General features: G+C 46.5%; 2 protein-coding genes across 4 annotated transcripts in view; both read left to right on the top strand.

Moving 5' to 3' along the window:
- Positions 22,157-50,110, top strand: GLRA4 (glycine receptor alpha 4). Its single transcript, XM_003135271.4, has 9 exons — positions 22,157-22,579; positions 26,934-27,064; positions 27,618-27,685; positions 28,338-28,561; positions 28,695-28,777; positions 30,506-30,646; positions 33,871-34,085; positions 40,917-41,066; positions 47,626-50,110. Exons 1-9 carry the CDS (start codon positions 22,509-22,511, stop codon positions 47,914-47,916), a joined length of 1,374 nt encoding a protein of 457 aa, XP_003135319.1. The 5' UTR covers positions 22,157-22,508; the 3' UTR covers positions 47,917-50,110.
- MORF4L2 (mortality factor 4 like 2) overlaps positions 68,713-71,641 on the top strand; it is a 12,535-nt gene continuing 9,606 nt past the window's right edge. Inside the window, exon 1 of one of the 3 annotated variants that reach the window (XM_003360402.4) lies at positions 68,713-68,852. The gene's annotated coding sequence lies outside the window, so the exon portion shown is untranslated. Of the gene's footprint in view, positions 68,853-69,976; positions 70,258-71,641 lie in introns of those variants that run through there. The other 2 variants (XM_003135267.3, XM_005657898.3) reach the window with 2 other exon arrangements.

Raw genomic sequence — 71,641 nt, 5'->3', positions numbered from 1 at the left:
ACTATTATATGCCAGCACTTTCATTAAGTGCTTCAGATGCCCGCTCTAATTAAAACCTTGTGGGGGTTCCCATTGCGGTGCAGCAAAAATGAATCCGTCTAGGAACCATGAGGTTGCAGTTTTGATCCCTGGCCTTGTTCATTGGGTTAAGGATCCGACATTGCCATGAGCTGTGGTGTAAGTCACAGACATGGCTTGGACCTGGAGCGTTGCTGTGGCTGTGGTGTAGGGTGGCAGCTGTAGCTCCGATTCAACCCCTAGCCTGGGAACCTCCATATGCCGTGGGTGCAACCCTAAAAGGCAAAAAAATAAAAAATAAAATAAAACCTTGTGACAACACGGAGGGGTAGAAAGTATTATTTAATTCCATTCCATAGATGAGAATAACGAGGCTCAAGGACATTAATGAATTTTTCCAACTCCTATGGTTAATAAGTGGCAGAACTTTGTACCAAACCGAGGTCCCTTGGATTCCAAAGCCTGCCTCCTTATACTGGTGATATGGAAGTGCCATTGAGATTAAGGAAACTATTTGGCTCCCCAAAATGCAAGTTAACTTTTCACAGAGACAGTCTCTTGGCCACATACTTTGTTCCCAACACTGGCAAATCAGTTTGTCTGAAGGAGTGGGGGCAGTGGGGGTGGCGAGACAGTGTGGGCTGCTAAGTGTGCCTTTATACTTATCAATATCCCTCACCCAGGTACAAAGCTTTGATCTCTCCTATAGTCCTAACCTCAGTCAGAAGAGTTACTATTTCTCACTTTACAAATGAGGACCCTGAAGCTCAAAGGAGGTGATACTGTTGACTAAAAAAATACGCAACCTGAAAGTTGAGAGTTAAGTTTTATTTGGAGCAAAATTAGGACTTAAGGCCAGAAGACAGCATTTCTGGTAGCCCTGAGAAATCTCTCCAAGGCAGTGAGGGAGGGAGGAGCTAGGATATATAGGAGTTTTTGCAACAAAGGGCGGGGAGCAGGAACAAAAGAGGCCTGGGCTCCCTGAAATCATTCCCTTGATATGCACCTCCACTCTCAGGGCCAGTATACTGAGTTTTCACAGCCTGCAGGACTCACCAGCTCTCACCCTTGGAGGTGACTGCATCCACAGATGCCTGTGACTTTCTTTATCCTTAACTACAGACCAGGCTGAAATACCACCCAAGGAGGAAAAGGGGGAACATCAGGATAGGATAAAGGGGAAGGGGAGGTGCATGCAGCACCCACACATTGTGCAAAAGTTTGTGGCTGATCTCCTGAAGGTCACTACCAGTCCCAAGGAGCAGACCTCTCACCATGAAGGATTTCGGTGTTTTTCTAGATATGAGGAGATGCAAGAACTGGGCACCTAAAATCTTCTCCTAAAATATGTGACTATCTGAAGGCCTGTTCTTCCAGGTTTCCCAGAGCACAGAGTGCCTCACTCCTGGTCTCCACCCTGAGCTCCACTCAGGAGGTGCTATGGGTTGGTAGCTGCAGTGGCTCATGTTTTACTCCCTGTGGAGGCTGATGGCAAGTGCCAAGTTTCAGTTCACAAGATCAAACCCTGGAGAAAGAGGCTCTCTGATGAGAGGCAGGCAGCTGCCTTCTTGCCCGTCTCTCAAGGCTGTGTGCTGACTGCAGGACAGTGGGCAGCTCTCTTTTGAGGGGGGCACTGTTGATGCCCCTATTTTACAGATGAGAAGCCTGAGGCTTTGTTGGGGCTACAGGAGTTTGTCAGTGGCACGTACCTCGGAGGAGGCAGAGCCGAGATGTGAACCTGGGCAGCCCGGCTCCAGAACCCACGCCTTGAACCTCTGCACCATGTATGCTGCCTCAAGTGAAAACTCAGGCCCAGAGAAGCCAAGCGGAGTGCCCAGGGTCACACAGCCAGCTGTTGGCAGAACGGGGACCTGAAATGAGGTCTCCTCTCCCCAGTCGGGCTCCCCCACCAATAGCTCTGTCCCTCCAGGTAAAATAGGGGTGCGTAGGTTGTCCTACTTTACCCAGCTGGGCAGAGTGCTGATGGCAGAGACAGAGGCTGAGCTCCTCTCAATTCCATGACTCTAATTCCTTGACTGCTCAGCACTTGGAGGCTCTAAGGCTGAGAAGCTTGACCGGACCAGGCCTCCCGTGTTTGTCCAAAGCTTTAGAGCAGCATGCAGGTCAGCCCGCGGTGAAGAGCCTGCCCGTGTCCCATCACCCACCCGAGTCCCCGGGTCTCAGGGACTCGTCTCCCATCTCCTGGGCCCTTTGGGGGAACCTCGCACTGCATCATCCCTCCCTCACCTGCCCTGGCTTTCTGGCTTTCTCTGGGGCTAGCTGTGTGGGCTGGGGCGGGGTGGGTCACCCCCACTCAGGGCTGTTAATGAGAAGGTTTGTCATGCCCAGGCAGCAAAGATGAATAATTCAGTGAAGGAAGCTCAGGAAATGTTATTTTTTCAGAGGAGAGTCCCTTGACAGTGGGAGAGGCAGAGAAGGGCTGCATCTTATAATGGGAAGGATGAGGGCATGGTGACAGCAGTCCAGGAGAGAAGGAGGCGGTGGTGGCGGTGGTGGAGGAGGAGGAGGAGGAGAAAGGTTGTACTGGAGGCACTAATGGAATTCTGAGAGATCTTTGTCCAAGCCACTTTGCCACTTAGGAGTTAAGCCTACTTAGGCTGGTGCAAATTCCCACTAATCTGTTGGCTTTTGCCCCATCCAGCAGTGATCTGTTATGACCAATGCCTACTTCCAGAGAACAGTGCTATAATCTCTAGGGGTGGTGGCCTGTTTTCTTTATTCATTGGACTTTAAAAATGATGAAGAGTTCTCAGAGGGAAAGAGGACAGATGGAGTGAAGAAGTGACATGCATTCCTGGTCCTCATTTAGGTGCCAGGGGAAAAGCAACAAACTCACAAAAGCCCTTGCCAGCTTGCAGTGCATCTGAGCACATATCCTGCCTAGTTTAGGGTGTGGCGGGGTGGAGGGGAGGCTAATTCTCCGAGAGCACCTTTGAGGAGAAGACATCAAAAGGTTTGCCTGCAAGGTGATATATTTCTACTTCTGACAGCACATAAGAGATGCCAAGCTTCTTCCCAGTTGGTAATTTAGGACACAGTGCCGGTGCCTTAGATCATTTTTGTCTAAATAGAAGGCAGCCGTCTTTCAGTAGGAACTGGCACTTACCACGAAGCAAGATCTCCATTGCTTTTCGTGCCAAGGAGAATTGGCGGCTCTTGCTTTTCAGTGTTAAGAGTCCAAAAGAGTGGATTTTTAGCCCCAGCTCTGTTACTTCTTGACTTTGTGACCTTAGGCAATTTGTATTGTGAACTGAAGTTTGGCACTTGCCATCAGCCTCCACAGGGAGTAAAACATGAGCCACTGCAGCTACCAACCCATAGCACCTCCTGAGTGGAGCTCAGGGTGGAGACCAGGAGTGAGGCACTCTGTGCTCTGGGAAACCTGGAAGAACAGGCCTTCAGATAGTCACATATTTTAGGAGAAGATTTTAGGTGCCCAGTTCTTGCATCTCCTCATATCTAGAAAAACACCGAAATCCTTCATGGTGAGAGGTCTGCTCCTTGGGACTGGTAGTGACCTTCAGGAGATCAGCCACAAACTTTTGCACAATGTGTGGGTGCTGCATGCACCTCCCCTTCCCCTTTATCCTATCCTGATGTTCCCCCTTTTCCTCCTTGGGTGGTATTTCAGCCTGGTCTGTAGTTAAGGATAAAGAAAGTCACAGGCATCTGTGGATGCAGTCACCTCCAAGGGTGAGAGCTGGTGAGTCCTGCAGGCTGTGAAAACTCAGTATACTGGCCCTGAGAGTGGAGGTGCATATCAAGGGAATGATTTCAGGGAGCCCAGGCCTCTTTTGTTCCTGCTCCCCGCCCTTTGTTGCAAAAACTCCTATATATCCTAGCTCCTCCCTCCCTCACTGCCTTGGAGAGATTTCTCAGGGCTACCAGAAATGCTGTCTCCTGGCCTTAAGTCCTAATTTCGCCCCAAACAAAACTTAAGTAATCTCAACTTTCAAGTTGTGCATTTTGTGTGTGTGTCAACAATCTGTTAACAATAAACTTTCAGGTCTGCCGCTTGTCCCAGTGTTCAAGTCGCTGGGACCTGGCTTTTCATTCTGGAGGGAAGAGCATGACATTATGGTGATGAGATGAGGTTTGCAGGCAGCCCTCTGAACACGTGCCAATGGGCACCCTTCGCATGGGACATCCTGCACATGCTCGTGTGGCCCTCATTTTGCAGGCCCCCTGGGGAACACTGCTGTGGACACCAGTGCTCCTTGGCTTCCAAGGCCATTTGCCCACGACTCTGTGTGCCACAGGGTAAGGGCTGTGAGGGACGAAACATAACTTCCCCTCTACCCTTCCAGGTTCTTCGCTGAGATCCCTCACCCTGTAATAAAAGGCAGATTAACAGGAGAAACACACACGGGTGCTTAATAATCTATATACTTTCTGTATACGTGGGAGAGCCCCAGGAAGACTCAGTGATCCCAAAATGGTCCAAGCCACCAACTTCTATGCCACCTCCAGGAGTTCCCGCTGTGGCACAGCAGATCAAGAACCTGACTGCGACAGCTCGGGTCACTGCAGAGGGGTGAGTTTGATCCCTGGCCCAGCATAGTGGGTTAAGGGATTGAGCATTGCCACAGCTGTGGCAGAGGTCACAGCTGTGGCTCAGGGGGGTCATCTCTGGCTCTGGGAACTTACATATGCCACAGGTACAATACATACATACACACACACATACATACATATCACCTCCAGCTAAGAACAAAAGAAGATGATGAGGGGGAGGGGAGGGCCAGTTATGAGAGGTTTTCAGGAAAAGCACAGTGAACAAGGGTGAGATTGTTATGCCTACTTACACTGTTGCCTTCTCCACTGATAAGGTTTCTAGAGATTTAGTCATCCTCCTCTTCCTGGTACAGAAAGGGAGACACTCTTACAAAAGGAGATTTCCCTTATAATTGCAAATATCTCTTACTCAAGGGTAACCTCTACTAGCTTCTGGAGTTTTTCCTAGGTCTGCTGCTTCTTAGCAATAATCAGCCTAAAATAATCCTGATGTCACAGAGACCATATTTTGGGGTGGTAAATTCAATTCTTCCACCCTCTGTGCCCACCCTCAGGGAGCCAGAGGTGGGGAGGCCAGGGGAGGGTAAGAGGGCAGCCAGTCCCAGGGCCTCTCCTCCTCCCCCGAGTCTCTGGTACCCAGTCAACCAGCCAGAAATGTGCTGCTTCCCTTGGCCCTTTACACCAGACCTGGCTGCCTTGGCTTCCGTTTGCTTTCCACTTGGGGAGTGACCTAGGATTCTGCCTAGAGCTGTGAACCTGCAGAGAAGGGACCTCGACACAGCCCAGGTCACCTTCAAGTCCATTAATGGTATTATAAGCAAACTTGCCCACAGAGCAGGCGGAGCTGTCCTCACAGAGGACTGCCACTCAGCACTGTGGTCCCAGTTGGGGCTGCCACCAGTTCCTCCCCACCTACCCATCCATGCACCCACCCACCCATCCACCCACCCACCCATCCACCCATCCACCCATCCATCCATCCACCCATCCATACAACCACTTACATACCCACTCATCCATCCATACAACCACTTACATACCCATCCATCCATCCATCATCTATCAATCCATCCATCCACATATCCACCCACCCACCCATCCATCCCTCCATCCACCTATCCATACACATATCCATCATCTGTCCACCCATCCATCCACTCACAGACCCACCCATTCATCCATCCACTCACCTGTCCATCCACCCACCCACCCATCCATCCATCCATCCATCCATCTACCCATCCATCCACCCACCCACCCATCCTTCCATCCATCCACCAATCCATCCATCTATCCATGCATCATGCATTCATTCCAAAACATTTAGCTGTCACTTCCCCTGTGTCTGGCTCTGTACCAGGTGCCATGGCTGCTCAGCAATGAGACAACACAGGCCTGCACCTCAGGGAGCTTACAGTCTAATGGAGGGGGTGGGGCAGCAAATTTTAGGAGGATGCACACACAGGGATATGATTGTCAGCTGTGAGAAGCAGAAGGAAATAAAAAGAGGGGTGTTGTGAATGCCTGTAAGATGGAATAGGAAGCCAGGAAGGAAGCCCAAGGAGATGAAGCCTAGGCCTGCCTGACCTAGAAGGAAAGAAGGCACCAGCCAGGAAAGGTGTGCAGGGGACAGGAGGTAGGAGGGCAAGGTGTGCCCCTACCCCCTGGCTAGGGTGTTTCCAAGCCTCTTGCCTTGGTGGTCAGGCTCTGAGGTCTGGATGCCTGCTGGCTTTCACCTGACAGACGAACTCTGTAACTGCAGCCACCAAAGGCTTTTCAACACCTACCTAGCCCTCACAACATGGGCATCAGAGTCTGTGAGAAATCTTTATAACAGGTAGATGCCTGGGCTGCACAGCCCCCTCTGAGACCTGAATTTAGCTGGTCATGATGGGCCCAAGAATTTGCATTTTTAACAAGGTCGCCAGAGTGTTCTAATGTTATTGGAACTTGGAGAATCTCTTTATATACTATAGCATAAGGAAGATGGTTTGGTGGCAAAAACCAAGCTGTTAAATTATTGTTCAGTTTTATGAGACTGGATTAAATAGTGACTTTCTCTCAAGAGCCTTCTGTGGTCCCTGTATGTGACTTATTTTAATGCTTTTTTTGGGGGGGCGGGGCTACCGGTGTGGCATATGGAGGTTCCCAGGGTAGGGTGGAATTGGAGCTACAGCTGCCAGCCTATGCCACAGCCACAGCTCCTCGGGATCTGAGCTAGCTCGTGGCAACGCCATAGCTACACCACAGCTCGTGGCAACACTGGATCCTTAACGTACTGAACAAGGCCAGGGATCAAACCCGTGTCCTCATGGAATTTTGTTTTCCAGGCACCACAATCAGAACTCTCTCATATGATTGTTTACTGTCAGGCTCTGAAGAGTATGGGCGTCATTCACCTTGGAATTTCTGAGTGGGCTTTTTTTTTAAGGTTACCACCTGTCCCAGTCTGTCTGGGACTCTCCTTGTTGTACAATCGAAAGTTCCATGTCCCAGGAAACCTACCTCCGTGTTAGCAAACCAGGAGGATTGGTCACATTTTTTGGGGGGCCATGTTTGTGTCATGCAGCAGTTCCCAGGCCAGGGGTCACATGTTCACACAACAGTTACCTGAGACACAGCAGTGCCAATGCCGGATTTTTAACCTGCTGAGCCACCAGGGAACTCCTACCTTATTGCCCACTAATATTTACCTTGAAAAGGAAGGAGTCACTAAGATGAGTTCCCCCATTTCTCTCTGGTCAAAATGCTCCCTAACCTGCTAAACCTGCCTTCTCATCTATTTGCAAAGAGCTAAACAAACTGCTTCTCCCTCCATTCCCCAGCATACTCCCTCTCTTTTCTTCCTGGCTAAGTATCATTTCAAAAAGAAGGCATGACAACAAGCCAGTGGGTCCCATAGCATAGCCAAAGTTCTGGAGATGGAAACACCAAAGCCACAGTGAAGGCTAAGCCCAAGACTTAGAAACTGGAGCAGAAAGAAGCTCTCAGCTGCTAGATTCACAGGGTAATAGAAAAGAAGACATATAGTATCACCATGGAAACCAGCCTCCAAAGGCCCCCAGCACCTGCTCCTTTCTACACAAGATTTCTCCAAACAGGAATATTTCTTACTTCTTTGTTTTTTCTTTTCAATAAAGATGTTAATTTTATTTCCCCTCATTTTTGCTTAATGTTCCAGTAGCAAGTTAGCTTTTCCTCGGCTCTCCAGCCCCTCCCTATCACCCCCAAACCTTTTCTTCCCCTGTCTCCCCAGCCTCCCTTTCCCTTCTGCTACCTCCTCTTGCTTATTCTGTCTGTCCTCACAATTTCCTGTTGCGGCCCCACCCCCACCCCCCAGAACATCTCTAACCATCTCTTCTCCCAGAGCTAAGCCCTCATCCAGGCTAGTTTCTCAGCTTCTGTTCTAACAGCCTGGTGAGCATTGCCCTTTGCTCTGGGTGAGGGCTATATGGTACTCCTTCCAAAGCCCACATCTTCTGTTCTTGTTTCCCCCACCTGGGGGTGGGAGACCCGCAGTGCAGCCAAACCACTTTAGCCCACAGAGTAGATGAAGTGAAAGATGCACTCCAGGGCCAAGAGTAAGAATAATAGTTTCTCAGGAGTTCCCTCTGTGGCACAACGGGATTGGTGGCGTCTTGGGAGCACTGGGACACAGGTTCCATCCCTGGCCCAATGCAGTGGGTTGAAGGATGTGTCATTGCTATAGCTGCGGTTTAGGTTATAACTGCAGCTTGGATCTGATCCCTGGCCCGGGGACTCCATATGCTGTGGGGCAGCCAAAAAGAAAAAAAGAATAATAGTTTCTCATGTGCTGACTATGTGCCTGACCCTATGCTGGAGCCTCTTCTCACATTTAATCTTCATGACAATCCTGATGTCACAGGCCTTATTTATTATCTTACTTAACAGATATAGAAGCAAGGCTTAGACTGGTCAAGTCACTTGTAGAAGGTCACACAGCTAATAAGTGATAGAGCAAGGATTTAAACCTAGACAGTCTAACACCAAAACCTGCCCCCTCGAGACTCTTTTTGGAAAAGGTTTGGGGAGGAAGATTCGGTTCTGACTTACCGACTGAGAAGGGGGCTCAGGCATACCCTTCAGTCAGCATTATTTGGAGGGGGCTGGGCAATAAAAAATCCTAAATAACAAATAGCAAGGGAGTGGAGAAGATCTTTTTTCATTCAGCCAAGACACATTTAGCAAATACTTCCCATGAGCCAGGCTCCACTCAGGGCATAGGCATCTGTGTTGCTGTGGAAAGGCTGTTGGGTGCCAGGAGTCCTGTTGATGAGGCCTGGCTCTCCACTTGCCATCTCTGAATCTATTTCTGGGAATAATACTTGTGAGTTAATGAAAATCATGGCCCTAGAAGTGCTTGACACAAAGAGTGGTCAACTTTATAGAGGCAGAATCACTTCTACCTGGGAAAGTTTCAGTGAAACCAAGGAGGGTTGGTGCTGAATTCTCCCACAGGTGGGATGGGTCTGGGGGCATTGGGACCCCACTAACTCTCTTCGGAGGGGACACTGTCAAAGCAAGTGTACCCAAGGCTGCCCACAAATGACATCATCTACTTGCCTCTTGGAGCACATAGATTCCTCTTTCCATCCTTAAGCCACTGGGTGAGGCCAGGGATTGAACCCACAACCTCATGGCTAGTAGTCAGATTCGTTTCTGCTGTGACACAAAGGGAATTCCGGAAACCCACTTATTTCTTTTCTCTTCCTTGCTCTCTCCTTTTCCTCTCTCATTTCTCCTCTCAGCTCTGTTTTTTGCTTTGTTTTGTTTTTGGAGGAGAACGACTTACTGAGTAAACAGTGGAGAAAGGAGGTTGTGTGTGTGGAATTTAGCTGACTCGTGGCTTAATGTAAAGGAACTCCCTTGGCCTTACTGTTGAACCTTTACAGTGAAGTAGCAACTCGGGAAGGAAGACCAGATTGCCTGGGCCTGTCCTCAGCCAGGGGGAGCTCATGGCTACTGGGTACAGAGTCGAGGGTAAGTGTGCCCACGTGTGCCTTGTGAGGAGGGCCATGGGGAAATGTCACAGAGCACAAAACGGAGGTCCTATTTGACCTTCTGGTGGAAGGCAGGAGTGATGGGTAGCAACTGGCTTGGGAGCCAAAGTTGCTGAGACCTACTCCAAGCCCCACACCACATAGCTGGATCGCCTTCAGCCTGTCATTTCATCCTTTCCATACTTTCTTGGCCTTCGCACGAAGGAGATTGGATTTCACTTCTAACATCCTAACTATTTATTTATTTACTTACTTACTTATTGTCTTTTTATGTCTGCACCTGTAGCATACGGAAGTTCCCGGGCTAGGGGCCAAATCAGAGCCTCAGCTGCCACAGTAACGCCAGATCTGAACCACGTCTGCAACCTACGCCACAGCTTGTGGCAACACCGGATCCTAAATCCATGGAGTGAGGCCAGGGATGGAACCCTTATCCTCATGGATAGTAGTCAGTTTCTTAACTCACTGAGCCACAATAGGAACTCCATCCTAACCATTTCTAACATTCTACAGCCTGGTGATTTTGTGTGAGATCTTCTTTTTTTTTTTTTTTTTTTTTTTTGGCCAAGGCATGCAGCAGCTTAATGTGGGATCTCAGTTCTTAGACCTGGGAATTGAACTCTGGCCATAGGACTGAAAGCACCGATTCCTAACCACTAGATCACCAGGGGACCCCTTTGCATGAGATCTTGAGGGGTCCCTAGTGCTTCTTCATTTGCCCCATGCACATCTCTGCCATTGAATTTTACTCTTTCTCCTCATTCCTCATCAAAAAATATGTTTCAGGCACCCGGGGGGGGGGGAAAGTGGGATGAACAGGGAGTTGGGGGTTAGTAGATGCGAATTATTACACTTATAATGGATGGGCAGGGAGTTCCCATTGTGGCTCAGTGGGTTAAGACCCTAACATAGCATCCATGAAGATGCAGGTTTGATTCCTGGCCTTGCTCAGTGGGTTAAGGATCTGGTGCCACTCAAATTCAATCCCTGGCCTGAGAACTTCCATATGCTGTGGGTGCAGCCATTAAAAAAAGGTTTAGAATGCAAGGGCAATTAGGCCCTGCTGTACAGCACAGGGAATTTTATCCCATCTCTTGAGGATAGAATATGATGGGGATGATATGAGAAAAAGAATGTATATATATACATATGAATATATGAATATATATATATGAATATATATGAATGGGTCACTTTACTATACAGCAGAAAATGGCACAACATTGTAAGTCAACTATAATAAAAAAAGAAAAAAATGTGGAGGTCCCATCATGGCACAGCAGAAATGAATCCGACTAGTAACTATGAGGTTGAGGGTTTGATCCCTGGCCTCGCTCAGTGGGTTAAGGATCCGGTGTTGCCATGAGCTGCGGTGTAGGTCACAGACGAGGCTCAGATACTACATTGCTGTGGCTGTGGTGTGGCTGGCAGCTACAGCTCTGATTCGGCCCCTAGTCTGGGAACCTCCATATGCCTCAGGTGCAGCCCTAAAAAAAATCTTTAAAAATTAAAAACCACAAAGACATCAGAGGGAACGAGAGAGTCAATTGCATTTTCCTTCTTCTTGGTTCAAGCACAGGGCAGGGGTAAAGATGATTGATGATGGGGGATGGGAGGCAGTGGAGCAGAGCAGAGAAGAATCAAGCCCTTTAGGGAAAAAAAAATCTGCTATTTTCATTTCAGCCATGATTCACCTGGTGGCTGGAAAGATCCCCTTACTATGGTAGAGACCACTTCAAAACTAACCACAGCAAAGTTTTACTTGAAAGGAAGTTTTGATTGTGGGCTATCCACTGTGCCTTCATGTTCTAAGGATCTAGTTTGTTCTCACTTGACTAGAGCAGCCAGTTGAGGGATGAGCCTGTTTGGCTTTGACACTTGGCTTCCTGGCCAACTAGTTTGACCTTTGGGGGATGAAAAGGCTGATTTCATGGACAAGCTCTGGAATGCATGCTGGAGAAAGTGAGGTTCCTTCCTACAACATCCTCCAGAGTGGCCTTCGAGTCACGAGAGCAGGATGTTGTCCTTCCACTCTGTGCTCACTTCCCGAGACCAGGGGATCTGCGTGGCAGAACCAAAGACTCACGATAAATCAGTCATTCCTTACTTTCCTTACTTTCCCAGATTCTTCCAATGAATAGGCCTACACCTGGGAGTTCCTGTAGTGGCTCAGTGGTAATGAACCTGACCAGTATCTATGAGGACATGGATTTGACCCCTGGCCTCCCTCAGTGGGTCAAGGATCCGGTGTTGCCATGAGCTGTGGTGTAGGTTGCAGACAAGGCTTAAATCTGGCATTGCTGTGGCTGTAGTGTAGGCTGGCAGCTATAGTTCTAATTCAACCCCTACCTGGGAACGATCATATGCTGCAGGTGTGGCCCTAAAAAGACAAAAAAAAAAAAAAAAGACCTACACCCAATCCTCCCTGCGCGTCAGTAGACTTCAGTTCATCTCTGGACAGTGACATGCTGAACTCGCAGGTGAGCAGAGGTCTGAGTAGGTGCAGAGTATTGGAGAGGCCAGAGAGAGAATATAGAATTGGATGTGAGAGTTATGCCTCCTGCTTGGTTTTTGTTCCTCAGGATTGCTTTGGCAATTCTGGGTCTTTTGTGGTTCCATATAAATTTTTGGATTATTTGTTCTAGTTCTGTGAAAAATGTCATGGGTAATTTGATAGGGATTGCATTGAATCTGTAGATTGCTTTGAGTAGTATGGCCATTTTTACAATATTAATTTTTCCAACACAGGAGCATGGAATAGCTTTCCATTTCTTTACATTTTCTTTAATTTCCTTGATTAATGTTTTATAGTTCTCACCATATAAGTCTTTTACCTCCTTGGTCAGGAGTATTCCCAGGTATTTGACTTTTTGGGGTGCAATTTTGAAAGGTATTGTATTTTTGTATTCCTTTTCTATTATTTCATTGTTAGTATACAGAAATGAGACTGATTTCTGAATGTTAATCTTATATCCTGCTACTTTGCTGGAGGGGGAGGGAGTGGGGTGGGTTGGGAGCTTGGAGTTAGTAGATGCAAACTATTGCCTTTGTAATGGATTAGCAATGAGATCCTGCTGTGTAGCACTAGGAACTATGTCTAGTCACTTATGATGGAGCATGATAATGTGAGAAAATAGAATGTATACATGTATGTGTAACTGGGTCACCATGCTGTACAGTAGAAAAAAATCGTTTTGGGGGAAAAAAATTTTTAAAAAAATAGAATTGGACATGAGACAGACATCTAAACATTTCCTGGACACTAACTACAAAAAGGAGCCTGGCTTCATCTCTGCTTCAGTCTCTCTTACTGGTTGGCTTGAGTTTCACCAAAATATTGTAAACAGAATAATTCAGTTTGGGAAAGTGGAGGTGGAAGGAGAGAAGGGATGCAAAGACAGAGATGTGAGGCACCGGAGACAGAAATGAACTATTTGGTGGGTCTATATTTTCCCGTCTCTAACCTGGATCTAGGCAGAACCAATATTAGCAGACCAGGTTGAAACAAGGAGTTAAAGACACTGAAATGTATCTAATAATAGTTATAAATCCCACCAACTTGGAAAAAAGAATCTTCTCTGCCTCTGACAATTTGGAAGTACTTGAATGCCAGAAATTTCTCTACCCCAGTAGCTAGAACTCCTTTCCAGTCTCCATGGAGACAAGAGCATCCTCTCAGAATAAGGAGATGAGGAGGGCCCTTTGGTATTATGGTGGACTCAGTTCTACACCCAGGATTCTTTGTATTTTTTATTATATTTGATTTATAATGTGTCACTAATTTCTGCTGTACAGCAAAATGACTCAGTCATATATATGTATATATATCATGATCTATCCCAGGAGATTGGATATAATTCCCTGTGCTGTACAGTAGGACATCACGGCTTACACATTCTAAACGTAATAGTTTGCACTTACTAACCCCAAACTCCCAGTCCATCCCACTCCCTCCCACGTCCCCCTTGGCAACCGCAAGTCTGTTCTCCATGTCTGTGAGTCTATTTCTCTTCCGTAGATACGTTGATTTGTGCCATAGATGAGATTCCACATATAAGTGATATCATATGGTATTTGTCTTTCTCTTTCTTACGTCACTTAAGGTCTACCCCAGGAGTCAATCAATGCAATTAACATGAGCTAAGACTCCCCAGGCACTGGCCTTCTTAGCACTGATTAACAACCTCCCCAGGATTTGGTCTTTGGTCAGAAGGGTATCTCTTTAGTTTCACTTTATTTGGTAACGTTCTGACTGCTGCTGGCTGTTGCTTGATCTTGAACGAATCTGAGCCATCAAAAAAGAGCCACTTCAAAATCCTTTCCCTCCAGTAGCTCAGGATGAGCTGAGCTCCCCTGCCCATTCTTCTGGTTTCCTGCTATACATGCTTCTCTGAAGTGTGAAAATATTTCCTTACTCAGTGACCCTTCTAAGTGGTCTTCTTCTGCTCCATTCTACCTTTTCACAGACCTGGTTCTGCACATTGAAAATAACTTGGTCTCCCAAGTGCTTTTGCTTCAAGTGATGCAACTGAGCAGACTTCCCTGGCTCCGTGCCATTGCTTGTCTGAAAATGTCAAGACCTCAGCATCCTATTTGTCTTTTCTGCAACTGGACCATAATTGAGGCTAGTTGTACTGGGTTTGCAATTGTGAAACAGCACCTGCCTTTGGCTCAGCAGTGGGCACACCGCTGCAGAAAGTGAGGGGATTATAAAACACGTGGGATGTAATGCACGGCAGAAAGTCAATATGAAGGTTACAGAAACTGACAATGGGCAGGAAAGAGAAGTCCGAGAGAGTTCTCAAAGCAACGCTCTCTCTGTGGGGGCAATGATGTTGCTGACTGTGCAGGAGTGGGTGGCAGCAAAAGTTGGTGTGCTGTGTGACTTGCTGGGGTTTGTTGTCAGATTAGCAGCTTAGGTGACTCTTTGGGAATGCCTGTCATTGATTAGAATCTGTCGCTTCTAGCCATATGCTGCATAGCTTACACAAAATGAATTAACCCACCCTGTACACACAGAAGTGGTTCAATGTGGCATCTTACCAAGGGACTCCAATTTTTCTGTGTAAGTGACTGTGGCGGAAAGGGCCTCATTAGTGCAGTATATGTAGAAACCACAGCCACAAATCAAAGAACTAGATCCACTCACACTTGGGAAGAAAAAAACTACTCATCACACCCCCAACTTCATCACACCCACAGTCACACTCTTGGATGATCATTGCTGGCGGCAGGAGCAACATCTTCAGGCTATCGAGAAGGGGTGTGTGTGTGTGTGTGTGTGTGTGTGTGTGTGTGTGTGCACTTGCTCACACATGTGTGTGTATTCAGATGGTGAACACTACAGGAAGGCAAGATTAAACTAGCACATCTTTTCTTTTTTTAGCTTTTTTTTTAGGGCCACACCCTCAGCATATGGAAGTTCCCAGGCTAGGAGTCAAATCAGAGCTACAGCTGCCAGCCTATGCCACAGCCATAGCAATGCCAGTTCTAAGCCACATCTGCAACCTATACCACAACTCAGGGCAACACCAGATCCTTAACCCACTGAGAAAGGCCAGGGATCAAACCCATATCCTCATAGATACTAGTCAGATATGTTACCACTGAACCACAACGGGAACTCCTAGTGCATCTTTTCTAATGTTAAGTTCCAATTCCTGCCATATAAAATATGCTAATCTAACTGTAACTATGGTTGGTATCATTAATGCCAATTCAGCTTTCTGCATATTTCTACATACAGTCACCACTAAATTCTTCCTTACCTCCGTATCCAATATCCTATCTCGGACTTTGAATTTATTCATGGGAAAATCCAAAAAAAGAAGAAAAGACAGGGGGACAGCCAGAAAGACAGACTGAAAGAAAGACAGAAAAGACATACAGAACAGACGTGGTTGCCAAGGGGGAGTGGGGTGAGGGATTGGGATGGACTGGGAGTTTGGAGTTAGTAGGTGCAAACTATCACATTTAGAATGGATAAGCCATGAGGCCCTACTGAACAGCACAGAGAACTATATCCAATCACTTGTGATGGAACATGATGGAAGAAAATATGAGAAAAAAGAATGTATATGTGTGTATGACTGGGTCACTATGCTGTACAGCAGAAGTTCACACAACATTATAAACCAACTATACTTCAATTAAAATAAAATAAAACCAGAAAAAAATGTTTTGGAAAAAGAAAAGATACAGAAAAAGGGAGGAAGAGAGGTAGAGAGGGAGAGAGAGAGAATGAATCCTAAATAATTGGAGACCACTTAAAGAAGCACCACAGCTAAGAGAACCAGTAATCCCCCTGACTACCCTAGTGAGAAAGGTGCTTATTAGCAGTCACAGACCAATATGTATGTACCACCAGGGACACTCAAGGGACTCGGACATGTATATTCTGTTTAGGGTTGGATTATTGGAAGATAAGCTTCTTGGGAGGGTGTCTAGCAGGTGACGACCTCTTGTGATGTGCCTAGAAGACAGATTCCAGGATAGATGCAAATGAAGCTCTTTCCTGTCTGCTGAAAAGCCATGTCTCTTTTTTCTAGGCCATGTAATAAATGCGCAGCTCAAACGCTCCAAAAAATACTCAGGCCTGGAGGCACTGCTGATGACCCATGCAGAACCTTCTTTGGGATGTTACCCCACTAGAACATAAGATACATGAGGGCATGGGCTTAATCTGCTTTGTTCACTGTTGTATTTTACAGCACCTGGAACACCGGGCATATGATTTGCACTCAATAAATGTGAGTTAAGGGCATATATGAATTAGTGGGAATGCAATCATTCCACCCAGTAAATATTTATTCAATTTTCCAAGTCCTGTTGCTTTTATGCCATGGAAGGGCTTTGCGCCTTATACACATGAATGATCCCCATCCCCGAATGAGTGAAATAGGATATACTTGAGCATGATCACAAGCAAAAACCGATTTACTTTTGAGGAGTGTTGTGACATGTTCCTATCATCGCCAGAAAAGAAGGTTCCAAAGTTATGAGAGCCCTGAGACAAGGAGAATCAATGCAAACTCTGTGGGAACCTTAAGGAAATTCTCCTACATGCCTAGTAAATTGCTCCCAAGTGGATGAGTAATGATGCTGAGGGTCCGACGGGGGGCAAATAGTGCCTGTCTGGTGCTAGTCAATACACCATCCCTGCCTGGTGCCCCACATCTCTGTTGTTTCCTGGACGCTGAACATCAAGCCCACAACAGAGGTGGGACCATTGCTCACTGGTGCTAACTTGGTGCTGATACCTGGTTCATCTTTGAGGACTGAGAGAAGCTCAGTCAACCTCTCTAGGAGCTCCCCCAAGTTAAGATACCCCAGGCTTTGTCTGCAAAACCCATGCCTGAAATATTCCATGAAAGAAGGAAGGCTAATCTTGGAAACATTGGGCTTAAATCAATCACTCTTCAAAAGTCTTAGGGGAGCACTGAACGTGTCTAACACATCTGCCATTTTGTTCTTTCTTCTTCCCACCATCACTGCCCGCACGCACTCTGCGTAATCTCCTTGAGGCTGAAGGGCACCAGGGCCTCCCGCCTCTGCAGGCAGCGCTCCCTCAGCAGCAGAAGTTGAGCCCCCGCTCTCGAGTAAACCATCACATCCTTGGAGGTTGAAAATGACCCTGAAAAGAAAAACTCACACACAGCAAAAAAATGCAGCCTTGCTCCTTGGAGATCAACTGAAACGCCTGTTTTTGTCAGCAGATTTTTTTTTTAAAGATGACTGTCTTTTATTCCATACATTCCCCCAGCTTCTTGTCCCAGTGCTTCTGAAAAGTAGCTAATGCTTTGAGTTTCCTCGGATTAGAGACACAGCCTGACTTTTGAGGTACCCCCTACTCTACTTTCTGCTTCAATAAGTGGGACAGGCAATATGGGGGAGTTGGGTCCGACAAGGTATACCCAATGACTCTCCAACTCTGCCCCCAAAATTAAGCCCTAGAAGTCACTGAATTCACCAAATAATACCCTTCCTCACACAGACTTGCTGCTCCTCAGACTGAGGTTCCAAGGAGCTTGCCTGTCAGGAGGGCACAATTGTAATTTTCCTTGCATAGGGCTGAAATGTGACAGACTCTTTCCTGGAATGAAACACTTATGAAAATGTGCTTAAGCAATTTTTAGCAGCTCAGTAGTTTTTATCATGATGAAATAATATGTTTCATCCTGAAAAACACTTTTGTTTATTGTAGCTACTGCTGCGGCTTCTTCTTCCTTTTTTTTTTTTCTTTTTAGAGCTGCACCTGTGGCATGTGGAAGTTCCCATAGGGGTCGAATCAGAGCTACAATTGCCAGCCTATGCCACAGACACAGCAACTCAGGATCTGAGCCATGTCTGTGACCTACACCACAACTCACGGCAACGCCAGATCCCTAACCCACTGAGCGAGGCCAGGGATCGAACACACATCCTCATGGATACTAGTCAGGTTTGTTTCTGTTGAGCCACAATGGGGACTCCCTTATTGTAGCTTCTAACAACTTCCAGGCCACCACCCAGCCAGTTCTGCAGGCCAGCGAGATACCCATCTGCAAAACAATAAAAGGATGCAGTACATTTTGGAGCATGGAGATTCCCATACACCATAGTTTGATAAGAAGAGAAAAATTTTATGGGGCAAGGCTGGACACAACTTTATGCCTCTCCCAGACCAGAAGATGCTAAGGTCGTCTTAAGAAAGTGTGGCTTCCACAGGGAACTTTTGGATGGGCATCTCCCCTGCTTCTTGTCTCCTCCGGGGAGCAGCTTATCCAGTTCTTTGCCTCCCTAATCTCCCTTCTTCTCCCCCAAAGCTGGCTTCTAGCACCTTAGGCAAGCTGTATCCCTTCAACATGCCAGCCATACTCTTGGTCATTGCTGCAGCCTCTCATAAGAAAGGGTCTTTTGGAGTTCCCACTGTGGCACAACAGGATGGTGGCTTAGGACCATTGGGGTGCAGGCTCAATTCCTGGCCCCACATAGTGTGTTAAGGATCCAGCATTGCTTAGGTTACGACTGTGGCTCGGATCTAATCCCCAGCCTGGGAACTCCATATGCTGCGAGGCAGCCAAAAAAGAAAAGAAGAAGGAGAAGGAGAAGGAGAAGGAGAAGGAGAAGAAGAAGAAGAAGAAGGAGGAGGAGAGATCTTTTCCTCCAGGAAGCTGACCTCATTATGCTCTCAGCATTCAGAAATCCCACACGGGGTTGAGACCTGAGACAATGGACCTGTCCCCAGGAGCCTATGCCTTCCATTAGCCAAGAATCCCAGATGGGAGTTCCTGTCGTGACTCAGTGGATAATGACTCTGACTAGGAACCATGAGGTTGTGGGTTTGATCCCTGGCCTCACTCAGTGGGTTAAGGATCCAACATTGCCGTGAACTGTGTGTAGGTCGCCGATGCAGCTCAGATCCTCCGTTGCTGTGGCTGTGGCATAGGCCGGCAGCTACAGCTCCGATTAGACCCCTAGCCTGGGAACTTCCATATGCCACAGGTGAGGCCCTAGAAAAGACAGAAAGACCAAAAAAAAAATCCCAGATGATGACTGAGTGTGAGCCCACAGGACCGAGGGGCAAGGGAATGAAAACTGGTTTCTCATTTCTCCTCGTTACCAGTACCTCATGCTCGCCCTCTCACTCTCTGGGTCAAACTTATTCTCAGTTGATAGAGAAAGATGCAGAGGCACTGAGCTTGGAGAATTATCTCTGGGTGCCCAGGATGCATCTTTTAACAGATGTTCACTAGGTGCCTACAATGTGCCATGCTCTGGGCTGGGCCCTGTGGATTGGGTGGACCGTGTGTCTCTGCCCTCAAAGAGCTCACTCTGTATATCGCAGGGATAGAGCCAAGTAAGCCGGCAGCTGTGACGGAGTGGTGATGGGTGCTGTGAAGTGGAAGGCCAGGGTCCTGTGGGAACACATTACAGGGTCTCCAAACCGAGACATGAGGGGGCCAGGAGAGCAGTTCAAGGAATCTTCCTTGAGAAGGTGACAACAAAACTTAGTCCAGAAGGATAAGGGTGGAGGGAAGAGTGCTCTGGCTGGCGGAATAGCTTGTAAAACTGCTCAGAAGCTGGAGAGACAGGGAACTCTGCATGCACCAGTGGAGGGGCAGAGTGACCAGGTCATGCAGTGCCCTCAACTGCAACTTGAGAGCAATAGGGAACAGTTGAGGCAGGGGAAGTGACATGATTAGGCTTGTCAGAGGAAGTGAGTTAGACAGGATCAAATGCCTCTGCTGCCTGCCCCCCTTAGCGCCCCAGCCTGGAGCTCTGCCCTGTGAGGTGCTGTAAGGCTTGGTTCTTACCCACAGTGTGGGGATTGTAATGCTTGCAGAAAATGAAGAGGGAAGGTAAGCAGATGAAAGTGCCACTAAAGATGTTTTTAGGAAAATCAGTACTGTGTATTTTGTACTTACTGGCCATATAAACGTGATCTGAGGCTTATATGTTTGCAGTCCCAATTCCAAGAGCCCAGCTCCCCAACAACATTTTAGTATGTAATCTTTAAAATTATCGTCTTTCCATGGAAACAACCTAAATGTCCACTGACAGGTGAATGGATTAAGAAGATGTGGTACATATACACAATGGAATACTATTCAGCCATAAAAAGAACAAAATAATGCCATTTGCAGCAACATGGATGCAGCTAGAGATTCTCATACTAAGTGAAGTAAGTCAGAAAGAGAAAGAAAAATATCACATGATATCACTTATATCTGGAATCTAATATACAGCATTAATGAAACTTTCCACAGAAAAGAAACTCATGGACTTGGAAAATAGGCTTGTGATTGCCAAGGGGGAGGTGGAGGGAGTAGGATGGAATGGAGTCTGGTGTTAATGGATGCAAACTATTGCATTTGGAGTGGATAAGCAATGAGATCCTGCTGTACAGCACAGGGAACTATATGTAGTCACTTGTGATGGAATATGATGGAGGATAGTGTGAGAAAAAGAATGTATATATATGTATAACTGGGTCACTTTGATGTACAGTAGAAATTTACAGAACACTGTAAGTCAACTATAATGGAAAAAATAAAAATCATGAAATAAAAAATAAAATAAACAGAAAGGAAGAATCCACATAAGAAGATGAAAAGAAAAGAAAAGAAAAGAAACCCATGCATATGTGGTCACCTAATATTTGGTAAGGGAGCCAAGAATAGTCAGTGGGGAAAGAATATTCTTTCCAAGCAATGGGGTTGTGGAGTTCCCGTTGTGGCTCAGTGGTTAACTAGAGAAAATGGAGACAATGGGGAGACCAGAGAGAACAAACGGGGATGGAGAGAAAGCGAGGGTAGAAGAAGTGGAGACAGACACTGAAGGTGAGATGCAGAAAAAAAAAAAAAACAAAACATGAGTTCCTACTGTAGCACAACAGGATCATCCATGTCCCTGCAGTGCCAGGACACAGGTTCCATCCTGGCACAGTGGGTTAAAGTATCCTGCATTTCTACAGCTGCTCAGAGGTCACAGCTTTGGTTTGGATCTGATCCGTGGCCTGGGAACTCCATATGCCTTGGGGCAGCCAAAAAAAAGAAAATAAATAAATAGAAACAGGAAGGGATATGGAGAGAGTAGACATGAAGAAAGCTTCAGGGAGAGAGGGAGGAAAAGAATAGAGAGAGGGAGGCAGGATGGGAGAGGCGCTGGGGAAGTCCCAGATTGCTTCCAGTGGTGCTTGGTGCTTAAGTAAGTCTGGGGAAGGGTTGACAGGGAAAGAGGTGCTCAAGCACCTGGATACTGTAAGCAAGTGAGGGCGGGGTACCAGCCCATCCTTACCCCTCTCTCCTCTATCCTGGACTGTGGGGCCACCAGGTCATTGCTCTCAGCTCCCTTGACTGCTCTGAAGCTTGCCGTGTGCCAGACCTGCCCTCCCCCTGCCAGGGACACCTATTCCTCTTCACAGCCTAGCCAGGCTTTGGAAAGGGGATTTCAGAGAGCTCTGAAGCTCACCAGAGATGAACTGAGGGAGGGAAGCAGGCAGGAAAGAGGATGCGCAGCTGCAAAGATGAAGGAGGTGGGGCAGGCAGACCGACAGATGGACAGACTGATAGACAGGCAGACCACATAGGAGGAGGAGTCCTGAAGTTCCTCTGTATCATCCATCCCTAGTGTCTCCATCCAGAGGATTGAGAAAAAGCCGACCCTGCCCTTGGCCTCCTCCTGGCCTCCTCTCAGCCCTGAAGCAGTCAGCATGAGAACACCCAGTGGCTCCGCCTATACCCCCTCAGGTCTCTTTCCACCTTTTATAAAAATCATTAGGACTTCAAAGTTTGGCCCCAGCTTGGCTCCAGGCTAAAAGGGAAACTGCTGGGGAGGGGACATGGGGTGGGAGGTGGAAAGCGGGCAGCCCACTCGCACTCCTGGAGGGTTAGAAGCCAGACAGAACACCTCCGGCCCCTCTCCAGGCTGCAGCAGCCGCCCAAGCTCCTCCCCAGCACACAGCACACACTGACTGGCTCCAAAACCCCACTCCAGCTGCCGGGCGACTGTGCCTTTAAATTGCTGCTTTCAGAGGGTGCATCTCGGGTGGGGGGGGAGGTGGGAGGGAGGGAAACGTCTTCCTACAGTCTCCCTCCTCCCTCCCCTCCAAGACTCTCCTGGGTTTGGAGAGTGATTGCTGCCCAAAAAGAATCTCCCTCAGCACCGGGCCGGCAGGCTAAGGCCCTCCGGAGCCCCCAGGCGAGCCAGAGCAGGAGCCGGTAGGGTTATCTGTGTCAGGATCACTGCCAGGGGAATAGTTCTGGCCCCTGACTGATAACGACAGGGCAGAGAAGAGAGAAGAGGAGAGAGACAGACAGACAGACAAAGAGAGAGCGAGCAGGCAACTCCTAGCCCCCCTCGGGTTCCTTGCAAGCGGCCCAAGTAGGACGAAGGCTCTGTACTTTCTGCTTGGTGGCCAGGCTGAGAAAGGACTCCAAGGGTCCCCTCGGAATGACAACTCTCATCCCAGCAACCCTCTCCTTCCTTCTCCTCTGGACCCTGCCAGGGCAGGTCCTCCTCAGGTGAGCAGAGTCGGGTGTGAAGGAGGTGCATGCAAACACTGGGCCGGGGGCAGCAGGGGCTCTGGCACTGTTGCCTCCAAGTTTGCCAAAAGCCCACAGTCTGGAAAGCTCTGAGGTGGAGGTGGTGGGGAGGCACACTTTCCCCCAGTCAGGTCCCAGGAGCCTTTCATGAAAGGTTTCAAAGCCCCAGAGCCAGAAGAAAGTCTTCTGCATGAGTGAGAGCTTCATGGGCCAGGCTAGGAGCGAGGTAGTGAGCCCTCCTGGAGCAGAGGAAGCCCTCTGTCCTGCCATCCAGCCACATCTCCCTACCAGCTTGGCCACACACGCCTCAGGTCCTTAAAAATGACACCAACATCTGCCAGCTGCCCACTGAACAGGCTTAAGGGAGCAAGGGTTTGCCCCAAACCACATCTGAATGAAGCCGGGATGACCCAACCTTGATTCTTGGCTGTCACCTTACCCTGTGTGCCCCTGGCTCTCGCCATCCCTGGAAAGGCACTAAGTAGCTCTCCTTTCCTGGGCTTTGGGCTCCTGGTAAATGCCCCCCCAACCCATTTCCAATTTCTCATCAGACCGGGAGCCAGTCGAGGTGAACAGAGACAGCTGAGGAGGAAAGATGGCTGTGGCTTGGGCTGAACTGGTCATCAGAAGAGCACCTCCCAAGGTGGGGAGGGGTGAGCGCCACCACCATAGCATCCTCCTCCTCCTCCTCGTTCAAGGAGCACACCAGGACAGCTGGCCTCCAAGGAGCCTCCGGTCTCACTGCTGCCAGACACATTGGGGGGCAGGCAGTGGGGGGAGGGGGGATTGGTAAACTTCTTCAGAGTGAAAATCAGCCCGCAGTGGAATGGCGGCTCAGCTGGAGTTGATAGAAGGATGCAGGCAGAAGGGAGCACCCAGCTGGCACTTGGTGGCCCTCCTGGAGGGGAAGTTGCATCAGGGCCCAAGCTGCGGTGGCAGCACCCCCCACTTGGTTAATTAGAGTAAGGCCAGCCCTTCAGAAGTCTTGGGTCCAAGACCTTCATCATACATATGGAAACAGAGGCCTAGAGGAAGCATGGCCAAGGTTACTCAGGTACCCTGCAGCAGAATCAGAGTTCTCCTGGTACCCCACCCCAGGACCTTACATGAGAAAGATTTTCAGCTCTGGAACCTCCCATCCTGCTAGGGTTTGGAAATTTCCAGGGATGAACAGGAGGAAGGAGAGGCCGCACACGGTGACTCTGCTCTGAGGTTCGCAGACAAGGGAGCCCCAAAAAAGAGGGGCTGCAACGGAGGTGGGGGCCCAAGACAGTGGAGCCCACAGCCTCACCCAGGATCCTGGATCTGGGGACTAGCAGGAGAGGTGACATGCGAGTGAGGCTGAGGATGGTGGCAAAGGTCTGGCTGGCTCACATGCAGGGCCACGTGGCCTCCTAGCAGGCAGGTGGCAGGCGGGGCCAGGAGCAGCACCTGGCCAGTGTGGACACCCCATGGTGAGGCCACGGACTTCTGCTTGCTCTAGCACCACCACCCACCTCATTGGATTTTCAGAGCCTGCTCAGGCCACCTGCCCTGGCAGCCCCTGCTGGGGGCCAAGATGGGCTCTGTTCCCAAGGTAAGAGCTCAGGGAATTCAAGGAAGCAAGACTCTAGGGGTCAGGGGACAGGTGCTGCTGACCTTGCCCCACTTTGGTTCCTTGGCAGCTCCCCCCTGGGCTGTCCGCATCATGGTATTAAGGTAGATGGACTTAGTTTTCAAGTCAATAGCTCTGGGTGAGAATCTTGGCTTTACTGTTTACAAGCTGTACGATCCTGAACAAGTTGCTCCACCTTGCAGAGCCTTAGTCTCCCCACCTCGATAAGGAGAGTAATCATGGGAGTTCCCCGTCGTGGCTCAGTGGTTAACGAATCCGACTAGGAACCATGAGGTTATTGGTTTGATCCCTGGCCTTGCTCAGTGGGTTAAGGATCTGGCGTTGCCATGAGCTGTGGTGTAGGTTGCAGACGCGGCTCGGATCCTGCGTAGCTGTGGCTCTGGTGTAGACCAGTGGCTACAGCTCCGATTGGACCCCTAGCCTGGGAACCTCCATATGCCACGGGAGCGGCCCAAGAAATGGCAAAAAGACAAAAAAAAAAAAAAAAAAAAAAAAGATAGAATAATCGTGGTCCTTCTTGAGAGGAGTGATGGCAGAACTATACCAGATACAGCGTTTAGCATGATGCCTCAGCTATTTTTATTATTCTAGCAGTCACTGGCAGGTGCATAGATTTACTGAGAAAGAGGAGCCTGCTGGCTCAAAGGAGACTCAGACCCAGAAAGACAGCAATCGCCCTGCCTCCCAGCCCCAAAGACGCAGCAGCAACAGGGGCAGTGGGGGAGCTAGCATTGGTGCTGATGGCAAGATGGGGCAGGAGGCACAAGACCCAGCCAGGAGTCTGGCCTGAGTGCAGACCCCTGCCCTCAAGCTCTTGCTGAGTCCCTCCCTAGTCCCTGGTCTAGCAGTTGGCTGGTAAGCAGACAAGTAAATATGTGGAAGGAACTCTGCTGCTCTTAGAAGGAAATGTGTTGGGGCAGAAGGGGGCTGGACTCTAGGCGAGGCCAAAGCACACTGGTCCCCTTCCTCGAAATCAAGCTGTTAGAGAGAAAAGATGGGAGTTGACCTTGGTAGCATGGCCGCTTTACCAGGAGGCTTTCTCAAGCTCCTAGAACCCTGCTTTCCAGCCTGTTTTATCGCCAAAGCAAGTTTACCTGTCTACAGCTGCCATGGCCCTGAACTGAGGTCCAGTTCAGAACATAGCTTCCTGCTGGAGCAAATGCCAGAAGCCAAGCTGCCCTCTCCAGAAGCTGGGACCTGGCCCCTTGAGGGATCTGCATGAAAACCAAGCCACTGAGGTTAACCATCAGAGATGTAAATGGTCCTCGAGCCCTTCCCATCCTTGGCTAGGCCAGATGCGCAAAGTGCTGCCACAGCTGCATTATTTCTGTCACTCTTCTCTGAGTGAATTCAAGGCACCTTCAGAAAGAGAGCATTGCACGAGGCCTCAGCTTTGGGTTTGAGTCCTGATCCTGGACCCTGTGTCACTCACCAACTACAAGACTTTAGGAAAGTCACTCCTCTTTTGGCTGGTTGGTTGGTTGACCTATTTATCTATCTCAGTATTTCTTAGATTCCACATATAAGTGAGATCCCACAGTATTTGTCTTTCTCTGCCTGACTTAGGTCACTTAGCATAATGCCCTCCAAGTCCATCCATTTTGCTGAAAATGGCAAATTTTCATTCTTTTTTATGGCCGAGTAATATTCCTGTGTGTGTGTGTGTGCCACATTTTTGTTATCCATTCATCTCTTGGTGCATACTTGGGTGGTTTCTGTGTCTTGGTTATTTTAAGTAGCGCTGCTATGAACACAGAGGTACAGATATCTCTTCAACATAGGGTTCTTGGAATTCCCATTGTGGCTCAGTGCTAATGAAATCTGACTAGTATTCATGAGGGCGTGAGTTTGAGCCCTGGCCTTGCTCAGTAGGTTAAGGATCTTGCGTTGCCATGACCTGTAGTGTAGGTAGCAGTTGAGACTTGGATCTGGTATGACTGGGAACTTCCCTATGCCACGGGTGCGGCCCTAAAAAGAAAAAAAATAACACAGTGATCTCATTTCCTTTGGATCAATATTCAGAAGTAGAATTGCCGGATCACATGGTAGTTGACTTTTAATATCTGTTTTCCACAATGGCTGCACAAATTTACAGCCCCAGAGATCACTCCTCCTTTGGAAGCATGTTTTCTCACCTGCAAAATGGAAATAACAGTTTTCACCCCCTACACACATCACACTGAGAATTGTTTTTTTTTTTTTTTTTTTTGTCTTTTTGCTATTTCTTTGGGGCCGCTCCCACGGCATATGGAGGTTCCCAGGCTAGGGGGTCGAATCGGAGCTGTAGCCACTAGCCTACACCGGAGCCACAGCAATGCGGGATCCGAGCCGCATCTGCAACCGACACCACAGCTCACGGCAACGCCGGATCGGTAACCCACTGAGCAAGGCCAAGGACCGAACCTGCAACCTCATGGTTCCTAGTCGGATTCGTTAACCACTGCGCCACGACAGGAACTCCCACACTGAAAATTGTGAGAGCAAAAAGATTTGATATGTGTGAAAGCAGTCTTTTAGGACTAACTAGTGAGCTGCCATGTTGACTTACGGTTGTTTCTATTCTTCTCATTTTGCTAGCGGGTACCCAAAAACCCATCTCCTAATCCTCTGGCCTGATGAGGAGACCAAACAGAAGTGGGTGGGAACAGGTGAAGAGAGGGTCTGTGATAAAGGCAAAATACAACCCACCTCATTTATTAATTCATCTCTCCTGTCCAGGGTGGCCTTGGCAAAAGAGGAAGTCAAATCTGGGATCAAGGCATCCCAGCCTATGTCCCCCTCTGATTTCCTGGACAAGCTTATGGGGCGGACATCTGGATATGATGCCCGGATTCGGCCCAATTTTAAAGGTAAGAAGCATTCATCCCACAAGAACCCCTCCCTCCCCATTCTTTTCTTTTCTTTTTTTTAAATTAGGTTTTTATTTTTTCTGTTAGGTTGATTTACATTGTTCTGTCAATTTCTGCTGTACAGCAAAGTGACCCAGTCATATATATATATATATATATATATATATATATATATATATATATACACACACACACACACATATATACATTCTTTTTCTCACATTATCCTCCATCACGTTCCATCACAAGTGACTAGATATAGTTTCCTGTGCTATACAGCAGGATCTCATTGCTTATCCACCTCCCCACTACTTTCGGGGACACACTGGTGAGCCAGCCCCTGTTGCCTACCTCAGGGCCAGAAGGCTGGAGGCACAGGGCTCACTCTAGCAGCTCAGAAGGAGCGACCCCTCCTCTTTGCCCATGGGCCTGTGTCCCAGGCACTGCCTTCTCCTAACAGTGCTCTGGCCTCAAGCTCAGGGAGGGAGTCTTGGAAACATCTCCCGGATTCCTGGAATGTCCTGCCAGTATGGCTGTGCTTTGCTATCCTCAGGCCCACCAGTGAACGTGACCTGCAACATCTTCATCAACAGTTTTGGCTCTGTCACTGAGACTACCATGGTAAGGCATCTCCCTGCTTCCTGCTCCCGCTCTAGTGCAAATGAGAGAAACCCACCAAATAGCAAGCCTTTCCTCCCTCTGCTGTCTCCTTCCTGTCTCATGATCATGGCTAAAGCATGAACTATCTGAAATTGATCACTGGGAGGATACCTTTTCCCAGCTCTGGGTTTTAATGACTAAAGGCAGACTAGCCTCTACAGCAGATGGTCAAGTTTAGAAGGTCTCTTGGTACAGAGCACAGGCTTTGAGATCAGAAAAACCTGTATTTAAACCCTGACTCTATCATCTCATAGCTGTGTGACCTTTAGGCAGATGACTTAAATCTCTCTTTGTCTCAGTTTCCTCATCTGTCAAATGGGGATCATAACAGCACCCTCATCTCCGGGTTGGCGTGAGATTTAAATGAGATGATGCAGATGAAGAAAGCACTTGGCAGAGAGCCTGGCATAAAGCGAGTGCTTAATAAATGCCATTTTCCTTTCCATCTTTGCCATATCAGTGCAAGACAGGCTCTCCAGTGGAAAATGCCCATTGCCCCTGAGATGTATTCCCAACACTTCCTCCTCCTGGTCCTCCTGCCCAAGTAGGCTTGCTGAGGCCGCTGGAACAGCGCTGCCTCTGATGGACCCATCTCTGCCCTGACCCCTCCCAGGACTACCGGGTGAATGTCTTCTTGCGGCAGCAGTGGAATGACCCGCGCCTGGCCTACCGAGAATATCCCGATGACTCACTGGACCTCGATCCCTCCATGCTAGACTCGATCTGGAAGCCAGACCTGTTCTTTGCCAATGAGAAGGGGGCTAATTTCCACGAGGTGACCACGGACAACAAGTTACTACGCATCTTCAAGAATGGAAACGTGCTCTATAGCATCAGGTGCAGCTGGCAGTCGGCCAGGAGAGCTTGCCTCAAGGGGAAGAAGCTGGACAGGGCTGAGGGGTGGGAAGAGGGTGCCCTGTGCTGTGCTGAGCCCCAGTAAGTCGTCATCACTTCTTCCTATCCCTGACAGGCTGACTCTCATTTTGTCCTGCCCGATGGACCTCAAGAACTTCCCCATGGACATCCAGACCTGCACCATGCAGCTGGAGAGCTGTAAGTGTCCCTGGAGCATCACAGAGGGTGGCCTGAGATACCAGCTAGTTAATCCCATCCCATGACAGGAAAAGGGTGGCCCAGAGTGGGGACGGACTTCCCCAAGCATGCACAGGCAGCTCTTGGCACAGCTGAGACGAGAAGCCAGGGCGGTTTGGAGGTCTGGCTGCCTCAAAGGGCCAGGGAGTGAGAAGGCACCAGCCTTACATCCAGATGTGCTTGTGCTGGTTGTGGGGGGCCATTTGAGGGGTACCTCCTCTGTCCAAAGATGTGTTCCCTCTCACAGCTATCTGAAGTAATTCTACCTTTACTTCCCTTGACTTAAGACATTCAGGATGCCTACAAAAAGCCACAGTTGGCAGGGCAGGGGAAGTCTTTGAACCCTGATTCCTTTTGAGCACAGATAGGTTTTGTAATTGAAGTATAATTGATTTACAGTGTTGTGTTAGTTTCAGGCATACAGCAAAAGAATTCAGTTATGTATATATATTAAACTTTTTCAGATTATTTTCCATTATAAGATATTGGGTATATTTCCCTGTGCTATCAAGTAGGTTCCTGTTGTTTATCTACCTTCTATACAGTAGTGTGTACAGATCACTTTTGTAGAAAGGTGGGAGAGGACAGTTCTTGGTATAGGACAGTGCCCAGGGTAGCAAGGTCATCCAAGGGCCACCTAGGGCAGGGGGCGCCAGAGGCAGGGGCTGCCAGACGGCAGGGGCTGCCCCAAGTGCAGAGAAGCTAAAAGATGACAAGGCTGGACCACTGCCCACGTCCACTCTTTTGCCGTCTTTTGGGCAAGTGAGACTGTGAGATCAGGAGGCAGACATCTGATCCTCAAAGAAGAAGGCTTGTCAGGCTTGTTTCCAGCATATAATAACAGTGGTGGATAGAATGTGTCCTGCGTGGTCAGCTTTTTAGAGTTCCTAAACCACTTTCACAGCCAGGTCCTCATTTGCCCCTCACAATGACTCTGAAAAGCAGGTGGAGCCTTTTACAGAAGGGGAGGTGACTTGCCCAAAGTCACACAGCTACTCTGGGCCAGGGCCCCACACTGGACATTGTGAGCCTTGGTGTTTCTGCTCCCATGTCTACCCAACACATGAATATAGCGAATATAGTCATCTGTGCAGAAAGAGCCATCACGAACTTCCTGCTATCTGTGAGCAACCTGGCATTTTCGGATGTTAGCTCTAAATCCGCCCCAGTTCAGGGCCCTGGCTAGGCGTCTGTGGTGTGCACATTGGCCCATGCATGACTGGCAGGGTATAAATAGCTCTTACCTCCCTGGAGTGAGGTGGCAGAAGCCCCAGCTCTGAGGCTGGCTCAGCTCGAGGACACGTGGTCGGTACACATGCTTACTCTCCTGGGTTCGAGATGCGGCAGGAGGTTCCCAGCTGGGTACCTTGACATCTTTCCAAGCCTTTTGACGTGCTTTCTAGGTTTGCCAGAATAATTTCTCTTCGGGCCTTTCTGAAGCTTGAGAACTTTAGAAAGTTCCTCACTTGTGAGGAGTCTGGAATCTTGTGGATTTACCCACTTAGTCTGGGCCCACGATGCCGTTGACCAAGAGCCTTCTCCAGCAATGTTTTCCTTTCCAGGATCACCATGATGCTCCTAAAACCCAGGGCTTACTCCTCATCTGTTCTTTCCTGCCAGTTCTCACCCCTCCCAACCCCCACTCAACACCCACACTCTGCAGCCCTCTGCCATCTCTGTCACTTTCAGTTGGCTACACCATGAATGACCTCGTGTTTGAGTGGCTGGAAGATGCTCCTGCTGTCCAAGTGGCTGAGGGGTTGACTCTGCCCCAGTTTATCCTGCGGGATGAGAAGGATCTAGGCTATTGTACCAAGCACTATAACACAGGTAAAAACCCAGATCTTTGCTGGTTGTGGGCCTCACAGAGGGCCTCCAGATGGAAGGGAAAGGGGCAAGGCAGCCAGCCTATATTGAGGGCCAATCTGTGTCAGATGTGGTGCTAAGGGCTTTGTATGTCTTATCTTATTATGGTAGGGATGATCTGCCCCATTTTTCAGAAAAGGAAAACTGAGGTTCTAAGAAGTTAAATCTGGAGCTCCCATTGTGCGGCTCAGCGAGTTAAGAACCATAGTGTCCGTGAGGATGTGGGTTCCATCCTTCGCCTCACTCAGTGGATTAAGGATCTGCCATTACCACAAGCTATGGCATAGGCTGGAAACTGCATCTCTGATTCAACCCCTAGCCCGGGAATTTCCACATGCCGCAGGTACGGCCCTAAAAAGAAAATAAATAGAATTTTTTTTAAAAAAAGAGGTTAAATCAGAGATCCTGTGTGGCGCAGCGGAAACAAATCTGACTAGTAACCATGAGGTTGTGGGTTCAGTCCCTGGCCTTGCTCAGTGGGTTAAGGATCTGGCCTTGCTGTAAGCTGTGGTGTAGGTTGCAGACGTGGCTTAGATCCTGCATTGCTGTGGCTGTGGTGTAGGCCAGCAGCTATAGCTCTGATTGAACCCTTAGTCTGGGAACTTCCATATGTCATGGGTGCAACCCTAAAAAGCAAAAAAAAAAAAAATTAAATTAAAAAATTAAAGACATTAAATCCAAGTCATATGGCTTATAAATAAATGGCTTATTCAGAACTCAAAATCCTGATCTATCTAACCCCAAAGTCCATGTTCTTGTCCCTATCACATGCTACAGAACAAATGCACCTATACCAGTGAGTGCCAGGCATGTTCCACTATCCTGGGCCCAGCTTCTTCGGGGAAAGTGAGGAATCTGCATCTGGGAGTAGTCAGTGGTGACCCCAAACCAGGAGAGAGTAGAACTCAAGGCACCAGCTGGCTTACCGTCCCCATCTCCTTACCACTGCCCCCACTGCCCAACTCTCATGAACTGGCTTAGTTTCCCAGTTGTGGAAAGTGGGCCAAGGGGAGATCCCACCATGGCACAGGTAGGATCTGAGTGCAGCGGCTCAGGTCACTGGGGAGGTGCAGGTTCAATCCCTGGCATTGCATGGTGGATTGAAGGATCTGGCATTACCACACCTGTGGTGTAGGTCACAGCTGAGGCTTGGATTCAATCCCTGACCCCAGGAACTTCCATTCACTGCAAGTGCAGCCATAAAATTAAAAAAAAAAAAAGTTGGCCAGGAAATGAAGAAGAACTGCTTCTCCAGCCTTAGCACCTTCCCCATGCAGCCTCCATAATGGCTGCTGATACCTTATTTTCTCTGGCAATTTGGCTGTGAGGAGCTAGGACCTTGAGACCTTGAGGCCACAAGCTGAAGAGGGGAGATCCTAGGTTCCTCCTATGGAGCTGATATGCTTTGAGTGTCACCCTATGAATATATGTCATCCAGTATGTGAGGGAGCAGGTAGTGGGGAGAGGAATGAACCACTGAATTTAGAAAATACTGGTGGAAGTGGAATTTTTGGCCATGCCCATGGCATCCTGGGCTAGAGATCGAATCTATGCCCTGGCAGCAACCTGAATCGCAGCAGTGACAGTGCCAGATCCTTAACCAAGTGAGCCATCAGGGAACTCCAGAAATGGAAATTGGTATAACCTATTTTAGGGGGGAAAAAACCTGGCAATTTGTATATAGACCAATGGTTTTCAAACTTTGGTGTGCATTCTCTTTCCCTCAGGAGCCTGTTAAAATATTGATTTCTGGGTTCTACCTCTCAGAGATTCTGATTACACAAGCTTGAAGGGATGCCCAGAAATCTGCATTTGAACAAGTAGCCTGAGGATTCTGGTGCAGGTGGTACAGGGGGCACACCAAGAAAATTTAGAAGCTAAAATTTTCCCCTACTTATTGATCTAGGAATTCCACTCCTTGGAAATTATCCATTCCAAAATATCATATTGACTTTAGACCCCAAGAGGGCTCCTTAGTCATTGTTTACAGTGGCAAAAATTTGGAACTGCTCTAAATATCACCAATAGGGCAGAAGTTAAGTTATATAGCACGTCTGCTTGGTAGGATATTAGCCAGACATTTAAAAGGATGCTTGCAAGGTACTTATATCAACATGGGAAAGTACAAGTAGAAAAGACTAATGATTCAGCTGTGATAATTGGTACATGTGCCCGGAGCCAATGCACTTTTTGTTGGTGGCTAAAATGCTGCTGCTGGATGTTCCCTGGGAACCTGCTGTCCCCTGTCCAGAGCTGGTCCCTGCAGACATTGTTTCCAGATGTTTGCTATCCGGCTCTTCTTACTTGCTTAAGACACCTGCAGTGTTTATTTCAGTGAATCATTACCGGAGAGCTTTGGGATCTCAGTACACTTCAGCCAGGCTGCAGCAATCTGAGTGGGGTCTAAGCTCATTGCTTGGTTAATACCGATAATAGTACCAGCTGCCTACATGCTCAACCCCTCAAATACATTATCTCATTTAATTCCTACCATTGCCCAGTGATGGAGTTGATATTGTCATTACTCTACTTCACAGGCAAGGAAATTGAAGCTTTAAAAACTTAGGTGTTTCAGAGTTCCCATCGTGGCTCAGTGGTAGTGAACCCGACTAGTATCCATGAGGAAGTGGGTTTGAGCCCTGGCCCCATTCATTGGGTTAAGGATCTGGCTTTGCTGTAAGCCGTGGTGTAGTTCGAAGACACGGCTCAGATCCTGAATTGCTGTGGCTGTGGCATAGTTGGGCAGCTGCAGCTCCAATTCAACCCCTAGCCTGGGAAATTCCATATGCAGCAGGTGTGGCCCTAAAAAGTCAAAATAAATAACTAAAAGCTTAGGTGTTTCAACTGAGGCTACACAGCTAGGGAGTGGAAGATTCAGGATTCAAACCCATACAGTGTGGCTCTGGGGCCCTCCCACTCTCAATCCTCCCCCCAGTCATGGAGGAGGCCTTCTGCTGGAAACTATAAAGTGCTGAGAGCAAGGGGTCAAGTCTCTGATGGCTGGTCTGAGAGATTCCTCCAAACATACATCTGGCACTCCCTGGGGCCATTTGGAAAGGCTCATTTACTGGCCCAGCTTAGGTGCCCAGAGGCTGGTCCACAGAGATAGGGCTGCCCTTGTCCTGCCTCTCAGGCTCAGCTGCAGGCTGGGGACCCTGTGGCCTGATACCTCACCTCTTTCCTTGCAGGGAAATTCACCTGCATCGAGGTTAAGTTTCACCTGGAACGACAGATGGGCTACTATCTGATTCAGATGTATATCCCCAGCCTACTCATCGTCATCCTGTCCTGGGTTTCCTTCTGGATCAACATGGATGCTGCCCCTGCCCGGGTGGGCCTAGGCATCACCACTGTGCTCACCATGACAACTCAGAGCTCTGGCTCCCGGGCCTCTTTGCCTAAGGTGAAGAGACATGCAAGGGAACTTGCTTGCCATAGAGCTCCCCACTTCCCCTTCATCCCCTGTTTCTTCCTGCTCACTATTTTCCTTGGATTTAACATAGAGAAGAGCCATCAAACAAGAGCAGGTGACCCGCATTCTCCTCCCCAAAAACCTAGTGCTAATAGCATGGCTAACAGTGTGGAGGCTGGGGTTGCGGATGCTGTCTGGGGAACATGTAGAGACATTGCCTGACTGGCTTTGTTTTTTGGTTTTTTTGGGGTTTTTTTGGTCTTTTTAGGGCTGCACCCTAAAAAGTATATGGAAGTTCCCAGGCTAGGGGTCGAATCAGAACTGTAGCTGCCAATATACATCACAGCCACAGTAATGCAGGATCCAAGCCACATCTGCGACCTACACCACAGCTCATAGCCAACACTGGATCCTTAACCCACTGAGCAAGGCCAGGGATAAAACCTGCATCCTCGTGGGTACTAGTCGGGTTCATTAACCACTGAGCCACCAAGGGAACTCACTGACTTCCTTTGACTTTCAGCAGGAAATACTAGCAGGTCCAAGATCAAGGGACCTTAGCAAGTAGAAAGCCCCCACTCCCTTATAGTACAGATGAGGGCATGACAGCCTAGAGAGATAGAATGACATTCTCAAGGTCATGCCTCACAAGAAACAATCCAAGGAACACAAGGATTTTGAACTGAAATCAGACACTATTAGAGCTCTAGAGACAATGTCCATTCTTTTGGGGTGAGAAGACTTGGAGGTAACAAAGAGAAATCAAAGTCAGTGGACTCTGATCATCTAGGGCCTGGTGATATTTTGATTATACAGAGATATTTGTTCCAATGGGACTGAGCCCAGGTTCTCCCTGCCTCATGTCTTCCTGTATGGCATTTAGAGCTCATCACTTCAAGGTCCTGACAGTCAGGGAGCCTCTGAGAAAATCTAGGAGCCAGCTCATTCATTCATTCATTCAATAGATATTTATTGAGCAGGTACTATGTACCAGGCACTTCACTAGGCCATAGAGAAATTAATGCGAAACAAAAACAACACAGTTTTGTGGATTTTACAGCGAACATATCCCGTCTTGCTCTGTTTTAATGGAAATCAGGCTCTGTGATCTCCTGTCTCCCAGCACTTATTAAGAAGATTTTGGAGTTTTGTTTTGTTTTGTTTTGTTTTGTTGTCTTTTTGCCTTTTCTTGAGCCGCTCCTGCGGCACATGGAGGTTCCCAGGCTAGGGGTTGAATCGAAGCTGTAGCCACCGGCCTACGCCAGAGCCACAGCAATGCGGGATCCGAGCCGCATCTGCGACCCACACCACAGCTCACAGCAACGCCAGATCCCAACCCACTGAGAAAGGCCAGGGATCGAACCCGCGACCTCATGGTTCCTAGTTGGATTCGTTAACCACTGAGCCAGGACGGGAACTCCAAGAAGATTTTGGAGTTCTTATTGTGGCCCAACAATCACAAACCCGACTAGCATCCATGAGGACGTGGGTTTGATCCCTGGCCTCGCTCAGTGGGTCCAGGATCCGGCATTGCCATGAGCTGTGGTATAGGTTGCAGATGCAACTTGGATCCTGCATTGCTGTGGCTGTGGCATAGGTCGGCAGCTGCAGCTCTGATTTGACTCCTAGCCTGGGAACCTCCACATGCCACATGAGTGGCCCTTTAAAAAAATACAAAAAAGGAAGAAAAATATTTTTACTGAGGACTTAAACAGGGGGTAATCCAGACATCCAGAGTGAATTTATGAATTTCCTATATAGTGGTGGTGGGGGGTAGTGGGAGTGCGTATAGAGGTTGAGAGTAGGAGGTTAAAGTCAGGTAGATTTCAGGTCCCAGACTCATCATTAACTTATGGTGAACTTAGGCAAATCCATCAATCTCTCAGTCTCCTCACCTATAACATGGGAATATCATCTCTTCCATAGCATTATTGCAAGAAATAAATAAGATAATGTACTAACACAGAGAACAGTGTTTGGTACATAAAAACCGCTCAATAAATGTTAGCTATTGTTATAATTGTTAGGTATCTAGGTGGAAAGAACTGGGTGGTAGACCTAGGCCTAAAGCACCTGGTGGTGTTCCCAATTTTTTTTTTGAGTCAAAGGAAATCTTCGAGGTGGTCCTTAAACCCTCTAGGGATAAACAGTGACAAAACTCAGATTAGTATCTAGTGTCCCTGGGAATTGTCAAAGATCATTTCCTATGCAGGCATACTTCTTTTTATTGCACTTCACAGATACTATGGGGTTTTTTTGGTTTGTTTTTTGTTTTTGCTCTTTAGTTTTCTGTAGTTTTTTTTTTTTTAACAAATTGAAGGTTTGTGGCAACCCTGCATTGTCAGATGATGATTAGCATTTTTAGCAATAAAGTATTTTTAATTAAGGTATGCACATTGTTTTTTTAGACATACTGCTATTGCACAATTACCAGACTACAGTATAGTGGAAATGTGACTTTTATACACCTTGGGAAACCAAAGTATTTGCATGACTCGCTTTGTTACACATCTGCTTTATTGCATTGATCTGGGACCGAACCCATAACAGCTCTGAGGTATGCCTGTAAATGTGTTTCCTAAATGGGCAAGGATGTTGAAGAGGTTCTGAGAGGCAGACTGGACTTAGGCAAGGGCTACAGGGCGAAGTGGGTCTGCGACAGCTGGGTTGTGGCAGCAGCCTTGTATGAAGACCAGAGCAGAAAAGTAGTTCAGGGATTTCCCATTGTGGCTCAGTGGAAACGAACCCAACTAGTATCATGAGGACGCATGTTCCATCCTGGCCTCGCTCAGTGGGTTAAGCATCCGGCGTTGCTGTGAGTTGTGTAGCCGGCACATGTGGCTCAATCTGGTGTTGCTGTGGCTGTGGTGTAGACCATCAGCTACAGCTCCTATTCGATCCCTAGGCTGGGAACTTCCATATGCTGCAGGTGTGGCCCTGAAAAGAAAAAGGAAAGGAAAAGTAGTTCAGACCTAAGAGCCCTGCCCTAGTTTATTGCCACTGCCACTCAAGAAGGAAAGTCTTCTCTAACTCAGGGAGGTGCTGCAATTTATGCCTTATTCTTGCCAAGAGCACTTCTACCTCCAGTCCCCTCCTGAGAACAAGCACAATCCATCTGCTAACTTTATTTCCTCATGTGGAAAAAAAATAGAATTTGTTGGAGGGTTGTTTTTGTTTTTTGGTTTGGGGGTGGGGGCAGGGTTCAGTATTTGGTGACTTGTCATCAAATTTTGATGGCCTTTTCTTGGTCTCATTGACCAATAAGCAAATGATGTAGGCATGCACCCAGAACTAAGGAGCTTCATCGGCCAGCCCCACAGAGCAAGGGACAAAGTCAGGGAGCCTCTGCTCACTCTTGAGTTTTTGCAACATTAGAATTCATGGGAGCCCCCAGGAAAGAGGTGGGGCCAGGTCAGGAGCTTCTGAAAGCCACAGTAATCCCATCCCTAATACAACCCTAGTGGCCAGGATGAGAGCAGCAGAGGCACACGGGTAAGGAAACTCAGCTGGGATGGCTATTTCCCATGCTCCCAGAAGCCACTCCTTCCTTACCTTTATGAGGGTTAGGGTTCCCATTGGTACCCATCACTGTCCCTTTGCCAGACTCTTGATCTACACAACTACAGGTAGCTCAGTGCCTCATGGAAGAGTTAAATGGAAGTTTCTACTAGAGACTAACACATCAGACCTAAATTTGCAGCAGGGAGGAGGGACCCAATTCTTTGAAAAATACTGTGATCTAAAAGACCCACAGCCCTTGGGGCAAGCAGTTAACAATGAGGGCCAGGAGAGCCAACAGAAGCTAGCAGAGACAAATACAAACCATCCATTCATTCATTAAATCAAAAGATATTTACTGTGTGCCGGGCACTCAGCTAGGCACTGGGGAAGGAACAGTGAACACAATAGAAATAGTCCCTGCCATTGAAGAGTTCACCTCTAGTGAAGGAAATAGCCAGGTATATTTGATGGATACTAAGAAGAGGGACGTGACCTGAGCACATACACTAGGGGCAACCAACCCAGACTGGGATAATAGGGAAGACTTCTCAGAGGATATGACATCTAAAGTGAGCGTTTATGGAGTTCCTGTTGTGGCGCAACGGAAACAATCCAACTAGGAACCATGAGGTTTCAGGTTTGATCCCTGGCCTCACTCAGTGGGTTGAGGATCTGGCATTGCCATGAGCTGTGGTGTAGGCTGGCAGCTGTAGCTCCAATTCGACCCCTAGCCTGGGAACCTCCATATGCTGCGGGTGCAGCCCTAAAAAGCAAAAAATAAATAAATTAATTAAAATAAATTAAAAAATAAAGTGAGCATTTAAGTAAAAGTTAACAAGATAAAGGAGCGATACAGAGAGAGATGATCTCCTTAGGAGACTACTGAAATTGCTTGGCATGGTCAAGTCATTGATCACAAGAGGTGAGATGCAGCTGAAGAAGTAGGCAGAGGCTAGATGTCATGCCAAGGAGAGCACTGACTGCATCGTAAGGGTAATGGAAGGCCACTGATGGGTTGTAAGCAGAGGAGTGATATGATCAGACTTACATTTTAGAAACAAAACTCTGGCTGCTGTTTGGAGAAGAGATTGGACGTGGCCAGCGTAGATGCAGGGAGACCACTCAGGAAACTGCTGTAGTCATTCAGATGATCCAGGATAGTGAGTGGATGGATTCCAGAGATATTTAAGGTTAACACACTTACAATTAACAAGACTTTCTTCCTGCTGCTTAAGGTGTCCTTTTCTTTTGATGGTCCAAAGCCCTTCATGGACCTCCCTTGTCATTGTCTCATTATGGATTTTCGTAATACTTCCTCCACATTCTTGGGGACGGGTGGGACTGGGAGATGGTGAATGAAATAGTATGCCCTCTTAGTAGAGCAGGTAGTAGAGCAGAGTGCTAGGGAGTAGCAAAGCAGGAACAGCAAGGGATGCTTAATCAGGGTTGCCTAGCAACCCACCACTACCACCTCGGTGGAACTGCCTTAAAAGAAATATTGCAGAGTTTCTCAGTCTCAGCACTATCATCATTTTGGATGAGATAATTGTTCTTTGTTGTATATGTTGGGGGGAGGTGTGTCCTGTCACTGCAGGATGTTTAGCAACATCCCTGGCCTCTACTTGCTAGATGCCAGTTGCCAGCACCACCCCAAAAATTGTGCCACCAAAAATGTCTGCAAACATTTCAAAATGCCGCTGGTGAGGTGGGGGTGGGGGGAGTCAGCCCTGGTTAAGAACCACTGGGGTGGAAGATTTCTCTAGTGAGACCTACTCCCTACATGGAGTCTGTAGCACCCTCACTATCCAACATAGCAGAGGCTGGTGAAAGCAGTTGTCTGTCATAAATCCTACTCCTGCTGGGGAGCCCCATAGGGTGAACTCAGCTCCTGAAAACTATATAGGGAGGCAGTCTGGTTGAAGGAGTGAAAGGACTTCATAAACCTGAGTTCTGGCTTTCCTTCTGGTTCCACCCAGCCACAACCCTGTTTCAGGAGAGATGAGCATTCAATCTTCACAAGAGAAATAGGAGAGGAAAGTACACTCATCTCTCAGCAGGAGCCCCTGCAGATACCAGAATCAGCAGATGCTCAAATCCTTTGCATTTTGCCTTCATAACACCAGATGCAGAACCCGTGGATACAGAGAGCTGACTGTACTTAAAAGCTACCAAGGCAGGTAGTAGAGCCGAGCACTAGGGACTGGCTAGGTGGAAGTCAACAGTGCCTTGAAATTACAGAAGCATCCATAGCAGGGGGTGGATGGTGCCCCATTGGGATCCCTGCCCTGTGCCGCTCTTCCTTGTGAGAGGTGAGGCCCTCGCTCACCACTGAGTTCAAATCCTCACCAGGGCCTCTCATGAAGAACAGCAGGAAAAATCACAGGGTCAAAGGAAGAATGGAGGTGGAGGAGGGAAAGGAAGGAACTCCTAGACTGCTATTGAGACTGCAGCCTAGGTAAATGGCAGCACCACGGAATTAAAAGTCCAGAATCCCCAAGCTCTAGTGCCATCTTCTCACTGGGTCATCTTGGCTAAGACTTTTCCCCTCTAGGCCTCAAATGTCCTCATGCGTCTCACTTGGGAATAAAGCACCCTGCCCAATTACCACCATAGCTGTGATGACCCTAGGAGACAACAGAGGGCAAAGAAACACAGCATTCATGTTCATTGATATTTATTCAAAGAAAAGAATCAGAAGAAGAAAGAAAGAAAGAAAGAAAGAAAGAAAGAAAGAAAGAAAGAAAGAAAGAAAGAAAGAAAGAAAGAAAGAAAGAAAGAAAGAAAGAGAGGGAAGAAGGAAGCATGGGGAGGGAAGGAAGATGGAGGTGGAGGGTGGAGAGGGCAGAGAGGTGAAGGACCATGGGCAGGCAGATCTCTTTGACATGGGCCTTCAGATAATGGGACATAGCAGGGAAAGCTTCTTTAAAAACCAGAAGAGGAGTTACTGTGGTGGCGCAGTGGAAACGAATCTGACTAGGAACCATGACGTTGCGGGTTCAATCCCCGGCCTTGCTCAGTGGGTTAAGGATCCAGCATTGCCGTGAGCTGTGGTGTTGGTCGCAGACATGGCTCGGACCTGGCATTGCTGTGGCTCTGGTGTAGGCCGGCAGCAACAGCTCCTATTTGACCCCTAACCTGGGAACCTCCATATGCCGCACGTGGGGCCCTCAAAAATAATAATGAGAAAAAAATAAATAAAAACCAGAAGAAATTCAGGATAAAGCTGAAGAAGAGCAGGCAGTTGATATGGACTGGCAACCCACTGGATAGGTCATGGAAGGACCCCAAGAAGGTTGACTGTTCCATTGGTGGATGTTGCAGGTGTCCTATGTGAAGGCAATTGACATCTGGATGGCGGTATGCCTGCTCTTTGTGTTCGCTGCCCTGCTGGAATACGCTGCTGTCAATTTTGTCTCCCGTCAGCATAAGGAATTCATGCGACTTCGAAGAAGGCAGAGGTGCCATCGCATGGTGAGTATAACTAGGGAGGGGCCCACTTCCTTTCTCCTTTGGACTCCTTCCTCCCTACTACTCCTCCCACAAACCGAGACTCAACTTGTGCTGAAAGTACTGGACTGGTAATCAGGAACCCTGGATTCTAGTCCCAGACTGGTCACAGATAAGCTAAGTACTTCACCTGCTTTGATTCCACTTCTTTATCTGTCCAATGAGACATTAATTCCTGTAGGGCAGCCCAGTTGAGTGATTAAGAACATGGACAGAGTTCCTGGCACATAGTAAGCACTAAAAAAAAATTAGCTAATATTAGAACCTTATCAAGTGAGTTAACACGAGATTGCTTTGAGAGTTAGTAGTGATTGCTCCTGGCTCTCCTTCCGCCCAGGAAGAAGGTACTTCAAGTTGTCATATACTGATTGCTGTTTAACAATTCAAGAGTCCTTTCTAGGGGAGCATTATAAACGGCTCCCCATAACTAAACTGGAATCGAAAAACCACTACTTGCTTCTTCTGGCTGTTGGATTTCTTGGCCTTGATCTTATTTGATTGTATTGTCTTTCTTAGGGCCGCACCTGCAGCATATGGAAGTTCCCAGGCTAGGGGTTGAATTGAAGCTGTAGCTGCCAGCCTACACCACAGCTCACAGCAATGCCAGATCCTTAACCCACTGAGAAGGGCCAGGGATTGAACCCACATCCTCATGGGTACTAGTCGGGTTCATTACCAATGAGCCTCAATGGGAACTGCTTGGCCTTGATCTTTGTTGGGTGCACTGGAGTTGTTGGACATGAGCTGTTCTCTCTCACTCTTGTTTGTTAACCCCATTTCTTCTATTGTTGAGTGATCACCTGGGGAAATGAAGTAGGAAATCTTGTCGTCATGACAACAGAGGCAGTTCTTCCTCCCCACCATTGCCCACACAATAGGTGCTAGGTACGTTGTCATGACAACAGAGGTGCCTGGGCCACTGAACAGAAGCAAATGCCCAATTATGAGCAAAGCTAAAAGCCTTTGCTGAGCTACATACTGGTCGCTTAATCATCAGACGCAGCGTTCTGGTCTTGAGCTCCAACTCCTTTTTTTCTGCCTAATTTGGAGGCTCTAAACACAAGTGGCAAGCACATATGATGTCTTGGGGGGAGAAACAATGATTTCTCTGAGCCCACTGGCTCTAGCCTGTTGGAGCCACTCTAGCTCTAAGGCTCTTTGCTATTCCTAACACCCCATCCCCTATGTCATTTGCTCCTGGAGTACCCCTACCATATGTGTGCACTAAAAATATCTCACAAACTACCTCCAGAATTTCACGCCCCTTGCTAAGATCCCTTTCTACTGAGGGCAGGGATCCTGTCTCATCTAGTGATTAGTCGGAATTTATCAATCCTTGCCCGGCTTCAGTCCTTTAGTTGGGGCTTGGGAAATGCCCTCTAGTGGATTGATCCGCAGCTGCATCTCCTTGAGTAGGACCCATTCTTCAAGAGACCGCCTTTCCTATTGATTCCCTGAGGCTTAGAAAAATATATATATATATAAGGACTTGGCAGAAGGAAAAGAAAAGTAGATGCACCCTTTCTAAGCTAACTGTCCCCACCTCCTCTTTAGCTGTGTCAAACCTGCCCGCAGGTACCTAAATCTTATCCTTATGGGAATTTTGATCCTGATGCCTTCTCAATGCCTACCTTGGAAAAGAAGAGCCAGCTTCCAACCAGTTGCAGAGTCCTTTTGGCAGCTAAATTGTTGCCTGTGTGGGTGTCCCAGCAACAGAAGACTGCTGCAGTGACCGTAGAGCTCCTCCAGGTTGACTAGTCCCATCCCCTTCCGGGAACATCTCCAACCTCAAATGTCCACAGCCTATCCCCACCTAGTACTGTAGAGTGGATCCTGATCTCATCATCAAGTCCATCATAACCAGTGCTCATTTACTGCAGTTATAACAGGAGCCTGGGCCCCACTTTGGCATCAGGATCCTTCCTGAAAGTGGGCTAGGCTTCTTATCAATGTAAATAAAACCAGAAAACCAAACCCTGTGCCATTAGTCATGTCCCTTTTCCAGTTCCATAAAGCCACTGCCACCCTGGAAATGTAGCAGAACCCTGGAGGTCACTAAGCAAGCTGAAAAAGTTGACCCAGGGTTCATCCATTTCTAGAACCTCTCTCTGGGCCCAGTTAGAGAAGCAGCTTTCAGTCTAAGAGGAGCCATCTTGGGGGAGAGAGAGAATTCCTATAATTTTCGGGGATTCCTTAGCCAAGAGCAAGTTAGGAGTGTTCTAAGAGCAAGCCAGCTGTTCACTCTGCTCCCGTCTTTATCCCTTTCTCCTCAAACATCTCCAGTGTATAGTGGTGTCCTTCCATGTAAGGATCTAAAACAGTTTAATTTTTTCCCAGACATTTCTGCTTGGTCTTCCCAGCTAGTCTATAAGCTTCACAGGGAAGGGTCTGTCTCCATTTTTATAACCTCAACAGACCCTAGCACCAGGTTCTGGACACACAACAGCCATGGAATCCAGTCCACCAACCTTTGCGGGCTGATTGGCAAGGGCTCTCTTTCAAGTTGGACAGGGAGGAGCTCCCCTGTGGCTCAGCTGGCTAAGGATCCTGTGTTGTCACTGCTGGGTCGCTGTTGTGGTGCAGGTTCCATCCCTGGCCCAAGAATTTCCACATGCAAATTTTTGGCACACCCAAAAAGAAGAAAAAAAAAGATAAGAGAAAAAGCCTTACCATTATTGGGAGTTCCCATTGTGGCTCAGCAGTAACAAACCCGACTAGTAGCCATGAGAATGCGGGTTTGATCCCTGGCCTTGTACAGTGGGTTAAGGATCCGACATTGCTGTGAGCTGTAGTATAGGTCACAGACGTGGCTCGGGTCCTGCATTGCTGTGGTTGTGGCGTAGGCCAGTGGTTACAGCTCCAAATGGACACCAGCCTGGGACCTTCCGTATGCCTCAGTTGCGGGCTTAAAAAGATAATAAATAAATAAATTTTAAAAGCCTTACTATTATCAATAGAATAACTTGAGAAATGGAAGAAATTTCAAAATATCACCAAGTCCTCTCAGGGGCTTGGTCCCAGAATTCTGCTCAACTCTTCCCATCATCCCCCAGGACCCTCCTTCATTCTCAAATCTTCTCTCTTCAGTGCAATATATAGCACCCAATTCCTATCCCTCCTTCCTATCTCCACACCTTATCCCCCACACTGTGTATCCCCTCCCCAGCTTAGTTTTGGAATATCTTCCCTCTCTAGCTCCCCCTCCCCAGTCGATATCCACCTCAAAAAAGTTCTGTTTCAACAGCCACGGAAGTTACAAAGTGAAGTAACTTTGTTAAGTCTCTGTTGTTCCATCCCAATACACACACACACACACACACACACACACACACACACACACACCTCAGAATTAAACCTAAATAGGTAATACCCAAAACTAGGGCTCCCACCCTTGATTTCAGGGCATTCATTTCTGCCTCCTCTCCCCCAACTCCAAATGGTACAATATGTTAAAATCAAAAAGAGCCGAGGGTAACTTGTTTCCATTGGCTGTATTTTCTCTCTTGGGTAAAAAAGCTTTTTCTGGCCTGATAAATAATCCCCTTTAGATTTACTGGGATTGGAGAAAAGGGAAATAATTAGATCTGTAGATATGGAGATAGCGATTGGATTAAACTTGCTCTCTCAGAACTTTTTGCCAACAAATATAGTCCATGCTTGTAATCTCTGGCTGGAGAGCTGAGAGATCAGGATGAGCAGCAGGGAACAGGGAGTCTAAGGCCCTCTGAACTGCAAAGCAGAAGAAAAAGTCATTTTATTTACCCCCTCATTTTTTACTTACTTGGGAAATATTTTGTTTGCCTCTGGTTCTTTGTCTCTAAAATGGGTCCAGGAGTTCCAACTGTGGCTCAGAGGTAACGAAACCAACTAGTATCCATGAGGACTCAGGTTCGACCCCTGGCCTGCTCCAATGGGTTAAGGATCTGGTGTTGCCATGAGCTGCAGTGTAGGTCACAGACGCAGCTCGGATCTGGTGTTGCTATGGCTGTGGTGTAGGCCAGCAGCTATAGCTCCGATTTGACCCCCAGCCTGGGAACTTCTATATGCTGCAGGTACAGCTCTAAAAACCAACCAAATAAAATAAAATGAAATGAAATGAAATGAAATGGGTCCAGCACAACCTCTCATGTAGGGACATTGTAAAAATGAATTACAGAATGCAGGTGAGCTGAGCCAAGGCCCATGGTGACTGAGGTTATGTAAATGACTTCAAGGAAAGAGCTGAGGCTTCCCCACTGTGACAACTCAGGGTCGAAGCACAAGTACAACAGTGAATTGCCTCTGGCCTACACATATACAACTCTCTCCACAGCATCTGGCAAAATCAAGGAGTGGGTAGCAAAGCTCCCTGGTGAGCAGACTTGGACAGACTCTTTCCTACACCAAAGATGCCACTTGTTCTGAAGGCTGAAGGCTATCAGGCCACTGAGCAGAGATGGGACAAGGAGTGGTCTTTCTCCTTGTCAAGCACTTTGTAACCAAGATCCTCTTCTGAGTAGACTCTTCAATTTGAGATCCTGAGAAGATGCTGGCTTCATGACAACAAAGCCATTCCCTGTCCTGTATTCTGAGGCATGTGACGCATTGGTTCACTCATTCCTTCAGCAAATATCTACTGGGTGCCTACTGGATGCTAGCACTGTGCTAGGTACTGAGGACACAGCAGTTAACAAGACCAAGGAATGCCCTTCCAAGTTCTGTATTATGAGCCCACAGGAAGCAGGGAAAGAGATGGGATCTGCTGGTAAATCTCTGACCTGAGCTTGTCCTCTCCCAATGTCCAGGGACAGGCTAGGCCTTCCAGTGCTGTGATAATCAAGGGCTACTGGGACCCACCACGGCAACATCTCATTGATGAAGCCATTTTTCAAAGGGTTACTATAGTTACAGAGGTACCATTATAAATATCCTATGATGTCCTTCTAACTGCATAGTGTGTGCAAAGTCTACTTTTTATCCACATTTTATGCATATCTTGTCACATGCATTCCATATACATGGACCTTATTCGATAGTAATCCTGAAAGTCCCAAGTCTCAGGAAGCCCTCAGTCCAGGAAAACTGAGAAGGTAGTTGTCATCACCCTACAAAGGGGCATTTCACCTCAGGTTGTTCCTTACATAGCAGAAACTTCTCCTCCTGTAAACATCAAGACTGTTTTAAATGGAAACCATTTTTATTACAGACACACAGACATAGGGAACAGACTTGTGGTTGCCAAGGTGGGGGAGAAGGGGGATGGACAGAGAATTTGGGGTTAGTAGATGCAAACTATTACATTTAGAATGGATAAGTAATGAGGTCCTACTGTACAGCACAGGGAACTGTGTCCAATTTCTTGAGGTAGAACATGATGGAATATGAGAAAAACAATGTATGTATATGTATGACTGGGTCACAATACTGTACAGCAGAAATTGACACAACATCATAAATCAACTATATGCTAATGAAAGATTAAAAATAAAATACCATAACCATCTTTGAATGAAGTATTTCTAGGTTCTGTTATATACTTACCTGTCCTCTGTCTAATGTCCAGGCTGTGAACCACCCCTTCTGATGGCAGTGTGTCCTTTAGAAGTAGGTCAAATTGGGCAAGTTTGGGTTGTCTAGAAACTAAGAGTAAATAGACTCTGAGTGGGGCTCTGAATGGAGTAAAGTCCTATTGATCACTCAGGGGCTTTGGTTTCCTCTCCCTCTCCCTTTAACACTACCCCCTTCTCTTTCTTTCTGGCCTTACCCTCTGGCTCTCAGGTGTGTTAGAGCTACTTCAGGCTGTCAGTTAGACAAATGAACATTGTGTAGTCTGCTACTTTACTTAATGCTTATATCAAATTTACCTCCTCAGTGTTAATGTTCATCAGAATGCATGGGTTGTACATCAATGGAATGTGTATTGGGTAATAAATGTTACCCAGGATGTACTGACCCCTATGTCAAAACCCACTGATTTGCAGAGAAGCTTATGTATCTGCAGTTGCATAATCAGCTCTACCCTAATTCGGATAACCCACTAGGTTATTCGAAACTTTTGGAATTTTCAGCTTTGAGTCAAGATAAACCTTTTTTAAAGACAGTATGTACAAGGAGAATTAATTCTGCAGCTTCTGGAAGTCATTAAAGTCAAGTTCCCAAGTCTAAATATCTCAGCTGTTCTTTCTAAAGGTTTCATTGTTCTGTTTATTCTGTTTATTACCAGAGAGAACTTGACATTGAGATGTTCCTCGCACAGTGAGTTGGCACTTCACGGGGTTTTAGATGTCTATAAAGGATGCTATGCATTTTAAAAAGGCAGCTCGGAGCTTATCTGCAAATGGAATCATAACATATCATACATACCACGTATAGCTGCCTAGCATACATCTATCTCATGAGTGGTTTCGTGACCATAAAATAAGCACACAATGGGCCTGTGTACACAGCCATCCTGTCTGCAGAGATATGATGTGTGGCCTGGGCTCTATTTCTCTGCCTTAGAGTTGTGATCTCAAATTCTGCCTTTTCTTCTACGTCATTCCAGGAGAAAGATATCATCCGAGAAAGTCGCTTTTATTTCCGTGGCTATGGCCTGGGCCACTGCCTGCAGGCAAGAGATGGAGTTCCAATAGAAGGCTCTGGAATTTATAGCCCTCAACCTCCAGTCCCTCTTCTAAGGGAAGGAGAAACCCTGCGGAAACTCTACGTGGACCAGGCCAAGAGGATTGACACCATCTCCCGGGCTGTCTTCCCTTTCACTTTCCTCATCTTCAACATCTTCTACTGGGTCGTCTATAAAGTGCTACGGTCAGAAGATATCCACCAGGCACTGTGAACAGGAGCTAAAGAGTCCAGCTGTTGGCTTCCTGCTTCCTCCTGAGTGGGCTTTCCCCTTCCATTAGATTCCATCAAGGGCTTGGACTGTTCCTTCCTGACCTCCCACCCAGTTTAACAGCCAATCCCAAAGCTATATGGGTCCACAGCGCATGGCGCCAATGGTGGCTGTGCTTAGAAAGAAGGCTTATCTACCCCATTCTAGATTTTCTCCATGCTATCCTATTTCTCATGAGAGTAAGATCCGGCCATGTTCCTGGAGTCAGGATGACCTTCTTCCCTGGCTGCAACTTCTCTGTTTTTCCATTTTCCAGTGGAGAATATTCAGGCCACTGCTACTAGATTCTGGCATTTGTCATCTTAATCTGTACCAGTCTTTGCCCTGCCACCTCCTACCTGGCACCTGGCCTTTACTGTGCCCTCTGTCCCTCCTACCCCAGGCTCAAAGACGGTGTCTTTCCCACCCACAAGTGCTGCTCTGTGTGACCCAGTCAGGTTTCCTTGACTGTGGGAGGAAAGTAAAGGGATAGATTCCCCACCTCTCAGCAAGGTTGGAACAGGCTTCAGCTGTACCAGGGTAGGGCATTGCAAAACAAGCCAATAGAGAGGCCTTAAAGCTTCCTGTCAGAATAGGGTCAGGAATCTTGGACTCTCAGAAAAACCACCCTTCCAAATCTACCTAAATTTCCTGGTCTCAGAAACATTTTATTCCCTAACTAGCACAGTGGCAGGGTGTGTTTGACTGTTGTGGAGTGTAAAGAGAAAAATGCTGGAGTTCCCATTATGGCTCAGCAGGTTAAAGACCCAACGTTATCTCTGTGAGGATGGGGGTTTGATCTCTGGCCTGGCTGAGTGGGTTAAGGATCTGGCATTGCTGCAAGCTACAGTGTAGGTCACAGATGCGGGTCAGATCTGGTGTTGCCATGGCTGTGATGCAGGCCAACAGCTGCAGCTCTGATTTGACCTCTAGCCTGGGAACTTCCAGGTGCTGCAGGTGCAGCTGTTAAAAGAAAAAAAAAAGACAGAAAAATGCTGGAGTTCCCTGGTGGCCTAGTGGGTTTAGGGGTCCATCTTTGTCACTGCTGTGGCTCAGGTTTGATCCCTGGTCTAGGTACTTCTGCATGCCACTGGCATGGTGAGAGAGACAGATAAATGCTTAAGTCTTCAAGAAAGTAATTTGATGATGCTAGAAAGTTTTCAAGAAAAGCGAGCTCCAAGGAAGTAGGACCCAGGAGGAGAGTATACAGAAACTCTCCTCAGAGAGTCTTCTGTTGGTTGGGATTTCATTTGTTTCTTCTTTTTCTCCGAAGTCTCTTTATTTCCCAGGACCCCTCATTTTCAACTTGCTCCTTCACCTCCTTTCAATGAGGAAATAATACTGCCATGCAACCTTATCTGGGATAACACAGGCTTTGAGGTGTCTGGGAAGAAGATAGGTATAGAGGACCCCTATCCTGGACAAACGTTGACCTGGCCAGTCTCAGGATGGAGTTGTAGCAATTAGAAAACCATAAGTTGGAGTTATTTCTTAACCCTTTTCTTGCTTCCCTTCTCCTTCCACAGTATGGAGGGAGAGCAGTCAGTTGAAGCTACCAGAAATGTCAGAATAGAGAGAGCATGGAAGAGCCCATCTCAGGCCTGAAATACCACTGGGACAAGAGGAAGCATGGACCTGGATACCCTGAATCCTTTGAATAACCCAACTGTGAGGACCTGAAAAGGGGGTGATTAAATTGCAGGGATAGGGAGTTCCCGTTGTGGCTCAGTGGTAACCAACCAGAATAGTGTCCATGAGGACTTGGGTTCAGTCCCTGGCCTTGCTCAGTGAGTAAAGGATCCAGCTTTGCCGTGAGCTGTGGTGTAAGTCATAGATGTGGCTTGGATCCTGTGTCGCTGTGGCTGTGGCGTAGGCTGGCAGCTGCAGCTCTGATTTGACCCTTAGCCTGGGAACTTCCATAAGCCGCCGGTGCAGCCTTAAAAAATAAAATAAATAAAATAAAGTGCAGGGCTAAACAGCTGGAACACAGAGGTGATCAAATGATCTCTTAAACGTCTTGTCCTTTTCTCTGGACCTAGAATATTTAACTATGTGTGTCCAAACTCTCTCTCTCTCTCATCTTTCTCCCTCCCTACACTCCCTCCCTTCCTAAAAAATGATGTTCAAAATTGAAAGTCAATAAATCCAATGACTAAAGCAAATCCAATAGTCAAACCGAGAGCTCATTTTTCTTCCCCCCTTTTACCTATTGAGCTTGTCTGCCCTTTTCTGTTCACTGAGATCCTCCTCTTGTCTGACTCTTGGCTTTGAGAAGAGCATTCTGGGCTGGCCAGGGGAGCTGGACCAGAAATTAGTCTTATTGACAATATTAATTATGACTCTGGTGGCCAAAGAGATTCAAAACTAAAGGACTGGCTTAAGAGAGGAGACTGAATTGAGAGGGCAGAGTCTCTGTTTTCCCATTTCTGCCCAGGTAGTGCCAATCAATGAGAGGCCACAAGCAATACCCTTTTGAAAGGAGCAGAGAGCATCTCTTTGATACTCTCCATGGCAGGGCTGGGGTGTCAGGCTGCTGCAGCCCGAAGGCGGGGGTAGCGGGGGGTGGACTATGGAGATGAGTTATCGCACAGAGCTCTACTTGTTATAGATCTTGTCCAGATGGGCCAACTGCACAAATCTGCCCTGTTGGAAGTCTCAAGAACAATGCCCTGGAGACAGCTACAGCACTGAGCAATAGAGCCTGCCCAACTGGGACCCAGCTCAGGGCATCAGCTGGTACTGGGAGCCAAAGAAGCCAAAGTACCAAACAACATAATAGCCCAAAGGAGTTTACAAAGCTACTCAGAGGCAATGCCAGGTGGAAGGTGCTCTTCCTCCCGATAGGAGCCCTCAAGCGGAGAAGGGAGACACAGGGTGTCCAAATCAGGTGCAAATGGTTTTCATTTTCCTCACCCTTCCCACATAAGTGTGGGGGCCAAGGGAGGATGCTGGGTCTCACCGGAGGCAGTCCATTCAGTCACGGAATTCTTGAAGTGGGACGCTTCTTACAGTGAGTTGGCCGGAGGCAATATAAGAAACTCACCCAGGAGTTCCCATCATGGCACAACAGAAATGAATCCGACTAGGAACGTTGAGGTTGCGGGTTTGATCCCTGGCTTCGCTCAGTGGGTTAGGGATCGGGTGTTGCCGTGAGCTGTGGTGTAGGTCGCAGATATGGCTCGGATCCCGTGTTGCTGTGGCTGTGGCATAGGCCAGCAGCTGTAGCTCCAATCTGACCCCTAGCCTAGGAACCTCCATGTGCCACAGGTGTGTCCTTAAAAAGCAAAAAAAAAAAAAAAAAAAAAAAAAAAAAAAAAACTTTCTATGTGGAAGAAAGGTAGTAAATAAAACTTATGCCTTTCATTTTCTCCCATAAGCCTTTTTCCCCATGTATCACCAAATAATTGACATACTATATCTGAAATGTTGATTCTCACAGTTATTTTTCCTTTTCACTGAGCCAATCAAATCTCTCAACTTTGTCCTGAACATATCACTTGGGAATCTTGATATGTGTCCCCACTTGCCTCTCTCCATTCTAGGTTTACTATTATCAATGTTATAATTTTTATTATTATATTGTCATTTGGGGCTATCAAAACCTTAAATCCAAATTCACTATGCTCCCGCTGCAGCTTATCGCATTAAGAACACAACTTAGTGTCTGTGAGGATGCACTTTTATCCCTGGCCTCACTCAGTGGGTTAAGGATCTGGCATTACTGCAAGCTGCAGCATAGGTCACCAATGCAGCTCAGATCCAGCATTTCCATGGCTGTGGTGTAGGCCTTACTGTAGCTCCTATTCGACCCCCGGTCCAGGAAATTCCATATGCCACATGTGTGGCTTTAAAAAGAAAAAGAAAATCACTATGTTGGGATTAAAGGTAGTATTATCACTTGCTAAATGGAAGAAATGTAGAACAAGGTCTTTGAGAGCAGAGACTGCATCTTATACAACTTTTAACCCACACAAATCCTAGTACATAGCAATACTCAGTATGTCTATGTATGAAAGCATGACTTCTCATGTGGTTTACTATATATCACATTTGCATTCATTTGCTTTCCATTAACCTATTGATTACTGAAAAATAAACTTGGAAGGGAAGTTAGAAAATCAGATAAAATTTGCACACACACACACATGCCCACACACCTATCCAAGCTGGTCCTTGGGTAGAACAGAACCTAAATTAAGAAGATATCAAAACCTGGTAAATTGCAGAGTTCCTGCTATGAGGCAGTGGGTTTAGAACCCAACTGAAGCAGCTTGTGTCACTGTGGAGGTGTAGGTTCAATCGCCAGCCCAGCGCAATGGGTTAAAGAACCCAGCTGCAGCTGTGGCATAGGTCTCAACTGTGGCTTGGATTCAATCCCTGGCCCAGGAATCTCCATGTGCAGTTCAAAACAAAACAAAAACAAAACAAAACAGAAAACCTGGTGAATTTTGTTGTAAAGAATGATAACGATGTGAGTGAACATTAATAATATTCCAAAGATGAAGACTAGTATCAAGCTATATTTCAAAAACCAATCACCTAATGAAAACCCTGGCAGTGACGAGCGAGCACAGGAACAGGGATTTTGACCATAAAACCATCTGCCTCTCCCTGCTCCATATGCTGTTCCCACCAGAGAGTCAGTTATCCCTGAAGGGATAGCAATTAGGCTGTTCTTCCCAGCCTCTCACTCCTCACTCCACTGTACCTCATGTCTAGGATAGCATTGACAGTCTACACACTTGGACCGGCGGCATCAGAAGAGCTTGTTATTGGAGTTCCCATCGTGACTCAGTGGAAACGAATCTGACTAGCATCCCTGAGGACACAGGTTCTTTCCTTGGCCTTGCACAGTAGGTTAAGGATCTGGCGTTGCCATGAGCTGTGGTGTAGGTCACAGACGCAGCTCAGATCTAGCGTTGCTGTGGCTATGGCATAGGCCAACAGCTATACCTCTGATTTGACCCCTAGCCTGGGAACCTCCATATGCTGCAGGTGCAGCCAGGAGGAGAAAGGCCATCAGAGCTAGGGGCTGTCTTGCTCAGAGAGCATTCTCTTCATGGAAGAACAAAGTACGGCTGTCACAAAGGCACTAGAAAAAGTAACATGAGAACTCAGCTATTGCCACCCCACCCGGTTAGCTCTGTTTTTCTCAGTCTCTGCTTTCACCATGAGGAGTCACACAAATGCCCCGGCTGTGTTATACCGAGTGGTGCATTAACAAGGAAGTACAGGCTCTTGCTGATGCACCCTGGAATAAGGGCAATTTTTACCCTTACATAAGTTCAGGGGATATTTTGCCTTACGGAGCCAGATCTAGAAAAATATTCACATATTCTCTATTTTAAGCGCTTCCACTCATGACAGTGTAATGATTAAGAGTGTGGCTCTGGTACCTGACAGAGCCTAGGTTTGCATTCCATACAACTCACTAGATATGGGTTCTTGGACAAATGACTTCACCTCCCTCAGCATCAGTTTCCTCCTCTAAAGGATCATTTGAAGGCTCTGAGAGATCCAGCACACAGTTACTATGTGGCCTCAAGCAAATCATTGACCCTTTCAGTGTTTCAATTTTCACATCTGTTCAATGAAGGTGATAACAGTACCTACCTCATAGGGTTGTTGTGGGGATTAAATGAGTTAATGTAGGTAAAGTGCCTAACTCTGTGCTTGGCACATAGTGACTGCTCAATGAAGATTAGTTATTATATGACCAGACCACATCATTGTCATCTCCCATCTACACCTGTCCAATTTTTAGCACATGGGTCTGGTTGGAACTTTAGATCACCATTTTGTGTGTCTCATCTTGCTGAGTTCACACTCACAAAAAAGATCACATGAAAATCACCTCTCTTTTATATTTTCAGTCCCTTCATTGTCACTGGGTTCTTGCTGCTTAAAAACTATGTAACCATGGCAAATGGCTGAATCTCTCTGAACCTCAACTTTTTCATTGATAGAGAAAAGAGAGAGACAGAGAGAAGAAGGTGGAGGGGAGGGAGGGAAAGTCTCTTCCATTCAAAATGAAAAATCAAAATCAAAACCATCCTCCATATGACCCTAAAGTTCTCCCTAGCTTTTGATTTATTGCCCTCCTTCCATTCATCATCAAGTTTCTTAAAGGGATGTCCTTATTTGATGTTTGCATACTTCACAATTACCATTTACTCCTTAAACACTGCAATCTGTCCTCTGCCTTCTTCCCCCTCACTCCATCTCAGATTCCTCATACTGACTGTTTTACTTTTATTTTTGCCATGCCCACGGCATAGGGAAATTCCCAGGCCAGGGACTGAACTCATGCCACAGCAGTGACAACACTGGATCCTTAACCTGCTGAGCCACCAGGGAACTCCTCACATTGCCTTTTTTTTTTTGGGGGGGGGGTCTTTTTAGGGCCGCACCCGAGGCATATGACGTTCTCAGGCTAGGGGTGGAATCAGAGCTGTAGCCACCAGCCTACACCACAGCCACAGCAACGCAGGATCCTAGCCGCATCTGCGAACTACACCACACCTCACAGCAAGGCCAGATCCTTAATCCCCTGAGCAAGGCCAAGGATTTAACCCTCATCCTCATGGATACTACTTGGGTTCGTTACTGCTGAGCCACAACAGGAACTCCCACATTGCCTTTTATTTATTTATTTATGTATTTATTTATTTATTTTGTCTTTTTGTCTTTTGTCTCTTGTTGTTGCTGTTGTTGCTATTTCTTGGGCCGCTCCCGCGGCATATGGAGATTCCCAGGCTAGGGATGTAATCGGAGCTGTAGCCACTGGCCTACACCAGAGCCACAGCAACGCGGGATCCGAGCCGCGTCTGCAACCTACACCACAGCTCACGGCAACGTCAGATCGTTAACCCACTGAGCAAGGGCAGGGACCGAACCCGCAACCTCATAGTTCCTAGTCGGATTCGTTAACCACTGCGCCACGATGGGAATTCCCACATTGCCTTTTTAATTGCTGTATCAAGTCAACACTTTTCGGTCCTAATCTTTCATAACTTCCTCTAACATCTGCCAGAGCTGTCACACTTTCTTTGGAATTCTCTCCTCTCTTGGCTTTCATTCTCTAGTTTCTTCTTGAGGCCCTTTGGCTGTTGTTTCTTGCTGTTCTCATTCTCCAGGATTTCCTCTCTGGCTTTTACCTCTCGTTGCATGCCACCTGCTTGGCTGTTCTCAACTATCTCCGTGGCTGTGATAACCCATGTTTTTGATTCTCAAATTCCTACCTTCAGTTCGGACTCTCCATAGTTCAATCCTATTTTCCAATTCTCTGTTGGATATTCCAATCTGGACGCCCACAAGGACCTCAAAAGCAACATGGCTACAGCCAAGCAACTCACAATCTCCTTCAAACTTCCCCCTCCATTGTTCCCAGTCTTCATGAGTGGCACTTCCACCTCCCAGTCACCTAAACCAGAAACGTAGGAGTCAGCCTTCCCAACTCCTTCTTCTACAACCTTTGGATGAAATCAATCGCCAAATCCTGTCAGTCTACCTTTCAAATATTTCTGAAGTCTGTCCCTCCTTCTCCCCCTTCTCAAGCCTCTCTGATTTTATCTTGGTTCAGCTTTTGCTCCCAGTATCATTTCCTATCATCCACGTTATTGCCAATTTGACCTTCCTAAAACAGAAAACTTTGGGCAACTCTTCCTTGCTTTTCATCCTTCAATAGCTCTCTATTGTCTTCAGGGGGAAAAAGTCCACATTTATTAAATTGACCTCCATGAGCTTTTCTGTTCTGGCTTCTGCCACTTCTCTCATCACTCCCCTCACTCCCCTAAAGGCATGCTGCATTTGAGCAAGCCCTTCTACCCACAGACCCCTGAGTCCAATAACTCATCCTGTCTAATGTGTGTGTCTTTGCACATGCTGTTCCCTAGCCTTTAAATGCCCTCCTCTGACCTCTCCCACCTGAGGTACCCCTACTCATCTGCCAAGACTCTAACCAGATATCTCACTTTCTGTGAAGCCGTCTCAAACCCCTGTCACCTCAACATCTAGACAGATTTGGGCTCTCCAATAATGTCCTATACATAGTTCTATATTTTTACTTGCAAGATTATATGGTAGTTTTTGTAGGTTTCCCTCACACCTAAATATGAGTTTGAAGTCAAGAATTATAATGTATTTATCTTTGAATTCCCCATACCAAGCTCATAGCATGAAATGAATTTGCTTTTGCTGGAAAAAATTTAAATCGTGAGCACTGAAGGTTTTTTTTATATTTTAAAATTAAATTTGTTAAAAGATTTTTCACCCACCCAATTGCAGCATCAGTTCTCACCAACTATACTTACTTTGCAAGGATTGTGTCATGAGGGGCTATACTGCCAAGGAAAAAAGCATCCTTGTAAGCCTCTCTTTTTCAAAGGGCTTAAGTGGCGTGTCATCCTCAAAGCAAAGCTTTGAGGTAAAATAACCATGTATTCATGCAAGAGATGAGGAAATGAGGCTCAGAGAGGCCAAGTGACTTACTCAAGTCTCACAATGAGTTATTGACAAAGGCAAACCCAAAACCCTATTTCTCAGGTTTCCCATTTCCTCAGTTCAAGGTATTATTTAGTGGGCAAGGAATTTTTCAAGACAGCTTCAAGGAGTCCAAGAACAGGCAGCCACCCCCAGCTCCTTCCCCACGCCTCACACACTATATGTACATTTTGGTCAGAGTAACTCTACTTTCAGCTGATATATTTACTTCACCATAATACTTCATTTGAGGTAAGTGTTGGGGGGGGGTGTAAAGAGGAAGTTTACTGCTGCTTTTATTTTTTTTCCTTTTAGGGCCACACATGAGGCATATGGAAGTTCTCAGGCTAGGGGTGGAATTGGATCTGCAGCTGCTGCCCTACACCACAGCCACAGCAACACCAGATGCAAGCCACATCTGGAACCTACACTGCAGCTTGCAGCAATGCCAGATCCTTAACTCACTGACCACAGCCAGGGATTGAATCAGCATCCACATAGACACTATGTTGGGTTCATAACCCACTGAGCCACGATGGGAACTCCAGTTTACAGCTGCTTTTAAATTTTTGAAAACAAAACTGCATCATCTACAAATTTCCAGGATAATTCATTTAACAGGTCAATGGGTGTTAAAACTGTATTATTTAGATAACAGTATAGACAGACCTCGTGTTGTAAAAATAAGCCAAAATGAAGGGCAGTCATGACAAAGGGATCTAGCAACTGCGTATCTTTCTGACTCTAAGCTCCTCTTCAAATTATCAACCTACAAAGATCCCGAGTTCTTACCAGCCTCCCTCCCCTTACACTTACTAACAATGCCTTGTTGACGGATCTCTCTTATCAGTCCTCAATTTAACACTAATCCTGAACTACTTCAGGGAGTGAGATTCTGTTACAAAGACAGCCCTGACTATAAGAAGGGTGAGAAAGCTTGGGACCTTGGGTCACAGCAGCACATTTGCTATCTTGACTGCATTTACCACTATTCCCACACAGAGAAAGAAACAATTGGCTCTTTTAGAAAACTAATCTCTCATGGGATTTCCCATAAGGCAAGCGGGTCAATGGATCACAATGTCTTAGAATTCTAGATCCTGGCACAACAGAGCTGGAAGGGCCTTCCCAGATCATTTTGTCTCATCTGCTTATCAGACAACATGGGGACACTGAGGGCCTGATTAAGTAAAGCCCAGGCCCTAAGTGTAACTCCCTTCCCCTCCCCACCTCCTGCGACTTAGTTGAAGCTTTTAAGGGAAAGAATGGAACTGAAAGTGAGGGACCAAAGTGTGTCACAATTTATTAGCTCCAGAAGCTCACTTCTGAGACTGTTCTGACAAGTAGACTATACCGAGTTCAAGGCCAAATGTAATTCGTAGCTGAGGAAACTGTCCTTGTGATACCATTCAGTCTCCAATCTGCCATGTTAATCTGTTGGCTGTTACCCATATTAGACGGCCAAAATCCCCATAGAAAGGGTAGCACCAATCTCGGCAACAGTTATGAGGGTACAGATATAAAATGGTCATGCAAAGCTCCAAACTCAGGGTGTCCTTCTCCAGGCTTCCTTTGTGAATTTATTTGTGAATTCCTTAGTCTTATACTTTGTTTACCCTTTCCCTAATGGAAACATAACCTGTTATTACCTGTTTGATTAGCCTGAGGTGCAGATTGGTCCTTTAAGGAAAGACATATGATTTCTCACTAATGCATTATCCATCTTTAAAATAAACTCCATCAATTTTGGAGTTAACTATTCCTGTCCCATCTCTTAGAATTTCAAACTCCAGGTGTATGAAGCTTCTTCACACAAGGCCACCTAACTGAGTAGAACAATGAGTCATGAAAACGAATCTCGGAGTTACCGTCATGGCTCAGTGGTTAATGAATCCGACTAGGAACCATGAGGTTGCGGGTTCGATCCCTGGCCTTGCTCAGTGGGTTAAGGATCCGGCGTTGCCGTGAGCTGTGGTGTAGGTCGCAGACACGGCTTGGATCCTGCATTGCTGTGGCTCTGGCGTAGGCCGGCAGCTACAGCTCCGATTCGACCCCTAGCCTGGGAACCTCCATATGCCACGGGAGTGGCCCTAGAAATGGCAAAAAGACAAAAAAAAAAGAATCTCATTCACATGTATCCACCACTTATGCATTGCTCTCACCCTGATATCCTAGTGGCAAATTCATATTCAAGCTAAAGAATTTAAGGGAGAGAGCGGGGGTAAAAACTAATGAATATATCTCAAGCTTCACTGGTACCATGTTTGATGTTATCCCTCAACCAAGAGATAACCAAGGAGTTCCCGTAACGAATCCGACTAGGAACCATGAGGTTGCAGGTTCGATCCCTGCCCTTGCTCAGTGGGTTAAAGATCCGGCGTTGCTGTGAGCTGTGGTGTAGGCTGGCAGCTACAGCTCCAATTCAACCCCTAGCCTGGGAACCTCCATATGCCACGAGAGCAGCCCAAGAAATGGCAAAAATACAAAAAAAAAAAAAAGAGAAATAACCAGCTAGGACTGTAGCTACAAAATAGTATCCACTGCTTCTCTTTACTATCCCTTGGGGTGGGGCCAGGGCTGGGGTGCACTGCCTCTCTGCCACGCCCATTTGCTATCTTCCTAACCACCTGGGAACCAAGTCTAATATGAAAAGAAACCCTCCCCTGGCATTACCATCTACTCCAGGGTGAGGGTGGGTGATTTCTGATGGTCTTTGGAAGGTTTCTTGGAGCCACATTTTTGTTTCAGTCCCCTTCAGGGGGCAGGATGGTGCCTCATTTTTTTTTATTGGGAAATCAGATGGCTTTTTCTGTGACTCCTTGAGTTCCTCCACTCTGCTTTACTCAAGGGGTGCATCTTCAGAGTTCCCATTGTGGCTCAGTGGTAATGAACCCAACAAGTATCCATGAGGATGTGGGTTTGATCCCTGGCCTCGATCAGTGGGTTAAGGATCCAGCGTTGCTGTGAGCTGTGGTGTAGGTTGCAGAGTCAGCTCAGATCCTGCACTCCTGTGGCTCTAGTGTAGGCCTATGGCTACAGCTCCGATTCAACCCCTAGCCTGGAAACTTCCACATGCTGCAGGTACAGCCTTAAAAAGACAAAAAAGAAAAAAGAAAAGGAAGGGGGGTGAAACTTGGAGGCCCATGTGCCTTCTTAGGCCCAGCCTCATAAGGTTAAGGAATGACTGCTGCCTGAATGCCCTTCCAGACATTCTTCACACTGACCCTGCTATTTAGCCTCTTCCGGGAAGGGTGAAAATCTAGTGTAGATTGGCATAAGCATCCATTCTTTGAGTCTCACCAAGACCTCAGTTTTACAAAGGACCAACCCTTGAGATTCAGGTCTTCTGCAGGCTCTTAGTGTCCTGAAAACATCTCCCAAATTGAGCCCAGGTAAGGCAAAGTTCTTCACCAGAAATTTGAAGCTATCAACTGAGTGGCCAGTATGAGGGGTTCACTCAACTATGAACTCCATTAAGGTAGGAATAAGGTCTTCTTCATCTGTAGCTAAGAGCACCATGTTTGAAACAACGGAGATGGGCAGTAAATGAACAACTGCATGTATGGAAGCAAGTGCATTTGGCCCTACTGCCAAATCTCTCCGGTTGGAAGGGCCAATGGGTAAGTTTTCTTGTCTTTTTGGAGGAGGGGGTGGGGGGGGAGCAGGTAAAGAGGGATTATGAGATCACAGGATAATTGAGAGATTAGTGTCCAGGGTAAGCTGAGTTGGAATTCTCAAGGTATTGTTGGTTTGAATTGCCTGTATTGCTTTTTCCAAAAGTCAGTGTTATCTAATGATTTCTTCATCCCATAGTCAAAAACTTTTAAAGGTTTCCCTTTGTCCATAGATGTGAAAAAAATCTCTTCAGCTGGTTTTCACCTACCAATATTGCCTCATCCCCTTGGATTTCTTCATAAATTTTTGTCAAGCATCCACCATAATATGCCAGGCACTGCACTCAATCCAAGGGCAACACAGTGAAGAAGAAATATAGTCCCTGCTATCAGAGGGTTTATATTCCAGTGGAGGAGAAAAACTTGGATTAAATTATTGGAGAGTAGTAACATGGAGGACGTTCAGAAGTATTATGGAAATATATAAGAGGGAGAATTGACCTGGTTGTGACAGAAGTTGGGGGAAAGAGCATCACAGAAAGCTTCCCTGAGGCAGAGACATTTAAGATATGACCTGAGGGGAAAGAGGGAGGGAAGCAAGAAGGACCTAAAGGGAGGCAAAAAAGAACAAAGGAATAAAGAGAATTTTTAAAAGGGAAGCAATGTAACAGCTTCGCATTTTGCAAAAAATAAAAAAAAATTCTGAGTCGCAGGGTAGGGAACAAACTGCAGAGAGACAAGAGGCAGACATTAGGTGAAGATGGAGAAAGTCATGCATGCTAGGGGAACATAAAACAAGCGCCCTTAACCTGGTCCTGGAGGTCCAGGAAGGCCTCCCTGAAGAAGTGAAATTTTAAGCGAGACTTGAAGGCTGGGTTGTCCCTGGTGAGGAGTTGAAGAGAGTCATTGGCACAGTCACCTTCTGCTTTAGCCAATGCAGTCCTCATTTTTGCTAGTGCTTTGGTCTCAACCTGGAAAAGGCCAAGTGCCTTTTCCTTCAAGTTAAATAATGTCTATCTTTCCAAGGTTCTCTCAAATCCCACCATCTCTGATTACACCTAGATATGGCTTCTCTTGCTTATTCCTCTTTTTTTTTTTTTTTTTTTTTTTTTTTTGGCTTTTGCTTTTTAGGGCCACACCTGCAGCATATGGAGGTTCCCAGGCTAGGGGTCCAATCGCATCTGTAGCTGCCAGCCTATGCCACAAGCATAGCAACACAGGATCTGTGCCGCATCTGCAATCTACACCACAGCTCATGGCAACATCGATTCCTTAACCCACTGAGCGAGGCCAGGGATTGAACACGCAACCTCATGGTTCCTAGTCGGATTCATTTCCTCTGCGCCACAACAGGAACTCCGGCTTCTCTTGCTTCTAAACTCCCATTCCATGTTTGCCACTTAGCATTTAAAGATAGGCTATTTAGTTTTGTAACTTAACTTTACACATACATATCCCCAAGCTCCTGGTAAGCCCCTTAAACTTATGAATTGTCTTCCATTATTTTGGCATCACCCAGGGTACCTAGCACAGAGATGAGCACATAAGGTACACTGAATGAATAAATGAATGAATGAGGCACTGGAATTCCTGCAGGGCTCCTTTAGTAATTCACTATTATCCTGGAGGTGACAAGGAAAAGGTCTCCCTTCTCTACAAGATTTCTGCTACTTGCAACTGAAGACCTAAGAGTTGAAATCAACAGCTCCTTCCCGCTAGTGACTACTCCTCACCCCCTTCCAATCCTGCCCCCTCTCCCACCACCACCACCACCTTCTATTGTTTCTTCTGTCTTCTGGTTGTCAGCCAGGATGAGAAAATGGTCTAGCTGTCCTCAGAGACTTACGCCAGCCTGGACTGCTCTGCAGTGCCATGAAGGGCCAGGACTTTTGTTTACAGCTGGGACCATGGTGAGGCGGTGAGCACAGCTGACAGCCCCACTCTGGGGCAAACATCAATCTTCCTCTGTCCTCTTAGCCAAGTTTCACAGACCAGCTCTATTGAAAACTGGCTGCACCCGCCTGGGTCTCACTGACATCTCACCCACAACCCTGGCCTGGGAGCAGTCGGGTGAATCTCGGCTTTGTACCTTTTAGGCACTGCCCTTGCTCTCTTCTCTGGCCCCAGTCTCTAATCATGTTACCTCAACCTCAGAGCCTTGAAAGAACATGGCCTCCTAGGTCCTCTCACTCCAAATAATGCCCCACCTCTCCAGCCATAGCTTCTTACTCCCAGCAGTGTACAAACACCCTTGTTTGCTCAGTCAAAGTGAAAACACAACAAAAAAAGAATCAAACCACCCAGTTTTCAATGTGGACTTTATGGAGCCTGGCTTTCCAAGCTGAGCAGACAGGTTCCAGGTCCTTGGACGCTTGTGTGCATGCGTGTGTGTTCGTGTGTGTGTGTGTGTGTGTGTGTGTGTAATCTTTGCCTTCAGTTGGCTTTTGTTTTAAAACCTGCAGATCAGATGAGGCCTGGAGCCTTCAAAGAATATCCTTGGAAATCAAAGTGAGAGCCTTTTTGCCACATATTCTGCTCCCTGGTCTCCCCTTTGTCCAGCAGCTTTGCCCTCTCCAGCTCTCACCTGGGCTGAGAATGAAGACCTGTTTCTTGCCCCCAGGGTTCCCTTTACCTGTGTTTCTCTGCCTACTGGCTAACAATTTCCACCAATTATCTGTGGCCCTTTTCCTGGTTTTCTACCTTTCCCCATTCCCCACTGCCCAAGGGAGATGATTTACTTCTCTCACTTGCAGTGGCTCATAATAGCAATGCTTCTTCAGGGGTCTGGTGCAGAGGGACTGCAGGCCGAAGGAGACTTCTTCTGGGAGGCTTTTTCAATATAAAATACCTTGCTCCCAAAGGGTACCCTCCTTCACTGTTGGTGGGAATGTGAATTGGTACAACCACTATGGAAAACAGTACAGAGGTTCCTCAGCAAACAAAATATAGAACTACTGTATGATCCAGCAATCCCACTCCTGGGCATATATCCAGACAAAACTACAATTAAAAAACATACATGCACTCCTATGTTCATTGCAGCACTATTCACAATAGCCAAAACATGGAAACAACTTAAATTCCATCAACAGATGAATAGATTAAGAAGATGTGGTACATATATACAATGGAATACTACTCAGCCATAAAAAAGGACAAAATAATGCCATTTGCAGCAACATGGATGGAACTAGAGATTCTCATGCTAAGTAAAGTGAGTCAGAAAGAGAAAGACAAATACCATATGCTATCACTTATATGTGAAATCTAAAATATGGCACAGATGATCCTATCCACAAAACAGAAACAGATCATGGCCAAGTAGAGCAGACTCGCAGTTGTCAAGGGAAAGGGGGGAGGGAATGGGATGGAAGGGGAGTTTAGGGTTGGTGGATGGGCAATGGGGTCCTACTATACAGCACAAGGTAATGTGTATGATTGGGTTACTCTGCTGTACAACAAAAATTGAACAAATACTGTAAATCAACTATACTTTAATAAAATAAAAATAAAACAAAATACCCCACTCCCCAGATTTTTACTTGTTATCTCCCTACTAAAGGGGTGTCCCTTCCACCCAACGCCTTGGTTAATACATATTCTTCTGAAGAGAAACCTACGTGTGTTCTCCTCCAGAACTGATGAAGCATCTTTTAATATTTTTTTTCACTGTTTTGTTATGAAAACCTCCCCAACACACACAAATGTGGGAAGACTAGTAAAATGAACCCACATGTGCCCATCATTAACCTTTGACAATTTATAGTACTTTATTTTTTTTTTGAATTTATAGTACTTTAAATGCTACCGATTTGTCCTTTTTAATACAAGAGCTGAAATTTTCAAAAGATATAGCTTTTGTCATTCCCAGTAAAATGGGGACTGTGGGTGCATGTTACAGGCATGAACATAGTTATCTCTGAAAAACAGGCTCAAGGCAACCTCTCAAGGCAATACTCAGATGGCAGGATGGTAGAAATCACTCCTCATCTCTGTTGGCTGGTGTGTACCATGGATGACTTGACATGATCATTCCAAGTGAAGCTTGTGGTTCATGAAACCACGCATTTCAGTGGTTCACATGCTAAACTATTGACTCAAGAAGGGGAAACCAAGGGATTAGGTGCAACTTCAGCATCCCAAGGTCACTCAAGGACTATATTGATTAGGTTTAGGTTCTCAGTCTTTTTTTTTTTTTTTTTTTTTTTTTTTTTTTTTTTGTCTTTTTGCCATTTCTTGGGCCACTCCCGCGGCATATGGAGGTTCCCAGGCTAGGGGTCGAGTTGGAGCTGTAGTCACCTGCCTACACCAGAGCCACAGCAATGCGGGATCCAAGCCGCGTCTGCAACCTACACCACAGCTCACGGCAACGCCGGATCCTTAACCCACTGAGAAAGGCCAGGGACCGAAGCCACAACCTCATGGGTCCCAGTCAGATTCGCTAACCACTGAGCCACGACAGGAACTCCAGGTTCTCAGTCATTTGATGTAGCTCTTTCTGCCACATGGATGGGTCAGCTGGAACAGAGAGGGTGTTGATTACAGGAGAGGAGAGGAGCTAGAAGAGAGTAAATACCCCTAAAAGGAGAAAACTTTCTCATTACTATTTCCATCCTTGGCCCTGACAGTCATGGGCTAGCAAACTAGACAGATCCCAACTAAATTGTTCAACTGTGAAATGCCTATGGGATGATGCAAGTATAAATTGATAGACAGAAGAAACATTGTCATCAAAGAAACACCAGGAGTTCCCATCATGGCGGGGCAGAAATGAATCCAACTAGGAACCATGAGGTTGCAGCCTGGCCTCGCTCAGTGGGTTAAGGATCCAGCGTTGCCGTGAGCTGTGGTGTAGGTCGCAGATGCAGCTAGGATCTGGCATTGCTGCAGCTCTGGGGTAGGGTGGCAGCAACAGCTCCGATTAGATTCCTAGTCTGGGAACCTCCATATGCCACAGGTACAGCCCTCAAAAAGACAAAAGACAGACAGACAGAAAGAAAGAAACACCATTTCCATTATCCTTAAAATATTAGGTTTCTTTTTAACTTTTAGATTAACTAAGCATTCTTTTAAAATCATCCAATCAGCTAGTCAGAACCAAGTGAAAAGATATCAAATTAATCTTAGAATGGGGAGTTCCCGTCGTGGCACAGTGGTTAACGAATCCGACTAGGAACCATGAGGTTGCAGGTTCGGTCCCTGCCCATGCTCAGTGGGTTAACGATCCGGCATTGCCGTGAGCTGTGGTGTAGGTTGCAGACGCGGCTCAGGTCCCGCGTTGCTGTAGCTCTGGCGTAGGCTGGCAGCTACAGCTCCGATTCGACCCCTAGCCTGGGAACCTCCATATGCTGTGGGAGCGGCCCAAAGAAATAGCAAAAAAAAAAAAAAAAAAAAAAAAAAGACAAAAAAAAAAAAAAAAAGAATGGAAGCAATTTCATCTACTACCTAGAAGCCATGGGAAGACACTGGTCTTCCTCTCCACCCTCCAGAACAGACTGACCGCTACCTCCCAGATCTAAGAAGGCTTTCATCGTCTCGAGGTAAGACAAGCAAGGCCAGTAGATACTGTAGGGCAGGGCAGGTTGTACCCTGCACAAGGGTACCCAATTAAGAGGGAAAAAGTGGAGGCTGAAATTTATTCTTCACCTGCCCTGGTGTAGCGTCAATATCTCTGAGAAAGAAAACAAAATTTTCTTACTGCTCCACTAGAGTGGACACTTCTTTGCAATTTGTCTGCCTCCAGGTGGCATATATTTCTAATTAGCACAAAGGCATCATCTGAGCAAATGGCAGCCTTGAGAATTCACTGAGAGATCTTAGAGCCATTGGGTGTTCTGTGAAGTTGGCAACCATAAACAGCCTCTGTCTGGCCTTGGGCCTTGAAGCCAAATATTGACCGAAGCTATCTTTCCCTTTCGGTTGACATAGCTTGTGAAGACAGTGACTCAGCTGTAAAATCAAAGGAAGAAGAGAAAACTCGCATTTTCCGAGGACCCAATAAGAGTCAGAAAGCTGCAGACAAGTAAGTGGAATGGGCAGGAAGAGTATTCACATCTGAGAGGGTACCATGGCACAGTGGGAAATCACGAGGGCTTTGCAGTCACAGAGAAGTCTGAATCTTTGCTCTGCTGTTTATTAATTGGCACCTTGGAGTGAATAACTTCTCTGGGCCTCAATGAGGATTCATGAAGATATAAATATAAAGAGCCGAGCATAGTGCTTGCCTGGCACATAGAAGGCATTCAGCTCCTATGTTTTTTTCGGCTACGACCCTGACTCCAAAGTTAATCCGTATTATTCATACACTTGGCTTTGGGACCTCACTCAGCAGAGCATAAGTTCAGGTCTACCAGACAGAAAATTGGAGCAAGAGTCAGACTGAATGACAATGTCAGATACATCCCTTCTTATATAGTACATTGGGTAAATGACTCCTCTCTCGAGTAAAATAGACCATGCCTAGCTCTGGTGCTGAAAAAGCAGAGGAAATGACTTTTCCTGGGCACCTGCCGTGAAATACATACCATGTTAAGCCTTTTACATACTTTATATGTGCTAAATCAGCACTGTCCCATAACATCGTCTGTGATGGGAACGTTTTGTATCTCTCGGTATCTGATTTGGCACTAACACTAGCCAAAAGTAGCTACTGAGCCCTTAAAATATGGTACTACTGAGGAACTAGATTTTTAATTTTACTTAAATTTAATGAATTCAAATGTGTCTAGTGGCTGCTGTATTGGATACTGCAGCTCTAAGATTATGATGCAGGAATATTTGTTCCCACTTAATATATGGTGAAACTGAGGCTCAGAAAAATTAAAGAACTTGCTGAAAGTCACATATATGTAAATAACTAAACCAGATTCAAAACCAAGCAATTGAAGGTTTAGCAGAGTAGTAATGTCAGGTACACTAGGAATTACCTAGGCTCCACTACTTACAAGTTATATAACCAAAGAGAAATAATTATAGACTCTAGAACTCACTTTCAGCATCTATAAAATAATTATCACCTAATTTATAGGCTCATTGTTGGGATTAATGGCTTAGAGCTATTAAGGAACTGTGGCTTTCAATAACTGTTTTCTCACTATCCTTTTTCCTTCTCTGCACATGGAAGAGGTTTATAAATAAACTAAAAAAAGACAACTGCAGGGTAGAGAGAGCATTTGGGAAACATAAAAGCAAGAGAGGAAACACATGAGATTTTATGTGGTATCTATAGAATGGAGATAAGGGAAGGTATGAAATCATCTAAATATTTCCATTTCCCTGCCCTCTTCTTGATGCTCTAATCAACAGTAGCCAAAGCAGAAAACAAGGTATCTGTAATGTATTTTGAGACCCTGAAAGACAAGCTGTTTTGGCTGAATAACAGAGTACTGGCAAGGGCTTGAGTTCAAGGGGCAGGTAAAGTTCAATCCTGGTTCCTGTACTTCTGTATGCACTTGAGAAAATAATTGACTCTGCTACACAATAATTTTTAATCTGTGAAACGGGACAGAGAACATGCAGGGTGTCTCAATAGAACATGTACTTTTTTTTTTTTTTTTTTTTTTTTTTTTGGCTTTACATTCTGCAGCACCCTCTAGTGGAGTGTACAAAAATAAGCATTTTATTTCTGCTCTTCAAAGCAGTGCTTTTTAACTTCGGTGTGCGCTGGAATAACCAGAACAGTTTGTTATCTGTCGTAACACAGAAAGCCAAACCCTACTCCTAGAATTTCTGACTGGTTAGGTTGGAGGTGAGGCCTGAGACTATAAATTTCTGACAACTTCCCAAAAGGTGATAATGATGCTACCGGTGAGTCTGGGAAACACACTTTGAGAACCTCTGCTCTAAACCTCACCCATTCCCCGGGGGGGGGGGGGGGTGTATGTGTGCGTATTTATGAGCGCATACCTGCGTGCATGCACACATGTATAGGATCTATAACTGAAAGAGGTACAACTTTTGTTTGATTTTGATTAGTATCCATCTAATAAGGATTTTGTGAAGAAGAAAAGAATATCTGTGTGAAGAATATGGTAACACTACCTAAAACACAGAAGGCATGCAAAAAAAAACCTGAAAGCACAGCATATAAATCCCAGGGCCTCAGAACTAGTAAATGGTGGAGTAAGGTTTAAAATCAGGTCTTTGACTCCAAAAACATAATACGGTTTACCAGTACCACTACAGAAAACAGGGTAGAAACACATACCTAATCATAATTTCAAGAGGAAAAGAAAATCAGTTTTCAGTAATTGGGTCCAAGTCCAGTAAAGATGTATGTCTTTACTAACTAAACAAGCCATCTATATTTTCACTTGGGGTGGGGGTGGGTAAGGGTGAGGGAAGCACTTGAAGTGAAGATCCTAACCCCAGAGACGCTTCCAATCTTCATCAGCACCAGTACCTCAAGTCTTTCATCAGTTCTGACTGCCCACCCCTGGCAAAAAAAAAAAAAGGCAAGAAAGAAAGAAGAATGGGAGGGGTGATTTTTTTTAATAAGGAAATGAGGTAAAACATTTGTATCTAGGGCCATAGTCTCCTGATAGAGCAATTAACAGAAATTAAATTGATTTTTCCCCAGCAATGAAATATATATGAGTGATTTCTATAGATTGAAGAGTTCAGCAAATCAGAAAGGGGGGGGGAATCCCATAATTCCAGGGACCAAACAGCCAATCCTTTGATGGAATTTGGCGGCATCTAGTGGCAGATGCAAAAGGTATAAACCTCATCCAGAGAACTTTCTGGAAAATTAACTGAGCGCGTACTTGCCTGAAGAGCACACTGCTTGGAGATCAGGAGTGAAAGGTAAGAGAGCCTCAACTCCTACAGAAATTGGGAGTCCCTAGTGGAGGGGAAGTCTGTTGTATATAGATATTCTCTGCAGAAAATTGTTTGTGCCAAGAGAATTGTACAAAACTTGGGGAAGGGGGGAGGGGAGGGAGCGGGTAAGAGGTGGGGAGAAGGTTATTAGGGAACAGGAAAGAAACTGTTTCGTGGAATTGCTAATATAGGAACGGGAAGGTTCGGCTTTTAACCACTGGAGGGCTAGGGTTTAATACAGGATTTTGACACGGAAAAAAACGTGGGAAGAAAGTGTAATTTTAGGGTTTAAAATTAAATCGATGAGAGATCGAAATATCCCTAGCAAAGACCCTTTATCTTAGTTACGGTCGCCTTGCCTTAACTATTTAATGATTTTCCTTTTCATCAGAACAATATTCAAACCTACGAAAGTAGAAAACGATTCTTACAGAGCGCGCGCCCCCGCACACATCCGTGCGCGCGCGTGTACACACACTCACACACACACACACACACACACACGAAGGCGCACGCACCCGCTCGGCGACACACAACGGCCCCAACGCTAGGGGCGCACGCCTGCGCACACCCGCCTCCAACGCCACGAGGCCTGGCGTTCGCGCATAAGCCATCCCCAAGGCCACGCGGGCTCGCCTGCGCACAAACGCCGTGGCCCTGACACCACACGGCCGCAGCACGCCGCCACCCGCCACCAGCATACACACCGAAACCCCACTCTGCCTTTTTTTTTTTCTCCAAGAGTTGCGCAAGAGGTTGGGGGCGTGGCCCCAGATTTGACCTCGCGCTTCCCCACTCGCGGGAACTTTAGCTCATTTCCGCCCATCCTGTTTCCGCAGGCCACGTAGACACTTCCTTTCCCAGTGGAAAAAAAACCCATAATGCCTCCCTGCAGGAAAAAAAAAAAAAAAAAAGAAAGAAAGAAAAAAAAAAAAAGAAAAAACCTCTGGTCAGAGGAACTCTGGGTCGTGAAAATAGGCCACGTGAACACCCTGCCCTATAGACTTATGACCCAACTGCTGTCGCGCTTTTGGGGGGCGGGCTAAGAACCTAAGAGGGCGAACGTCATTGGCCACAGTCCGCACTAAAGGAGGAAGGTGATTGGTTTTCCTCAAGTCTTAACCGTGAAGAAGCAGGTTGCTAGCACCCGCCTTTACTGCGGCTAAGTGTCATTGCTGACGTGGTGGGCTTCCACCAATCATTTGGTTATGGAACATTCTAAAACTTAGGCAAGACGATTGTGATTGGCTAGAGGGCGTAAGCCCGCCTCCAGGGTGACGTGTCTGCCTATGGATATCAGTTGCCAGAGAAACCTGGCTTTACTATGGCGGTTGGAGGGTCGGCAGTGATCACACGTCGGCTGCTGGAAAGAACTGGATTCTCGTTTCAGGTTTCGGGGTGGGGGTGGGGAGAAAGGGTTGCCGATTTCCTCTTATCGTTGCGTATATAGACAAGATTAACTGATGGCTTCACAATCAGGCAGAGCTAGATTCAAATGCCTACTCGCCAACGCCCAGCTTGGGCTGGCTCCCGTTCTTTCTGTGTCTCGGTTTCCATGTTTGTAAAATGGTGATAATAATAGTATCTACCTCAGAGACGTGTGCCTCAGAGGCGTGTGCTGTATATTAGTGCGTATAACTAACGAATGCAAAGTAATATAATATAATACGCTTAATAACTTAATATGAAGCCTGACTCCGGAAGATATTAGCTGTTATTATGGAGAGAAAAAAACGCGTAATAGAGAAAGAAAACATAAATTATGTAAAGTCGTTCATTATAGTGTTTTTCCTGCCCATCATCTCCTCCCCTAGAAGAAATTCGAGATATAAAAGAGACGTATCAGTTTTTACCGATGGAATAGTTTATTTGGGAATTGCCTCAAAATAGCGGGGATTGGAATTTTCCATATTGAAAAGTTTAAAAAAAAAGCGGCGGGGGGGATGGGGGTGGGGAGAGATGGAGAATGAGCGAGCTGGAGATGAACCACATGCGATGAGTAGGCCTTGTTTGGATCCTGATTCGGACACATTAACTATATTTTTTTAAAAAACTGTTTAAGATGCATCGGGATATTTTGAAGTCGTATTCAAATTCGATTTTTTGGGGGAAATTGATGACGATGTTTTAGACGTTAAAATGGTATTGTGGTTATGGTTTCAAATTGTCTTTAGCTTGTAGCAATATATATGAAAATACGGATTAAATAGTAAAATGTCTGAGATTGGCTTCAAAATATGTTGATATCTATGATTTGCTTCAAAATAATCTCAGCGGTAGGGGGACGTGGGGAGGGGTATAGATGAAACCAAATTGGCCCTAAGTTAATCGTTTAAGCTGAGTGATGGGCATATATGATTTCTTAAATTATACTGGCTTTCTTGGTATATGTTTGAAATTTTCCATAATAAAATACAGAAAGTCAGCTATTCACTGAGCTTGAAAAAAACGGAGTGGGGGGGGAGCAGTGGGTGGGGTTATAGATAAAACAAGATGGCCTTCAGTTGGTAATTGTTGAAGCTGGAGGATAGATTCGCATAGGCTTATAATATTATTCCCTCTACATTTTTATCCATTTGCAATTATCCTTAATTAAAATTTTTTAAAGGCAAAAACAAACTAGTTTATCAGAAATCAGGGTAAATTAGTTTATCAGAAATAAGGTAAATTTGAAAATGTAACCATAAGAAAGGAAAAAACACTTGTACGTTATTTGTCATCTTTGGTGTCCTTTGTGTGTGAAAAAAATGCATTGATGGAGAAGAAAACCTTCA

The sequence above is a fragment of the Sus scrofa genome, chromosome X (assembly GCF_000003025.6).
Source record: "Sus scrofa isolate TJ Tabasco breed Duroc chromosome X, Sscrofa11.1, whole genome shotgun sequence".
NCBI lineage: Eukaryota > Metazoa > Chordata > Mammalia > Artiodactyla > Suidae > Sus > Sus scrofa.
Note: the sequence above shows the minus strand (reverse complement) of the source record. Positions and strands in the feature narration are given on the sequence as shown.

Bases quoted from the DNA above. Each gene is read 5' to 3' on its own strand.
- GLRA4 (XM_003135271.4), top strand. From the start codon at position 22,509: ATGACAACTCTCATCCCAGCAACCCTCTCCTTCCTTCTCCTCTGGACC. The intron at 22,580-26,933 runs GTGAGCAGAGTC...TCTCCTGTCCAG, and splicing joins CCAGGGCAGGTCCTCCTCAG to GGTGGCCTTGGCAAAAGAGG. The intron at 27,065-27,617 runs GTAAGAAGCATT...TGCTATCCTCAG, and splicing joins GATTCGGCCCAATTTTAAAG to GCCCACCAGTGAACGTGACC.